Source organism: Dendrobates tinctorius, unplaced genomic scaffold, assembly GCF_039654945.1.
Source record: "Dendrobates tinctorius isolate UK_male_01 unplaced genomic scaffold, ASM3965494v1 ptg000120l, whole genome shotgun sequence".
Lineage (NCBI taxonomy): Eukaryota > Metazoa > Chordata > Amphibia > Anura > Dendrobatidae > Dendrobates > Dendrobates tinctorius.
This window is the reverse complement of record NW_027361788.1, coordinates 30,328,354-30,400,442: the sequence shown is the minus strand read 5'-3', so window position 1 is coordinate 30,400,442 and position 72,089 is coordinate 30,328,354. Positions and strand designations below refer to the sequence as shown.

At 44.7% G+C, this 72,089-nt stretch overlaps 2 protein-coding genes across 4 annotated transcripts; one reads left to right on the top strand and one right to left on the bottom strand.

The window, feature by feature from the left end:
- The first annotated feature begins 40,356 nt into the window (after window positions 1–40,356).
- On the top strand, window positions 40,357–46,127 carry ASB6 (ankyrin repeat and SOCS box containing 6). The gene is made up of 7 exons (XM_073541023.1): window positions 40,357–40,513; window positions 41,117–41,260; window positions 41,588–41,763; window positions 43,656–43,762; window positions 43,907–44,015; window positions 44,180–44,266; window positions 44,928–46,127. Exons 2-7 carry the CDS (start codon window positions 41,139–41,141, stop codon window positions 45,602–45,604), a joined length of 1,278 nt encoding a protein of 425 aa, XP_073397124.1. The 5' UTR covers window positions 40,357–40,513; window positions 41,117–41,138; the 3' UTR covers window positions 45,605–46,127.
- A 2,304-nt stretch (window positions 46,128–48,431) lies between these two features.
- NTMT1 (N-terminal Xaa-Pro-Lys N-methyltransferase 1) lies at window positions 48,432–54,961 on the bottom strand. 3 transcript variants are annotated; one of them, XM_073541024.1, is made up of 5 exons: window positions 54,819–54,961; window positions 51,239–51,369; window positions 50,987–51,159; window positions 49,427–49,679; window positions 48,432–49,031 (listed from the first exon to the last, which is right to left on the bottom strand). In XM_073541024.1, exons 3-5 carry the CDS (start codon window positions 51,146–51,148, stop codon window positions 48,775–48,777), a joined length of 672 nt encoding a protein of 223 aa, XP_073397125.1. In that variant the 5' UTR covers window positions 51,149–51,159; window positions 51,239–51,369; window positions 54,819–54,961; the 3' UTR covers window positions 48,432–48,774. The 3 variants fall into 3 exon arrangements, with proteins under 3 accessions (XP_073397125.1, XP_073397127.1, XP_073397126.1); XM_073541026.1 differs by lacking the exon at window positions 51,239–51,369 and having other exon boundaries at window positions 54,819–54,960; XM_073541025.1 differs by lacking the exon at window positions 51,239–51,369 and having other exon boundaries at window positions 54,808–54,954.
- Window positions 54,962–72,089: the final 17,128 nt, after the last annotated feature.

Genomic DNA, 72,089 nt, shown 5'->3' with positions numbered 1-72,089 from the left:
TCACCTGCTCGCTTAAAGGATGTACAGTATGTCAGAGAGATCCCATTTTCTACAGTCCATAATCGCTGCCTTGGCATATCCATATGTCAGATACATCACATTTCTGAACAGTCCATATTTACCCGGTCGCATGGACAATGAATATGGCAGAGAGATGACATTTCTGTACAGTCTATATTAGTCAGCTCTCTCGGAAGATGCATATGTTCTTGCAATCACCCACAATCACCGGATCAGATAAATAAATTATTTTATCTACATGGGATACAGAACATGAGCGATCCACGGTTCTGGACAGCTCAATCTGCAGAACGGACCCACAGGGCGGACAAAAGATGACTGTATTTTTGGGAGAACACACAAAAGATCGAAGCTCGCAAAAGATAGTTTATTTTCGGCTGACAGTCTCCCCATGATTTTCCTGTTTTTGTGACCCCCGTCTATTTTGTTTTCTTTTGAAATCCCAGCGCCCCCCTCCTTCCCCGCCTTCATTTTCTGGCTCAGCACCATTCAAGGGGTGGCGAGATCCATCACATGCAGCAGCGAGATCTGGATCTCCTGAGCTGCGTGCTCAGCATATGTTACAGGAAGAGAACTATTTTAGTCGTAGTTCTTGAAAGAGAAGTGGAGCCGCTCTCCCTAGGGGAGGTGGTAAGAATGCAGGAGGCCTAAGACACAAGCCTCCACTTCAAATGGTGGGGAACTGCGCCGCGAAAGCACGGCTCATGTGGGCCGCCTCATGGCAGACAGTGAATTATTGCTCATTAAAATGAAAGGGATGCAGATTTCTTGCCATTCTAGTGATCTATGCCACTGAGACATGGTGCTCAGCAGATGGCCGCACTAAACGCGACCCAAGGGTATACATATATACTGTGGGGCGTTCATGGTAGGAATGTTATCTTACAACATAGACATATTGGAGAGCATGCTGCTTAAACTACAATGGCTGTGTCTGGACTCCAGAACCGTGGCTTAAAATACAAGACACATGTATGCCTGCCACAATCCTCCTACCAACAGGACTGAAGTGCAGTATGTGGTAGCAGTTGGGTTGCAGAAGTTGAAGTACCACCAGTGCCCTCCAGGGGCTCCAAGTTTGGAAAGCAATGGGATAACTTGGGGCCTTTTTTTAGATTTAGCATCAAGCCTTGAAGCTGTAACTGTTGAAGAAAAGTTAAAAACTCTGTTGTGTGGATTATGGTAGACCACCCCTTAAAGGGGTTGTCTCATCTGGAATATTTCTGGTACATCAATCTTACTACAGAATAGCCAAATGTAGAGGTAGGTCCAACAACTTGGGAATAGGGTTTTGACTTGTATCATCATCATCATCAATGGAGAAGTTACTGCACATGTCAAGTTCTCTTTATTGCATACGGGAGTTTAGAAAACTGATGAAAAATGTTGGATATGCGTACATTTATAAAAATGAAATATATCTTTAAGCCAAAGCTTGTGTCTGAACTGTCATAAGGGCACCTGGGATCACATAACTGTTGTCACTGTCAATCCTTGGCATTTAAAGGTTGTCCTGTGTTATAAAAAAAAAACTGCACCAAACCGCAAGTCATTCCCTTTCCATAGGGACCCTAGTAATTCTCAAAACTCTGAGCCCATCTTGAATGGAGCAGCGGTGCGCATGCTTGGTTTCACAGTCAAATTCTTGGATCTGTGTCAGATTCGGGATTCCCTCATATAAACCCTTTTTTTCCTTTTCAGACCTTTGGGGACTTAATAATATGGGTTTTTGCCCCTGGTGGCCATAGGTGTAATTACATGTCTGTTTTGGTTTCCCTGCTGATGTGACCACTCCCTTGGCTATATAAGGTCACCTGGTGTATCAGCAGGTGTTGGTTATAGCAGTTCCCTTTTGGATTCCAACCACGGTGAAGTTGCAGCTGGCTCTGAGGTGTTTAGCCACTGCTGAAACTGGTGCTGAATGCCTGTCCGGTGTCTGCAGCAGAGACAGATGGTGAAGGTAGCAGCTGGCTCTGAGGTGTTTAGCCACTGCTGAAACTGGTGCTGAATGCCTGTCCGGTGTCTGCAGCAGAGACAGATGGTGAAGGTAGCAGCTGGCTCTGAGGTGTTTAGCCACTGCTGAAACTGGTGCTGAATGCCTGTCCGGTGTCTGCAGCAGAGACAGATGGTGAAGGTAGCAGCTGGCTCTGAGGTGTTGAGTCACTGCTGAAAGTTAATCCGGTGACGAACTCTGCTGCCTGGTGACTGCAGCAGAGAAAGATAAGTATTTTGGTGTTTTCCCCTTTTTCCTTCGTGTGTATTAGTGCATGTTATTTCAGTTACCGACCTGCGGGTCGTGTCACATAGGACAGTGACACTTGGCCTCCACTCCATTCATTGTCAATGGGACTGCAAGAGGAAGAACAGGTCTATGCAGCTGTGACGACTCCTGGAGTGGGACCTTCTGGGTCATGGCACCAACCCTCCCAAGGCGAGCTGACCTAGTGAGGACCACCCCCTATACAGGGACTGTCAGGGGTACCATGACTGCTGGCACCAGGTGACCGGCTCAAAGGAGACACGAGTGAGTGTGTCTGCAGGAACATGCAAAGCGTGGACACAGGGACACGCAGGGTATAAGACAATACAGGGCGAGTGTACGGAAGCACGAAGAGTACAGGACAATACAAAGCGAGTACACGGGAGTGTGCTAGATACAGGATAGAGCAAGGCGGGTACACGAGAGCGCGCAAGGCATGCACAGACAAGCAAAGCAGGGCGCGCGCAAAGGAGCACACCTCAGTACAGTGTTAGACAGAGCGTGCGCAGAGAGCACGCCTGAGTGCAAGTTTAGGCAGAGGGTGTGCAAAGGAATATGACAGAGCACAGAACAGAGGCAGAGCGTGTGCAATGAAGCACGATAGAACACAGGGCAGAGTGTATGCACGGAGCATGTGCTGGGAAACACGGTAAGGCAGAGTACAGGAACGGAGCACAAGGCAGAGTTCAGGAACGGAGCACAAGGCAGAGTTCAGGAACAGAGCACAAGGCAGAGTACAGGACCAAAGCACAGGGCAGAGAACCCGAATACAGTGCACAGCCAGGCAAGGACCAAGCAGACCAAGCCAGGAAGCACAAAAATAATCAGGCACCTCCTATAGGAAGAGGTAGCCTGATATAGGGCATGAGCACAGGGACTTCCAGGTCAGGTCCTCCAGGACCATAGAGGGGACATGGCTGGAGCTAGAGCCGAGAAGAGCACGCCTGCGCACAAGCAATGTAGTGCAGTCAGGGAACTAGGTGCAATAGGTGCGCATGCGCACCCGACAGGATCCCCGGAGCGGCCGCGGCACCGGACGTGGTGACATCGGGCCCGGGGTCCAGCTGCCCCAGGTGAGAGCGGCGTGACAGGCAGCTAGTGTGACACCAGTGGTGTTACTGACAATGAATCGACAGGCGGTTAGGCGTGCACTCCGTTCAGGTCAAAGCTTTGCAGAGCCCCATTTCCAAGTTCTGGAGCTCCGTTCTTGTCATCAGTATGGGTCAGTCGAGCCACCCTTCATCAGCAAGTTATAGGAGATAACTTGCAATTCAATCAATTATGAAACTTTTTAATATTAATATGTACCTCACTAGTATCAATATCTAATCTTGCTGTCAGGGAAGGAAAGTACTCTTCTTCGCTTTAAGAAGGACAAATACTAATCCTGGACATGTCCTGCTCACTCACCTGAGAGTGCTGGTCTGGGAGGACCCATCTGTCGTCCTGACTGCAGTCTCATTTACACTCATCCATTAACCATCACTCAGTGAGCATGATTAGATCTGGAAGGTTTGCAGCCTCTGAGTGTAGAATATTTCAGTGTACAATGTAATATCGGGGGTTTTACATGGAGGAATAAAATATACACATTTTGCAAATGCTGCTGTTATGTGATTTACAGATATGACATGCCAGATGGAGTCTATAGAGAGTGATCAAAATAAGCATGCATCCCCATGTCATCAGTAATATATCTGTAAGACATTAGTAATGCATCCTTATACATCAGTAATGCATCCCTATATCATCAGTATTACATCTCTATGTTATCAGTAATATCTCTGGAAGACATCAGTAATATATCACTGTCGTCAGTAATGCATCCTGATGTCATCAGTAATGCATCCCTGTGTCATCAGTATTGCAGCCATATGTTACCAGTAACACATCTGTAAGACATCAGTAATGTACCCCTGTCATCAGTGATGCAGCTCTATGTCATCAGTAGTGCATCCCTATGTTATTAGTAATACATCTGTAAGACATCAGTAATGTATTACTTCATCAGTAATGCATCTTTATGTCATCAGTAGTAATGCATCCCTCACTGTTATCAGTAATACATCTGTAAGACATCAGTCATGTATCCCTGTCATTAGTAATGCATCCTTATATCATCAGTAATACATCCCTGTCATCAGTAATGCATCCCTGTGTCTCCGCAATGCATCCCTGTGTCATCAGTATTGCAGCCATATGTTACCATTAACACATCTGTAAGACATCAGTAATGTACCCCTGTCATCAGTGATGCAGCTCTATGTCATCAGTAGTGCATCCCTATGTTATTAGTAATACATCTGTAAGACATCAGTATTGTATTACTTCATCAGTAATGCATCTTTATGTCATCAGTAGTAATGCATCCCTCACTGTTATCAGTAATACATCTGTAAGACATCAGTCATGTATCCCTGTCATTAGTAATGCATCCTTATATCATCAGTAATACATCCCTGTCATCAGTAATGCATCCCTGTGTCTCCGCAATGCATCACTGTGTCATCGGTAACACATCCCCATGTCATCAGTAATGCATTGCTATGTTATCAGTAATACATCTGTAAGTCATCAGTAATGCACCCCTGTGTCTCTGGAATGCATCAATGTGTCATCGGTAACACATCTTCATGTCATCAGTAATGCACCCCTATGTCACCCGTAATGCATCATTATGTCATCAGTAATGCATCCCTTTGTTATAAGTAATGTATTTGTAAGTTATCAGTAATGCATCCCCGTGTCTCAGTAATGCATCTGTAAGTCATCAGTAAAGCATTTCTACGTCATCAGTAATGCATTCCTAGGTAATCAGTAATGTATTTGTCAGTCATCAGTAACACATCCCTATGCTATCAGTAATGCATCCCTGTTATCGGTAATGTATCCCTATGTCATCAATATTGCATCCATATGTTATCAGTAGCACATCTGTAAGACATCAGTAATGTACCCCTGTCATCAGAAATGCAGCCCTATGTCATCAGTAGTGCATCCCTATGTTATTAGTAATACATCTGTAAGACATCAGTAATGTATTATTTAATCAGTAATGCATTCCTATGTCATCAGTAGTAATGCATCCCTCACCAGGTTATCAGTAATATATCTGTAAAACATCAGTAATGTATCCCTGTCATTAGTAATGCATCCTTATATCATCAGTAATGCATCCCTATGTAATCAGTAATGCATCCCTGTGTCTCCGCAATGCATCATGGTATCATCAGTAATACATCCTCATGTCATCAGTAGTGCATCCCTATGGCATCAGTAATACATCCTCATGTCATCAGTAGTGCATCCCTATGTCATCAGCAATACATCCTCATGTCATCAGTAATGCATTTCTGTGCTATAAGTAATGTATTTGTATGTAATCAGTAACGCATTAATATGTTATCTGTAATACATCTGTAAGTCAACAGTAATACATCCCTATGTCATCAGTAATGCATCCCTGTCTCCACAGTGCATCACTGTATCATCAGTAATACATCCTCATGTCATCAGTAGTGCATCCCTATGTCATCAGTAATACATCATCATGTCATCAGTAATGCATCCCTATGTCATCAGTAATGCATTTCTGTGCTATAAGTAATGTATTTGTATTTCATCAGTAACGCATTCCTATGTTATCAGTAATACTGTACATCTGTAAGTCAACAGTAATACATCCCTATGTCATCAGTAATGCATCCCTGTCTCCACAGTGCATCACAGTATCATCAGTAATACATCCTCATGTCATCAGTAGTGCATCCCTATGTCATCAGTAATACATCATCATGTCATCAGTAATGCATCCCTATGTCATCAGTAATGCATTTCTGTGCTATAAGTAATGTATTTGTATTTCATCAGTAACGCATTCCTATGTTATCAGTAATACTGTACATCTGTAAGTCAACAGTAATACATCCCTATGTCATCAGTAATGCATCCCTGTCTCCACAGTGCATCACTGTATCATCAGTAATACATCCTCATGTCATCAGTAGTGCATCCCTATGTCATCAGTAATACATCATCATGTCATCAGTAATGCATCCCTATGTCATCAGTAATGCATTTCTGTGCTATAAGTAATGTATTTGTATTTCATCAGTAACGCATTCCTATGTTATCAGTAATACTGTACATCTGTAAGTCAACAGTAATACATCCCTATGTCATCAGTAATGCATCCCTGTCTCCACAGTGCATCACTGTATCATCAGTAATACATCCTCATGTCATCAGTAGTGCATCCCTATGTCATCAGTAGTGCATCCCTATGTCATCAGTAATACATCATCATGTCATCAGTAATGCATCCCTATGTCATCAGTAATGCATTTCTGTGCTATAAGTAATGTATTTGTATTTCATCAGTAACGCATTCCTATGTTATCAGTAATACTGTACATCTGTAAGTCAACAGTAATACATCCCTATGTCATCAGTAATGCATCCCTGTCTCCACAGTGCATCACTGTATCATCAGTAATACATCCTCATGTCATCAGTAGTGCATCCCTATGTCATCAGTAATACATCATCATGTCATCAGTAATGCATCCCTATGTCATCAGTAATGCATCCCTATGTCATCAGTAATGCATTTCTGTGCTATAAGTAATGTATTTGTATTTCATCAGTAACGCATTCCTATGTTATCAGTAATACTGTACATCTGTAAGTCAACAGTAATACATCCCTATGTCATCAGTAATGCATCCCTGTCTCCACAGTGCATCACTGTATCATCAGTAATACATCCTCATGTCATCAGTAGTGCATCCCTATGTCATCAGTAATACATCATCATGTCATCAGTAATGCATCCCTATGTCATCAGTAATGCATTTCTGTGCTATAAGTAATGTATTTGTATTTCATCAGTAACGCATTCCTATGTTATCAGTAATACTGTACATCTGTAAGTCAACAGTAATACATCCCTATGTCATCAGTAATGCATCCCTGTCTCCACAGTGCATCACTGTATCATCAGTAATACATCCTCATGTCATCAGTAGTGCATCCCTATGTCATCAGTAATACATCATCATGTCATCAGTAATGCATCCCTATGTCATCAGTAATGCATCCCTATGTCATCAGTAATGCATTTCTGTGCTATAAGTAATGTATTTGTATTTCATCAGTAACGCATTCCTATGTTATCAGTAATACTGTACATCTGTAAGTCAACAGTAATACATCCCTATGTCATCAGTAATGCATCCCTGTCTCCACAGTGCATCACTGTATCATCAGTAATACATCCTCATGTCATCAGTAGTGCATCCCTATGTCATCAGTAATACATCATCATGTCATCAGTAATGCATCCCTATGTCATCAGTAATGCATTTCTGTGCTATAAGTAATGTATTTGTATTTCATCAGTAACGCATTCCTATTTTATCAGTAATACTGTACATCTGTAAGTCAACAGTAATACATCCCTATGTCATCAGTAATGCATCCCTGTCTCCACAGTGCATCACTGTATCATCAGTAATACATCCTCATGTCATCAGTAGTGCATCCCTATGTCATCAGTAATACATCATCATGTCATCAGTAATGCATCCCTATGTCATCAGTAATGCATTTCTGTGCTATAAGTAATGTATTTGTATTTCATCAGTAACGCATTCCTATGTTATCAGTAATACTGTACATCTGTAAGTCAACAGTAATACATCCCTATGTCATCAGTAATGCATCCCTGTCTCCACAGTGCATCACAGTATCATCAGTAATACATCCTCATGTCATCAGTAGTGCATCCCTATGTCATCAGTAATACATCATCATGTCATCAGTAATGCATCCCTATGTCATCAGTAATGCATTTCTGTGCTATAAGTAATGTATTTGTATTTCATCAGTAACGCATTCCTATGTTATCAGTAATACTGTACATCTGTAAGTCAACAGTAATACATCCCTATGTCATCAGTAATGCATCCCTGTCTCCACAGTGCATCACTGTATCATCAGTAATACATCCTCATGTCATCAGTAGTGCATCCCTATGTCATCAGTAATACATCATCATGTCATCAGTAATGCATCCCTATGTCATCAGTAATGCATTTCTGTGCTATAAGTAATGTATTTGTATTTCATCAGTAACGCATTCCTATGTTATCAGTAATACTGTACATCTGTAAGTCAACAGTAATACATCCCTATGTCATCAGTAATGCATCCCTGTCTCCACAGTGCATCACTGTATCATCAGTAATACATCCTCATGTCATCAGTAGTGCATCCCTATGTCATCAGTAATACATCATCATGTCATCAGTAATGCATCCCTATGTCATCAGTAATGCATCCCTATGTCATCAGTAATGCATTTCTGTGCTATAAGTAATGTATTTGTATTTCATCAGTAACGCATTCCTATGTTATCAGTAATACTGTACATCTGTAAGTCAACAGTAATACATCCCTATGTCATCAGTAATGCATCCCTGTCTCCACAGTGCATCACTGTATCATCAGTAATACATCCTCATGTCATCAGTAGTGCATCCCTATGTCATCAGTAATACATCATCATGTCATCAGTAATGCATCCCTATGTCATCAGTAATGCATTTCTGTGCTATAAGTAATGTATTTGTATTTCATCAGTAACGCATTCCTATGTTATCAGTAATACTGTACATCTGTAAGTCAACAGTAATACATCCCTATGTCATCAGTAATGCATCCCTGTCTCCACAGTGCATCACAGTATCATCAGTAATACATCCTCATGTCATCAGTAGTGCATCCCTATGTCATCAGTAATACATCATCATGTCATCAGTAATGCATCCCTATGTCATCAGTAATGCATTTCTGTGCTATAAGTAATGTATTTGTATTTCATCAGTAACGCATTCCTATGTTATCAGTAATACTGTACATCTGTAAGTCAACAGTAATACATCCCTATGTCATCAGTAATGCATCCCTGTCTCCACAGTGCATCACTGTATCATCAGTAATACATCCTCATGTCATCAGTAGTGCATCCCTATGTCATCAGTAGTGCATCCCTATGTCATCAGTAATACATCATCATGTCATCAGTAATGCATCCCTATGTCATCAGTAATGCATTTCTGTGCTATAAGTAATGTATTTGTATTTCATCAGTAACGCATTCCTATGTTATCAGTAATACTGTACATCTGTAAGTCAACAGTAATACATCCCTATGTCATCAGTAATGCATCCCTGTCTCCACAGTGCATCACTGTATCATCAGTAATACATCCTCATGTCATCAGTAGTGCATCCCTATGTCATCAGTAATACATCATCATGTCATCAGTAATGCATCCCTATGTCATCAGTAATGCATTTCTGTGCTATAAGTAATGTATTTGTATTTCATCAGTAACGCATTCCTATGTTATCAGTAATACTGTACATCTGTAAGTCAACAGTAATACATCCCTATGTCATCAGTAATGCATCCCTGTCTCCACAGTGCATCACAGTATCATCAGTAATACATCCTCATGTCATCAGTAGTGCATCCCTATGTCATCAGTAATACATCATCATGTCATCAGTAATGCATCCCTATGTCATCAGTAATGCATTTCTGTGCTATAAGTAATGTATTTGTATTTCATCAGTAACGCATTCCTATGTTATCAGTAATACTGTACATCTGTAAGTCAACAGTAATACATCCCTATGTCATCAGTAATGCATCCCTGTCTCCACAGTGCATCACTGTATCATCAGTAATACATCCTCATGTCATCAGTAGTGCATCCCTATGTCATCAGTAGTGCATCCCTATGTCATCAGTAATACATCATCATGTCATCAGTAATGCATCCCTATGTCATCAGTAATGCATTTCTGTGCTATAAGTAATGTATTTGTATTTCATCAGTAACGCATTCCTATGTTATCAGTAATACTGTACATCTGTAAGTCAACAGTAATACATCCCTATGTCATCAGTAATGCATCCCTGTCTCCACAGTGCATCACTGTATCATCAGTAATACATCCTCATGTCATCAGTAGTGCATCCCTATGTCATCAGTAATACATCATCATGTCATCAGTAATGCATCCCTATGTCATCAGTAATGCATTTCTGTGCTATAAGTAATGTATTTGTATTTCATCAGTAACGCATTCCTATGTTATCAGTAATACTGTACATCTGTAAGTCAACAGTAATACATCCCTATGTCATCAGTAATGCATCCCTGTCTCCACAGTGCATCACTGTATCATCAGTAATACATCCTCATGTCATCAGTAGTGCATCCCTATGTCATCAGTAATACATCATCATGTCATCAGTAATGCATCCCTATGTCATCAGTAATGCATCCCTATGTCATCAGTAATGCATTTCTGTGCTATAAGTAATGTATTTGTATTTCATCAGTAACGCATTCCTATGTTATCAGTAATACTGTACATCTGTAAGTCAACAGTAATACATCCCTATGTCATCAGTAATGCATCCCTGTCTCCACAGTGCATCACTGTATCATCAGTAATACATCCTCATGTCATCAGTAGTGCATCCCTATGTCATCAGTAATACATCATCATGTCATCAGTAATGCATCCCTATGTCATCAGTAATGCATTTCTGTGCTATAAGTAATGTATTTGTATTTCATCAGTAACGCATTCCTATGTTATCAGTAATACTGTACATCTGTAAGTCAACAGTAATACATCCCTATGTCATCAGTAATGCATCCCTGTCTCCACAGTGCATCACTGTATCATCAGTAATACATCCTCATGTCATCAGTAGTGCATCCCTATGTCATCAGTAATACATCATCATGTCATCAGTAATGCATCCCTATGTCATCAGTAATGCATTTCTGTGCTATAAGTAATGTATTTGTATTTCATCAGTAACGCATTCCTATGTTATCAGTAATACTGTACATCTGTAAGTCAACAGTAATACATCCCTATGTCATCAGTAATGCATCCGTCTCCGCAGTGCATCACTGTATCATAAGTAATACATCCTCATGTCATCAGTAGTGCATCCCTATGTCATCAGTAGTGCATCCCTATGTCATCAGTAATACATCATCATGTCATCAGTAGTGCATCACTATGTCATCAGTAATGCATTTCTGTGCTATAAGTAATGTATTTGTATGTATCTGCAAGGAGTTTGTATGTTCTCCCTGTGTTTGCGTGGGTTTCCTCTGGGTACTCTGGTTTCCTCCCACATTCTAAAGACATACTGATAGGGAATTTAGATTGTGAGCCCCATCGGGGACAGTGATGATAACTGTGTGCAAACTGTAAAGCGCTGCGGAATATGTTAGCGCTATATAAAAATAAAGATTATTATTATGTCATCAGTAACGCATTCCTATGTTATTAGTAATACATCTGTAAGTCAACAGTAATACATCCCTATGTCATCAGTAATGCATCCCTGTCTCCACAGTGCATCACTGTATCATCAGTAATACATCCTCATGTCATCAGTAGTGCATCCCTATGTCATCAGTAATACATCATCATGTCATCAGTAATGCATCCCTATGTCATCAGTAATGCATTTCTGTGCTATAAGTAATGTATTTGTATTTCATCAGTAACGCATTCCTATGTTATCAGTAATACTGTACATCTGTAAGTCAACAGTAATACATCCCTATGTCATCAGTAATGCATCCCTGTCTCCACAGTGCATCACAGTATCATCAGTAATACATCCTCATGTCATCAGTAGTGCATCCCTATGTCATCAGTAATACATCATCATGTCATCAGTAATGCATCCCTATGTCATCAGTAATGCATTTCTGTGCTATAAGTAATGTATTTGTATTTCATCAGTAACGCATTCCTATGTTATCAGTAATACTGTACATCTGTAAGTCAACAGTAATACATCCCTATGTCATCAGTAATGCATCCGTCTCCGCAGTGCATCACTGTATCATAAGTAATACATCCTCATGTCATCAGTAGTGCATCCCTATGTCATCAGTAGTGCATCCCTATGTCATCAGTAATACATCATCATGTCATCAGTAGTGCATCACTATGTCATCAGTAATGCATTTCTGTGCTATAAGTAATGTATTTGTATGTATCTGCAAGGAGTTTGTATGTTCTCCCTGTGTTTGCGTGGGTTTCCTCTGGGTACTCTGGTTTCCTCCCACATTCTAAAGACATACTGATAGGGAATTTAGATTGTGAGCCCCATCGGGGACAGTGATGATAACTGTGTGCAAACTGTAAAGCGCTGCGGAATATGTTAGCGCTATATAAAAATAAAGATTATTATTATGTCATCAGTAACGCATTCCTATGTTATTAGTAATACATCTGTAAGTCAACAGTAATACATCCCTATGTCATCAGTAATGCATCCCTGTCTCCACAGTGCATCACTGTATCATCAGTAATACATCCTCATGTCATCAGTAGTGCATCCCTATGTCATCAGTAATACATCATCATGTCATCAGTAATGCATCCCTATGTCATCAGTAATGCATTTCTGTGCTATAAGTAATGTATTTGTATTTCATCAGTAACGCATTCCTATGTTATCAGTAATACTGTACATCTGTAAGTCAACAGTAATACATCCCTATGTCATCAGTAATGCATCCGTCTCCGCAGTGCATCACTGTATCATAAGTAATACATCCTCATGTCATCAGTAGTGCATCCCTATGTCATCAGTAGTGCATCCCTATGTCATCAGTAATACATCATCATGTCATCAGTAGTGCATCACTATGTCATCAGTAATGCATTTCTGTGCTATAAGTAATGTATTTGTATGTATCTGCAAGGAGTTTGTATGTTCTCCCTGTGTTTGCGTGGGTTTCCTCTGGGTACTCTGGTTTCCTCCCACATTCTAAAGACATACTGATAGGGAATTTAGATTGTGAGCCCCATCGGGGACAGTGATGATAACTGTGTGCAAACTGTAAAGCGCTGCGGAATATGTTAGCGCTATATAAAAATAAAGATTATTATTATGTCATCAGTAACGCATTCCTATGTTATTAGTAATACATCTGTAAGTCAACAGTAATACATCCCTATGTCATCAGTAATGCATCCTTGTCTCCGCAGTGCATCACTGTGTCATCAGTAATACATCCTCATGTCATAAGTAGTGCATCCCTATGTCATCAGTAATGCATGCCTTGATGATCTGTAGTCACAGACTTATTGCAAATCCGTATTCTCAGTATGATGATCATCATTAGTGTGAATCTAGTCATATTGGATGCACTGAGCTAATAGATGGAGGGCTCCTTATTAAGTAGTGGGCAATACTCTTTTTATCAGGTTTGGTTTTCATACATGAGGAAATGTCTCCAGTGTCAACTATCGTAAAACGTTCTGACCTGTAACGATCTGTATAGTAAGAGAATACTTCTTCTAAACATTAATGGGGTTGAGATTAGAAAAACATGGATGCATTCCACTTGAATGTGCATGCAGACTGTGGATGCAGATAATAGGAGTGATGAGGTAGATGCTGGAGAGCTACTGCAGACTGTGTATAGGAGGAGTCATGGGGGAGGTGCCGTAGGTATCTACAGACTATGGAAGCAGATAGGAGGAATCATGGGGGAGGTGTCTGAGGGCTGTTGAAGACTATGGAAGCAGGTAGGAGTCTTGGGGGAAGTGCTGAAGGACTGTTGCAGACTATGGACCTAGATGGGAGGATTCTTGGGGCAGGTGCTGGAGAACTGCTGCAGACTGTGAATACAGATAGTAGTAATCATGGGGCAGTGCCGGTGGGCTGCTACTATTGACTGTGGATGCAGATAGGAGGAGTTTGTTAGAGTAGTGGTGGAGTCGTGAGGGGCATGTAAGAGGGCGACCAGGACGGTCATTTATTTCTCCCTTGATTAGAAAACGGTAATAACCTGTGTATACGAAAAAGTGTTCTATTTTACATAAAACCTTATCGGCACCAAGGTGCACGGTTAATATATTGCTATAATATGTGGATGACTCAATGTGTTCTGAATCTCTGATAAATGTATTAGATATAAGAAAGGACAAGATTAGTTCATAGGATTTAGCTATAAGATAGGATTGGGTATAGTGCAGTTGCGGTTACAATAAGTTCAGGAAGTTGACATGTTTAGGATACAAACAGATAATGTGTTCAGGAACAGCCGCAGTGTGGGAGGGGCAGAGCCAGGTAACAAGAGGAACCCTTCCTCGTTAGTGCAGTCAGAGTAAGAGATTAGATGGAGGTAGTGCAGTAGTTGGAGGTCTGAGGGCATGAGGAGCATGGGCTATTCAACAGCAGAGAATGTGAGTCATAAACTCTGAACAGACGTTCCTGGAACGTCTGGCACCTATGGGACCAACCTAGTCACCGAGAAGCATGCCTCAACATCTTCCTAGGAGAGGAAGTCGGATGGGGAATCACATACATGAGTTGGGACGGGACTTATGAAAGCTGCAGAGCTGGATGGAGTATTCCGCTCCAGAGCTGGACAGAGTGTTCTGATGCAGAGCTGGATGGAGTATCCCGCAGCAGAGCTGGACAGAGTATCCTGCTGCAGAGCTGGACGGAGTATTCCGCTGAAGACCTGGACGGAGTATCTCGCTACAGAGTTGGATGGAGTATCCTAAGAGTCAGAGGTGCCAGAGAGGAAAGGAATGGTTCAGATAGAGCGAACAGCAGACATCATAACGTGCTGTGCTATGGAATTTGTGCCCAATACTGTATGCTTCAATATGATGAAAATGGACAGTTAAGTAAAGTTCTAAATTATAAAACAAATTTGATGTCCCCTAATGTGTATGCGGTGGTTTCTGAAGTTGAAAGAAACAGAGACAGAGGTTTGCGTCCAAAACAAGAGTGTTACACACCACACAAATAGTACATGAGAATTGGGACACCGTTTATTTGTAGGGTGCCAGGATGTGGGAACACAGTAGTCCCTTGTCCATGACTACCGCCCTGTGCATCTTACAACATGGCGTATTCGTCATGATCTAGAATCCTTGTGTACAGAAAGCGGAGCAACCCCTGAAAAAGCTAAGATGGCGAGTGTCAAGGCACCTAAGATGGCAGACAAAAGCGCAGAAAGTGGAGGAGGCTCCACTCAGCATGGGCCTTTGTGAAGCAAAATGGCATAAAAGCCCATCCTTCCCAAGAGGTGGTCTGCTTGGAGAAAACGTCCCATTGTAAGCGGTGCCTGTCCCAAATGGACACTTTGGAAGAAGAAGAAACCCCGCCCAATGCTGCGAGTGACTGGAGAACGGTCAGGAACTTGCACAAAACGTTCAGGGGAGCATGAAGAAGTACTATACCAGAAGAGGAAGAGCCACGGAAGCGTACACTTCAAGCAGAGTGGGCCGGTGCCACTATTAGTGAAAAAGAGGATGAGTGAGCAAGTAAAGATGGAGCATCAAGGATTTCCTCTGGAGAGAGACAGCAGGCAGTATGGCCTAACACTCCATGGGGAACCAGAAAGGTTTGAGTGGAAGCAGTAGCTGGCTCAGCATTCAGAGGAGATATGGCTCAGAGGACTGAAGAAGCCAGATGTCCTACCAGAGGTCCCAAGTAAGGAGCAGGATATCAAGGCAGAAGCGGCTGTGTCATTATGGCTGAAGCCTTGAGGCAGGGTGGAACGCCTGAAATCACTGATGGCAACGTGGCCGGTGAGTACCTCTCAGCCCTCCAAAGGAGTATGTGGTGCCCCTGAGGCTCAGTCACCACGGAGGTACTGCACCTTCTCCTAAGGTGTAGTGCCCCACAAACTAGGTAAGTTGGGGACTCCTTTCCACACTCCAACACCTGCATCCCACACACAGGATAGTTCAGCACTGATAACATTGCGGCTCATGCTTAGAGGGTAGCAGAGCACCTCTGGTGATTCCTTGCTTCGTAACACGAGATATGCTGGGAAGTGGGTGGAGATCCATATAAAAGAGTGGGAAGGTTTAGAATTGCAGGTCAGTCTGACAGGAGGTCAGGCAAGAGGAGTTCAGTTCTGAAGTTAGTTTTGAGTTCAGTTTAGAAAGAGTGCTGCAGCTGCCTCAGTGATCTGAGCCTGCTGGCACGGGAAAGAGAAGAGAAGGAGAAAGACGTAGAACTGCAACCTAAGCTTCCATAAGAGAGAGAAGGAACAGCGCGGAACGAAGGAGTAGGAGAACAGAGAGGAGTTGTGGGTTGGAAGAGGAACCCTGCCTATAGGTCCTCAGCGCAAGGCCGGGGCCCGGTCCCCGAGGTTGTACGGACACTTATGGTTCTGCAGCAGACACCGGTGGAGTACTTGGCTGTAAATGCACTACTCCCATCTGAGACTTGGGACACAACAGCAACACGTATAGAGAGCCGGGATCCAGGAGGTCCCTGATCGGGCTACAGCTGTCTGTCATACAAGTAAGGTTCTAGGAACATCTGACAGTAGGAACGTCAGAGTAACCACGGTACTGGAGTTCTTCACACTAAAAGGCGCAATAGAGGAGTCGTTCAGGAAAGGCACATGTTGGCGGAGTTTTGGAGAGGAGAACCCTGACTTGCCCGGGAGGTTGATTGAGTCTCTGCCCCAGAGGACACGGCACGGAGGCAGGCACCAGTGGGTACCACGAACTGTGAGTAAAGCTTTGAAACTACAAGCCCTGGTGTCCTCCATTCATTCGTCACTAACACCTCCAGCACCGCTACATCTGGTAACAGCATCTATACCATTCTGCGCCTCTCCTCGTCCATTGCACCTACACTGCCCTGGGACTACAGCTCCACCTGTGGGGAGCCACACCATCTTTGCTGCAACATATCATCAGTCCCAGCGGATCTTCATGCAGCGTTGGCTTAACATCTCCCTTGCCAAACACCACAGGTGGCGTCACGAACTATCCAAATAAACTATTACACTATATACATCACCGCCATTGATATTGGGCGCCCAGGGCCACGGACCGGGTCACTGCTGCTGTGACACATCCCCCTGACACCGGCCCGGTACCGGGTACCCCGCTGCCCTGGGTGTGAGGGCGACCCAGGTACTGGTCCAGGAGGCCATGTGGCCGCAGCCAGCGGCTGTCCTTCAAGCAAAGTCCACCACCCCTAGGCCCCAAGATGCAGTTCCCTAGCAGGCAGCAGCAGAGGACACGCCTCAAGCAGAGGCCTAAGCGGGGCAATACCCAAGTGGCAGAGTCCAAATCTTCCCGGAGAGCGAGTCTGGAGGGGGAGTGGGGAGTCAACATCCAATGACTCCTCTATGGCCACATTTATCAGCTGTCAGGGCCCAGGAGCCTGTTGTGGTCAAGATTGTTTTGAGGAGGAATGGGTGGAGGTGTAGGCACCCGTGGAGGAGGTGCCTCAGATCCATATTGAGCATGCATATCTGGGTTGGGGGTAACTCTGATCATGTTGCGGGGTGACAGCTGCCACCTCTACAAGAACTGAAATACCTCATATGGGGTATTGAGGCGTGTGCATGCATCAATGAGGATCTGAATGGATCCTCACACACGTAGCCTCAGCTCACGGGGTAGGGGACGGAGGTACCGGGCCAGGCTGCGGGAATATGCCTCCTCACCCTCACCCAGGGCAGCCCTGGACAGGTAGTTGAGCACCCCCGTGCCCTCAAGACGGACAGTAGGGCTGCTGCTGTTGCCTGGTTCCTCAAGGCTGCCAGGTTCTGGTGCAGCTGCTGGGACAGGTCCTGGTACAGGTACTATTGCAGGTACTGCTGCTGGTGCAGGTGGAGCTTGGGGGATGCAACTGGAAGGCTCAGAAGATGGGCCAGCCACCTCTTCACCTCCCCCGACCGGGTTTATAATGGCCTCAGAATCCGACCCTGTCTCCCTCTCAGTGAGGTTGGATTGAGTTCTGTTATGAAATTTAAGTAAAAAAAATGGTTGCAGATCTGACCCTAAACACCATATGTGTAATGTGGTAGGATATATGCACTTACGGTCTGAGATCCAAAATAGGAGCCAGAAAAGCCAGGCGGGCGTAATAAATATACTTCCGCTTGGTCGGTGCTGCAGCCCCACTCCTGGCCCGCTGCTGACGTTCCCGCCGGTATTGGTCACGGATGCTGTGCCAGCGTCTCATCACATCTTTCACTGCAATGTGACACAAGAATTTATTATTACATTGCACAAAGTTGATCAAAAAGTGTATATAGATTTAAACATAGTCATGTGACCTAGTAAGGTGGCAGTTCTAAACATTATTGCGATTACACAGAATGAGCCACAAATACACAGAATGGGATTTTAGGGGCTACTGGGAAAACATGGTATTTAGTGCGCTTAATAGGATTTGTAAAAAAAAAAGAACTTACTAATTTGTTGTTGTTCCTCACGTGGACGGTCCACAAAATCTGGAAACATCTGCCCACAGATGCGCCTCCATGCCGCCTCTTTTCTGGCCCGGTCAGAGTAATGTGCATCCCTTTGGTCCCAAAGTTCAGGCCTTTCCTGGACCAAAACGATTAGCATCTCGAATATTGATGTTGGTAGACATGTTGCAGGACTCCGTGAAGGCGTTCTTTTGGGATGTCTGGAGCGCTTTTTGAGCTAATTAGCATGTCTAAGCTTCCTAATAATGGCTGAGCCCATTTCCTGTCACCTGGAGAAGTCTTGCGTATTTCTCGCAATCACACGGTGGTCCGTATTTTTCTCGCCCCCATAGACTTGCATTGGTGTATTTTGGCCGTAATACGCTGACAATTGCAGCATGCTGCGATTGTCTCGGCCCGTAAAATACTGCTGAGAAATATACGGCTGTTGGGAGCTGCCCCATAGAGAATCATTGGTCCGTGTGCAATGCGTGGTTTTAACGCCTCTCACTCGTCCATATTTCTCTCTAGTGTGACCCCGGCCTGATTGTTTCTCTCGTGGTTTTGGCTTACAAATACTGATGTAATATACTCACTAAATACTGAAGGTATGAACGTGGCCTAATTAGCGTTCCTGCAAGAGAGGGTGAATTTACACTTTTAAATATATATTTTTTTTTACATTTTTCATTTATTGTTATATTTTTATTATTCCCTCCAGGGGACTTGTGATCGCCTATACAATACACTGCAATGCCGTAACATTGCAAAATTACCATTCTCCTATGAAGTGCCCAGTCACAGGCTGAGCTTTGTAGGTGTACAAAAATGCACAAATGGGGACCTTCATTAGGTCTCTAATTGCTATTGATACCCCATTACAACCTCTTAAGTGCTTCTGTTACAGTTGACAGTGGCATCTAAGGAGTTGGACTGCTGATCTCTGATCACCGCAGTTATACTTGGGTGTCAGCTGTACAACAAAGCTCCTGAGAAGGTCCATACATGCCGTGTGCATAATGACCACAGGGCCTCTGTCGCGATGGGCACCAGGCACTTTGCCACTCACTAGCGTAGGCCCCTCGCTAGGTAAAGACTTGTGACAGCAGTCCCTATGTGTCCATATGTGGAGCCACAGGCCCTGTGTGTGCTGCCGTATGGTGCCTTTGTGACCACCTCCATAATGGAGGTTATGAAACACTGCCAATCGGTGGAGGACCACCATTCCTGCCCGCTGCCGTCTGCTTTAGCAGCGGTGTAAATGAGCAAGCAGAATTATCACCATGAAAGCGAGTTATTAGCGTAGTAGATGCAACCACTAACACAGGATGAATTATACAAAAAGACAAACAAACTGCTTCCAAAATAACTTTCACTTGACTCCCAGGAGCCCCTCTTGGCATGTCCCTCAGCAGTGCTGCATTTAATTACCATAAATTGTAATCATGCGACTTTTTCCTTAAAATATCGGTAATGTAGTGTAACAGCCACAGGAAAAAAGAGACTATTAGTAACATTATCACGCAGCGTCCCCAACAGCTGAGCACTGGCGCCCCCTACAGATAATGGGAGGACATTAGTCTATCCAGGGTGATAGTACTTAGTGCATCCAGTATGGCTTAAATGAAGCCTTTTATTAAAACAGTCTGGATCTAAACAGAAGGGCATGCTCATAAACTAAGCAAGCAACGGCCTGGGATTTGGAGACCACCATAGTCTTATCTGTCATCTATTTCTAGCCAAATAGGCAATCGGGCAATGGACCACTGTGTCCGAATACAAGATCGCCCATAGAAGAGACATCACATGGAGCGACGAGCTTAATGGCAATCTACAAGAAACATGTTACAGCCTGGAAAAGCTTTTCTAATGGATATATAGGACATGGCAGAAATAGATACAGAAGGAGAATGCCAGAATTTTTTTAATTAGTTCTTTTGAGAATAACAATAAATTTATATTTATTTTAATAACTAATATAAAAAAAACGGGACCAGCACCTCCTAACAGAATAAAGTGTGAACAGGTGCAAGCTGCTATGACTGCATTATATACAAACCAAGGTATACATCAGCCACTGTTTGGCCAGTTTTTTCCATCAGTGCTTGCATGACAAAACCAGAAGTGCAACTTCCGGAGAAAACATATAATTGACAGATTGACACCTCGTCAGTGGTTTGGAGACACTCTTGATTTGGCATACAAACACTGATCAAAAATACTGATGTGTGAATAAAGGCGTAGGCTACTTTCACACTTGCGTTTTTTTGCTGTGCATTTTTTGCGCACACAAACGCATGAAAAAAACGCATCATGCATTTGTGTGTGTTTTTTGCGGGTTTTGGTGCGTTTTTTTAAAAAAACGCAGCTTTTTTGCGCATACGTGCACATTACAATGCGCACGTATGCGCACCCATAGACTTTAATGGGTGCTTTGCTGTAAAAAAACGCATTGCGTGCGCATGCGTTTTTTGGGGGCAAGTCGGACGCACAAAAAATGCAACAGGATGCATTTTGTGCGCCTGAGCGCACACTGCAAAAAAACACATGCGCATACAGAAGCGTACAAGCGCATGTGTATGCGCACCTATGCGCACCCATGTAAAAGATATGGGAAAAAAACACATGCTTTTTTTGCGCTAAAAAAAGCGCAAAAAAAGCAAGTGTGAAACCAGCCTTAGCGCTGTGGTGTCCGCACACATGAAATATATGATATTTAGACTGCATTACTGTGATATAGAATATAATTTAAAAATTAAGGTATTTATTGCTCACATTGGGCAATTTATGTGAGCCCACCAGCCATGACAAGCGTTAAAGAAATATCTCCTTGTTGTGGCTGGTGGGGTCACATGAATTGGCCAATTTGTATTTTCATTTTATAAATATATTCTATATAGTAGTATTGCAGTCTGAATTTCAAATATCTATTTATCTATAAATAAATAGATCTATAAATCTAAAAATACATCTTATATCTTTGTTTTTAGTTTGATTGCATGTATCGAAATTGTATCTATCTGCATATGTACCCCTAAAACTTCATGAGACCTTTGCGTACATACACTGCACCGCTGAGACAAGTTTCCACTTTTTCCAACAATTTCAGATGCCGTCAATACGAAGCAAAATTTTTTTCTCCCTAACACTGACTAGACCCATGATGTACATTATATGTCAAAAAAACCCAACAAAACTTTTTTTTCATCAATGTCGGGCAGACTCAGCAGCGTGATCAACGCACGACATTTACAATATTCCACACTTCTTTCTCGCCCGTACACGTTACCTAACTGTGAAACTCTGCGGACTTTTCCCCATTCCAGTCCAATATGCATTTGTGGCATAAACATATCTAATTACATAAACACATTTTTTTTCCACTGGAGGCGAGTGTTGTACATATTTAGAATTTTAATTTTTTTTCAACACTGTGGGGTTTTTTACATATTTTTGGCGACTGTTTTTCATTTTGTTTGCGAGCTATTAATACACGCCTTAACCTATAAACATTTTTTTAATCAATTTCCCATGTTTATTTACCCCCCCCCCATCGCCCCTCGCCTATAATTCAGCACAGGCTTATTCCAAAAATGGTCAACGCCACCTTTACACCTTTACAGCATAAGAAATAAAACATCTGAGGGCTTGATCTTCACCCCTTTTGGCCAGCGCTAATCTCATGTTGCCTCGCCGCGCACATCCTGCCGCGCGCTACCAAAGGGGCTATTATTTAATCATTTTAGTTAAACTTGTCATCTTGTCCTTTAAAAGGTTAGTCAAAACACAAGGTGCCGTAGGGTCAGGCTTAGTTATGTGACCTATTTTGCTACTAATATGTCTTGCCCCTCTGGGCATAGTGTACGCTGCCCACTCTGAGAAATGGGTCTGTTGTCTGCAATCCATTACCCAATGCGCAGCGGGCCGACTCGCAAGGAATATTCTGGGCTGTAGACGTGCAAATTATTGGGGACACATAGGGGGAAACGTTCTCACATTCCAAAAATGTAAAATCCATGAACTTTTACTGAGTTTGGTATAATTGCATAAATACACATATATACCTTCAGAAATAGAACACCGAGTCATTCAGCAGATAAGTATATATAAACGAGGGGAGACATATGGTAACCTAAAAACGTTTTTTTTTTTTTCAAAAATATAAATGATTTTGTTGATATTTTGAATTTATATATTTTTAAAAAAACAACAATTTTTTTATTCTTATTTTTTCTTTTTGCTTTATTTTAGTTATTAGCATTTATTTTTCATTCTAGACCTACACGAGGGACCCAAATTCTGTACAAAGAAAAACTCCAGCAAATAAAAAAATACACATTAGATATAATAAATGAAATGCATGAAGAGTTATTAATCTAGTCATTAGCGTGAGATGAGGACAAGGAGGAAAAACGAAAATAGGGATATGTAATAGTCAAAACACAAAAAATAGGTTTGTGCAAAAAAAAAAATCCCAACATGTCAAAGCTATGCCTCTTTATAAGTGTGGAACTTTTTCAAGCTTTTGGACTTGTGGAGTGCTGCCTTCATCTTTTTTGGATAGCTAGCTAGATAGATAATAGATAATATGTAGACAATAGATAGATAGATAGAGATATATAGATAGATAGATAGATAGATAGATAGATAGATAGATAGATAGATATGGGATAGATAGATGATAGATAGATAGAAAGATATGGGATAGATAAATGATAGATAGATAGATATGGAATAGATAGAGAGATAGGTAGGTAGATAAATAGATAATAGATAGATATGGGATAGATAGATAGATAGATAGATAGATAGATAGATAGATAGATATGGGATAGATAGAAGGATAGATAGATATGGGATAGATAGATAGTTAAATAAAAGATGGATAGATAATATAGATTGATAGATAATAGACAGATAGATGATAGATTGATAATAGATAGATAGATAGATATGGGATAGATAGATATGGGATAGATAGATAGATAGATAGATATGGAATAGATAGAGAGATAGATAGATAGATAGATAGATAGATAGATAATAGATAGATTTGGAATAGATAGAGAGATAGGTAGGTAGATAATAGATATGGGATAGATAGATAGATAGATAGATAGATAGATAGATAGATAGATAGATAGAAGGATAGATAGTTAAATAAAAGATAGATAGATAATATAGATTGATAGATAATAGACAGATGATGGATTGATAATAGATAGATAGATAGATAGATAGATAGATAGATAGATAGATAGATAGATAATAGATATGAGAGATAGAAAGATTTTTTTTTTGCATTTTCAATTGGAGATGTGCATGCTTTTTTTTCTTTTCGAGATAAAGTACCAATAGCTATATTTCTGCCAAATGCATTTTATATGTAAAAATGAATGAATTTATTAATTTTTCACAATTTTAGGTCTTAAGGAAAGCATAAAATAACAGTTACATTTTCTATTAAAACCTGTTTCATGTAAGCATCTTGTCTCTCAGTGATAATTTGCCCCTTAGTATTGGCATTTATCGTGCAGCAGTGTAGTCGTGGCTGCTTCCGTGCTTGTATTAGTTCAAAATCATTTCTTTGCTTTATCCTTTATTTCTTTTTATTGTATATTAAGAACTTTTCTGGTTTACTGTGCTTCAGTATTGCACTGAGTCTCTTATTTCGCATCGCTCCCCTTATCAGAGATGTGTGATCTCCACCTTGTGACAGATACTATTGCACCTTGCGAAAAACATTTTTTTTATCCATGTAGAAGGGAAAACAGCAAAAGAGGCAAAAATCACAATCGTGGATGGAACAGAAACGAACTGACGGCGGCTGAATGCTTTCGTCTTTAGAAAACTTCTGTTGCTGGAAGCATCTCTTGCTCTATCACTAAAAACATTTATGATTCTTTAGAAAAAAATGTTTTAAACAATTTCCAATCGTATACCTGACATTACAAGGTCACAAGTGTTATTATGGCTGGGGTGCGTCATCTTTAATTTTCTCAAAGTTGAGTGTGCTAGGTTTCAGATAAGTTACAAATATTACGTGGTGGTAACAACATGTCAGCGGCCGCTCATTTATTCCTGATTACCGGGACTTTGTTTTGCGTCATTTAGAATTTCGTGAAAGTTCCAGAATTCCAAACAATCACAGCCAATATAAGGAAAATACCTGTAATTGTAGCATCATGATTACTGGAGGAAACACTGGCTTCAGTTTTTGGAGAATGAAAAGTGTGAAAAATTGGGTAAGGCTATGTTACATAGCAGTTAAATCGGTTGAAAAATGAGTTAGGTCCATCAAGTTTAACCTTTCTCCATTAATTGTACATTTGTTCACACGTTGCTTGGGAGTAAAATAGCTGCAACAAAAAGCTGCTTTTGTTGGCTTTTTTGCTGCTTTTCTTGCTGCATTTTTCAGGATCCCAAAGTTCAGCTTTGCTTCCACCAAACAAGCATGAATAATGCAAAGTGTTAGAGCCAGCAATGCAAGACATACAGTAGGTAAAAAAGTATTTAGACAGCCACCAATTGTGCAAATTCTCTCACTTAAAAAGATGAGAGAGGCCTGTAATTGACATCAAAGGTAGACCACAACTTTGACAGCCAAAATGAGAAAACAAATCCAGAAAATCACCTTGTCTGATTTGGCAAGATTTATTTTGCAAATTATGGTGGAAAAATAAGTATTTGGTCACCTAAAAACATGCAAGATTTCTGGCTCTCACAGACCTGTAACTTCTTCTTTAAGAGGCTCCTCTGTCCTCCACTCATTACCTGTAGTAATGGCACCTGTTTGAACTTGTTATCAGTATAAAAGACACCTGTCAACAACCTCAAACAGTCACAATCCAAACTCCACTATGGTGAAGACCAAAGAGCTGTCAAAGGACACCAGAAACAAAATTGTAGCCCTTCACCAGGCTGGGAAGACTGAATCTGCAATAGGCAAGCGGCTTGGTGTGATTAAATCAACTGTGGGAGCAATAATTAGAAAATGGAAGCCATACAAGACCACTGATAATCTCCCTCGATCTGGGGCTCCACACAAGATCTCACCACGTGGGGTCAAAATGATCACAAGAACAGTGAGTAAAAATCCCAGAACCACAAGGAGAGACCTAGTGAATGACCTGCATAGAGCTGGGACCACCGTAACAAAGGCTACCATAAGTAACACACTATGCCACCAGAGACTCAGATCCTGCAGTGCCAGACCTATGCCCCTGTTTAAGCCAGTACATGTCCGGGCCCTTCTGAAGTTTGTTAGAGAGCATTTGGATTATCCAGAAGAGTATTGGGAGAATGTCATGTGGTCTGATGAACCAAAGTAGAACTGTTTGGTAGAAACAAAACTTGTCATGTTTGGAGGAAACAGGATGCTGAGTTGTATCCAAAGAACACCGTACCTACTGTGAAGCATGTGGGTGGCAACGTCATGCTTTGGGGCTGTTTCTCTGCAAAGGGACCAGGATGACTGATCCATGAACATGAAAGAAAGAATGAGGCCATGTATCATGAGATTTTGAGTGCAAAACTCCTTCCATCAGCAAGGGCATTGAAGATGAAATGTGGATGGGTCTTTCAGCATGATAATGATCCCAAGGACACCCCCAGGGCAATGAAGGAGTGGTTTTGTAAGAAGCATATCAAGGTCCTTGAGTAGCCTAGCCAGTCTCCAGATCTCAACTCCATAGAAAACCTTTGGAGGGATTTGAAAGTCCGTGTTGCCCAGCGACAGACCCAAAAGATCACTGCTCTAGAGGAGATCTGCATGGAGGAATGGGCCAACATGCCACCAATAGTGTGTTCCAACCTTGTGAAGACTTACAGAAAACGTTTGACCTCTGTCATTGCCAACAAAGGATATATAACAAAATATTGAGATGAACTTTTGTTAATGATCAAATATTTATTTTCCACCATAATTTGCAAACTAAATCTTGCCAAATCAGACAAAGTGATTTTCTGTATTTCTATTCTCATTTTGACAGTCATAGTAGTGGTCTACCTATGATGTCAATTGCAGGCCTCTCTTATCTTTTTAAGTTGGAGAACCTGCACAATTGGTGGCTGACTAAATACTTTTCTTCCCCACTGTATGTGACATCATAAAATAGCAAACTTGATCAAATTTTTTAGTGTAAAAAGATTTTTATGTTTGAAAAAATAGTGACTATTCTGAGGAAAAAAGTTAATGAGTTCATTAAAAAATACATAATTATAAACAGGGAGAGTTGAATTGGTCTGGAATAGTTTACCTAACACATTGGCAACGCATTTTGTAGTGAGAACAATGTTTAAATAATTGTTCTCTGAAACAATTGTACCTTCTAATTCCAGGTCTTTCTTTATCCCTCCACAGGTGGTCCTCGGCTCTTGGACAACTTTTCTGATAATTCTTTTCTCTCTTCTGTCAGAGATTTTGCCGGGAGCACCTGGTCGTGATGACTTACGATGAAATTATGTTCTTTCCACTTCTTGATTATATCCCCCATAGTGCTCACTGGAACCTTGAGTAGTTTAGAAATTCTTCTGCAACCTATGTCATCAGTATTTTTTGTAACAATAAGGTTGCAAAGGTCTTGAGATAGTACACTGGTTTTACCCAACATGAGATGTTTCTTGTGTGGCAGCTTGGTTTTGAGACACCTTTTTATATTCCATCAGTTGAACCAGCTGATATTATTTTTCAGTGTCAGAATTGCTTTCTAATTACTGATGGATTTCAGCTTGATAGATTTCAGACTTTCCATGTTTTTTTTCTACACCTCTCTTCATTTGTTCAATACTTTTTCCCTGTGTCATTTCTCATTATTACACATAACTTAATTTGTGGGCATCTATGGTTTGATTTATTTGCCTGTGTGGATTAGATGTGATGTTACCAAAATCTGGTGATACTTTCATGTCAATAGCACTTTTAGAAATATATGTGCTTAGAAAATTTGTGACGTATTCAAAATATCCTGCTTGGAGAAGAAAAGAACATGAAGGAGAGAGCAACGCATTATGTGAGCACAACCATAGGCTGCGAGAAGTAGAATTCTGATATGCCATGGACTTCCATAGCCCTCACCCTGGATGTGCCCCTATCCATCATCCCCACAGTCCCCATCCCTTTTCCCTACTGTACACTTGCTTTGGCAAAACTAATGTGTATTTGGTCCTGCCAATAAAACATTTATATTTATAGATAGATAGATAGATAGATAGATAGAAATAGAAAAATAAAAACAGCATCTTCCATACAAAAATATCTTACAAAGCCCCTCAGGTTATTACTGAAAACCGCTGCACATATAAACACAGTACCCGCAAACTGAGATTCTGGCTTTGGCTTTTATCCTGTCATGTGACAAGGCTCATTAAACGGTCGACATTGACTTCTAGGATTGCTATTTCCTATAGGTGGCACTAGAGGTCTAGTCCTCTTCCTCTCTGAAGAGACTTCCTTAAGTACCGAAAGAGATAGCAGAGGAAATTGCAGAACCACTAGCCAAAATCTTGGAAAGATCCTGAAAAACAGGAGAAGTCTCAGAAGACTGGAGAAGGGCAAATGTTGTCTCTATCTTCAAAAAAGGAAAGAAGATGGATCCAATAAATTACAGGCCAGTAAGCCTTACTTCTATACCAGGAAAGATCTATGAACAAATTATTAAACAGCATGTATGTAATAATACAGTAATTAACCAGAGCCTGCATGGGTTTGTAGCAAACAAGTCATGCCAGGCTACTCTAATTTCCTTCTATGATGGAATCACTGACTTGGTGGATCAGGGAAATGCGGTAGATATAGTGTATCTCAACTTCAGTAAAGCATTTGATAACGTATCTCATACTATCCTTATTGAACAAATGACCAAGTATGGGATTGACAAGGCTGCGGTTAGGTGGCTCATAACTGGCTCAGTGATCATACCCAAGAGTTTTAAAAAATGGTTAAACATCCAATTGTAAGACTGTTTCAAGTGGGGTACCACAAGGCTCTGTCCTGGCACCTGTGTTGTTCAACATTTTTATAAATTATCTAGATATGGGAACTGAAGGTAAACTAAACAAATTTGCAGACAAAGCAAATCTAGGAGGGATAGCTAACACTAAATAAGACATAGAAAGAATTCAGAAGGATCAAGATAAGCTTGAACAACGGGGAGTGACTAATAGAATGGTATTTAACAGGGAGAATTGCAAGATTCTACATCTGGGCAAGAAAAACGAAAATTACATCTACAGAATGGGAGGAATAGAACTAAGCAACAGTAAGTGTGAAAATGACTTAGGTATACTAATAGATCACAGACTGAACATGAGTCAACAGTGTTATGTAGCACCCTGCAGGGAAATGTGGTAGATATAGTATATCTCGACATCAGCAAAGCAATTAAGAGTAGCATAGAGTCTAGATCATGTGAAGTAATTATCTCCCTCCACTCCTCCTTGGTCAGGCCTCATCTGGAATACTGTGTCCAGTTCAGGGCACCACATTTTAAAAAAGACATTGAAAAACTGTAGCAAGTTCAGAGAAGAGCTACCAGGATGATGAGCGGACTGCAAGGAGGAGACTTAATAGCTGTCTACAAATACACGAATGGTCAAAATTGTTGGTACCCCTTGTTTGATGATAGAAAAACCCACAATGGTGACAGAAATAACTTGAATATGACAAAAGTAACAGTAAATCAAAGTTCTATGAAAATGAACATTGCTTTTCAACCATGCTTCCACAGAATTTAAAAAAAATAAAACTCATGAAATAGGCCTGGACAGAAATGATGGTACCCCTGAAAATAATGTGGCAATAAAGGGACATGTTAACGCTGGTTTCACATTTGCGTATCTGAGCGCAGCATTTGATCCGCATAGATCCGCATGCGTCATGTGTACATATCTTTAACATGGTGTACGTAGGAACATGCGTTTGTATGCGTTTGCTTGCGGATGCGTATGCATGCATCACTTCTCTGTGTGCGGCGAACGCAACGTGTTGCAATTTTTGAGGCGTCAAATATGCACAGCCATATGCATGCGGATGATTGCAGATGAAGTGCATCAAAGCAACGCATTACTGTCTATAGGAATGCATTGGTATGCAAGGACATGCGTACGCATGCGTTCGATACGCATGCGTTCTTAAGAATGAGCAGGTTCAGGAAGTGTTAAATAAAACATTGTTTTTATTTTTGTTGATAAAAATTCTTTTTTTCACAATCCCTGTCTACCTGCGTTTTATTTATTTAGACGTGTGTATTGTTAAGTTAAGTATTAACGGGTGTTACAGTCAAGGTGTTAAAGTTACAGTGAAGGTGTTATTATTAAAGTCAGCAAACATTACAGGTATATTTTACTTATTAGCGGCTTAAACCATTTCGTCTTGCCATGCCACACGTCCAATATCAGAAACAAAGTAGGCAGCAAATGTATCCCTCATTTGGGCAACTTCCACTGTAGTCTTCAGAGGGTGATCTTGGTAATCTTGCAATGTGGTAGCAACAGGTTCATCAAGTTCTAAGCTGGGTCGCTCTTTTGCCAGGATGTAATTGTACAGAACAACACACGCTTCACAACCTCATCAATTGTCTCAGTTTTTAGATTGATGGGTGTTCCCAAAATGCACCATTTAGATACCAGCAAACCAAAGGCACACTCCACAGTTCTTCGTGCCCTTGTCAGTCGGTAGTTGTAAATCCTTTTGGTGTGATTCAAGTCCCAACTTGAGTACGGTTTTATGAGGTTGGCACACATTTCAAACGCCTCATCCCCAACCACAACAAACAGCATTGGCTGTCCTTCAGTGTTCGGAAGAGGTTGTGGCTGTGTAAAATTGAAATTATTCCCATACAAACGTTGGCCCATGTCAGAGTTTTTGAAAGTCTGTGATTCATTTCCTTCTCCAAATGAGCCAACGTCCACAGCAACAAATCGACAGCATCTGCAATCGCCATGAGAACAGTACAAAAATATTTTTTGTAATTGAAATACTCGGATCCACTTCCAGCAGGTTTCCTAATCCGAATGCGTTTGCCGTCCACAGCCCCCAAACAGTTAGGAAAATTACAAATGTCCTGGAATTTTGCAGCATTTTCCAGCCAGAGTTCAGTTGTGGGTTGGGGGAGGAATTCTTCATGCAGTTGCACAGCGGCCCAAGAGGTAGGGGGGCCCCTTTCTATCTCCAAAACAGGTGCCATTTTACATTTTTAGGAGCTTTTGGGCTGTAAAGGGCCCATATATTGTTTTTGCACAGGGGCCCTTTTCTGTCTGTGTCCGCCAGTGGTCGCAGGTCATGGGTCTCGCAACTGGATAATGACCCAAAACACACAGGTAAAAACACCCAAGAATGACTAATAGGAAAGCACTGGACTATTCTGAAGTAGCCTTCTATGAGCCCTGACCTAAATCCTATTGAACATCTTTGGAAAGAGCTGAAACATGCCGTCTGGAAAAGGCAACCTTCAAATATGAGACAACTGGAGCAGTTTGCTCTTGAGGAGTGGGCCAAAATACCCGTCGAGAGGTGCAGAAGTCTCATTGACAGTTACAGGAATCGTTTCATTACAGTGCCTCAAAGGGTTGTGTAACAAAATATTTAAAATATTAAGTTTCTGTCAAGGGCCGATTTCATGAGTTTTATTTATTTTTTTTAATTCTGTGGAAGCATGGTTGAAAAGCAATGTCTGGCTTTCATTTGTTCATTTTCATAGATTTTTGATTTATTGTTACTTTTGTCAGATTCAAATTATTTCTGTCACCATTTTGGGTTTTTCTGTCATTAAACGAGGGGTACCAGCAATTTTGACCACGTGTGTATCTTTATGTCGCAGTGTAGAGGGATCATTATTATTCTCATTTGCACATGGAAACACGAAAAGCAATAATAATAATAATTTTTATTTATATAGCGCCAACATATTCCTCAGCACTTTACAATTAAGCGGGGACATGTACAGACAATAAATTCAATACAAGTTAAGACAATTTAAACAGTGACATTAGGAGTGAGGTCCCTGCTCGCAAGGTTACAATCTACAAGGAAATGGGGGGGGGGGACACAGTAGGTGAAAAGTGCTTGTTATTTCAGGTCTGGCAATTATAATAAATAGGGATTTTCATATAAAGCTGCATGATCCGATCATCAGCCCGTGTGTTTAAGTGCAATAGTCAAGTATCAAGTGCAGTTCTCGTGTGCATGGAGGGTGTGGAGACAGAGGAATAGTAGGGTGCAGATTCAGAATAATATTTGGAAGGAGGGAATAGGGCAAAGTTAGTTTACTGAGTAGTTGATGTCTTAGGCTTGTTTGAAGAGATGGGTTTTCAAAGCGCGCTTGAATAGGTCGGGGCTAGGTATCAGTTTGATCGTCTGGGGAAGTGCATTCCAGAGAGCTGGCGCAGCACGAGAGAAATCTTGGAGACGGAGGTGCGAGGTTCGGATTACGGGGGATGTTAGTCTTAGGTCATTTGTAGAACGGAGGGCATGTGTAGAGCGATAGACAGAGATGAGAGAGGAGATATAAGGCGGTGCAGAACTGTGGAGAGCTTTGTGGGTGAGAGAGATGAGTTTATACTGGACCCTGTAGCGAATAGGTAGCCAGTGTAATGACTGGCACAAGATGGAGGCGTCAGTGAAGCGGCTGGACAGAAATATGACCCTGGCTGCCGCATTCAAGATGGACTGGAGAGGAGAAAGTTTGGTAAGAGGGAGACCGATCAGAAGAGAGTTTCAGTAGTCCAGACGAGAATGAATAAGAGCCTTAGCAGTTTCAAAGGTGAGAAAAGGTCGGATTCTGGAGATGTTTTTAAGAAGCAGGTGACTAGAGCGAGTAAGTGATCGGATATAGGGAGTAAAGGAAAGTTTGGTGTCGAATATGACCCCAAGACAGCGGACGTGCTGCTGGAATGAAACTGAAAGTGAGAAGATACAGATTAGATATGAGTAAAAACTTTTTTCCAGTTAGGGTGATCAATGACTGGAACAGGCTGCCACGAGAGGTGGTGAGTTCTCCTTCAATGTAAGTCTTCAGAGGCTGGACAGACATCTGACTGAGATGGTTAAGTGAATCCAGCATTGAGCAGGGGGTTGGACACGATGTCCCTGGAGGTCCCTTCCAACTCTTCCAACCGGGAAGTATGTGACTAATGGGACATGGAAATCTGCAGATATGATGGGAATATTCACTCATTTGGTCATCTTACCATTTTGTGCATTTTGTTTATTTCAGCTGGAATATGAGGCATCCACAGATTGCTCAAGACTCCTGTTATGTCATCAGCAGAAGATCTGACTGTGAAGAGTCATAGCAGTCACATCTGAGCAGTTTGTGATCACTCTAACAAAGTAATTAAGTAGTCAAAATGACAGGATGGCTAAGTATCACCCACCTTCAGAAGTACTTTACTTATTTCTCTTCTTCTAAGAACCACTTTTTGGGAGACCCAGGATGGGGTGTGCTTTGTATGACAAGTTAGATTGTCTAGTTGCCTGCTGCCACCAGTAGGGGGAGCTCACTACATATAGGTGAATACAGCACAAATTAAAGTCCAAGGGAGCAGTATAAACTCATGTAAGCTAGCTCCCCCTGGTGGTGGACCGAAGCAACCTTTGCAGGAGACACGACTGCTCTGCCTGGAGGATCTCAGCCTATTTCAAGAGACTCTCATACAATCCCAGAGTATAGGCATGCTAGATTTTTATTACCTGGCGCCAAGGATATAACTTTAGTGGGTGCAATGGTTGCAGTCGCAACTGGGTCATAAAAGGTCCCTTTCATCCATATGAGAAGGGCAATACTATTAAAGACTCCTGATAGTTGGGGGCTCTGTTAGAGATTTTGCATTGGTGCCTATGATTTTGCCTCAAGATTATGGACTGTTTATGTATCTAGAATTTCCGAAATTAGGTGTAAAAGCAGCAGATAAATGGGTGGCTCACATTGGTAATTATGCCATATGATCAGGCGCGTTCTCCATTTTGAAATCTATGGAGGTGAAGCTGAGCATCTGGACCCACTTCTCCAATTCTGGCACCGTTCTCCTGATGGGACATTTATGGAATATCTAGATGTCCCAGATAGGAATATCCCTTTAAAGCTAAAAATGGATTACACATTTATGGCATACCACATAATATTCCATAAACGTCAAATAGATGAGGGTCCTTTCTCTATGAAGGGGGGTACCCCGATCTCTAAGATGGGAATATCCCTTTAAGCTTTTATATTGGAGGAATGGCATAACTAACTATTCCCTAATGTAATCTTACTATCTGAAAGATCCTGCAGAAAACAGGGTGACTGTGGGGATCTTATCGCAGAGACTTTGGGGTGACAGCAGGATAATCACCCCTAGGAGAGCTATTCCAGGAAGAACAACTGACGGGCCAGGGATATTCTGCAGGATGAGGGTCTTGTGATGGTGGGCTGCAGATAGCGATCACGGTACGGTATCTTTAGTGGGTAATTTGTAGCACAGATAACAGGCTGGCGTCCATGTTGCCTTCATTAGCACCATCCTCCCAGCATCTGCTGCTCCACGGCCGGTCCTGCCAGATGGGAGTTATTACACTAAATGGTGTATTAAGCGCAGCCCTGTTGGTGGTGCGGTTTATTGGAGGCGCTGGCGCAGGGTTGGATTTTGGCCAATACACAATTTTATTTTATTTTCGATTCCATAAAGTTTCATAGAAGCAGAATAGTTTTATATGGAATAAGTAACGCTATTAATATTCTCCTGCTCCCCCCCGACCCTTTTACACTATAAGCAGGGTCCTTGTTTTGTCTCTGCCCGATACACAGTGCCCCTCACCCTCACGCCGGAGGTGGTCGTTTTATGAAGGTGACATTTATGAAAATGTTATTTAAAGTAAAGCATCACCTCCAGAAAATACATAAACTATATACAGGTCCACATTAAACATGTATTCCTGTAACCCTTGCCTCCCCAATCCAGATCCCACTTGATTTAAGTCCTTATGTGCTCGTTCTTCCCCTATTACATCTGATGGTCTGGCACACCAGTAGTCCTCCACAATATTGTCCCCTGTGCAGGAAGTGTCCCACATGTGTAGGGGGTGGGGCTTTGTTTGTCTACAGGAAGTGGAGGCGGGGCTCTTTTTCTCTACAGGAAGTGGAGGCGGGGCTCTGTTTCTCTACAGGAAGTGGAGGCGGGGCTCTGTTTCTCTACAGGAAGTGGAGGTGGGGATCTGTTTCTCGCTAGGAAGAGGGGGTGAGGCTTTGTCTCTCTACAGGAAGTTGGGTGGGACTTTGATTCTATAAAGGAAGTGGGGGTGGAGCGTTAATATTTTATATGAGGTGGGGTGGAGCTTTGTTTCTCTAAAGAAGTGAGGGACGGTGTTTGTCTCTGCTCCACTCTCAAGTCTGTCAAGCAAGCATAGCAAACAGGTGGACTTTTCTTACAAGCTTTTGATAATGGCAAGAGCAAAGAGAATGTTGGTAAGAGAATGTTTCCACACTGATGGTGCTGGCAAAATGCTGTTCAAAATAGAACCACACATTCAAAACGAGTGGATGGCAAATTGCCGAGCTTGAGAATCAAGATAGTTCCTGGACATATTAGACTGGTATGTTCACCAAAAGCAAACTGTATCTTGTTGTGGGGGATGAGACCCCTCCCCATGTCTGACTACTTAGTTGCAATAGTGACTATTGACTGAAGCTTCTACATGGTAAAATTAGTGGAATGTGTGTTATCTCTGAACCCAGCCATTGCAGCAGAGTTTATGAGTGTCAGCTATGGATGCCAACTTTGCATGTTTGCATAAAAAAACCTAAAACCAACCAGTTCTTCCCCCTGACCTTCCTTGCAAAATTTGCACCTGTGCCCCCTACATGTTCTTCAGATGTATTGGCCCTTGTAGCATTCCAGATCTTGTGAAGACATACATGTTTGCCCTTTCATATAACAATGTCCCCCATCCTGTAATAATGCCCACCATCATGGGCCCCTTCGGGGTATAATGTCCTCTATCCTGGGCCTTTTCCTGGTATAATTCCCCCATTCTGAGCCCCTTCCAGGTATAATATCCCCCCATCCTGGTAAAATGTCTCCATCCTAGGCCCCATTCTGATATAATGTCACCCATCTGTGGTCCATTTCATTAATACATGTACCACATCTTGGTATAATGTCCCCATCCTGGGCTCCTTCCAGAAATATTGCCCCCCTCCTGGTATAGTATGCCCCATCCTGAGAGTCCACCAATAATAATCCTCTAAGGCTCTTCTCCATCAATTATAAAAAATAAAAGAAACGATTCTACTCACTTTCCTCTCGCCCTCATGACGTGCGACATCCTCTTCCATAGCCAACACCGAAGCAGGCAGCTCACTTCAGCATGCAAGCGAAAGTCACCATGTGACATCACTGCCATGCGCCGCCAGTGACTTGCACGCCAACATTAGTGAGAAGCCTCTGATTGATAGGCAGAGTACGGTGACCCTGCGGGGATCTTTGCCGCAATGCATCTCAGCTGAATGTTCCTCCTCGGTAGAACATACAAGTGATCACAGTACAGTTCTAGATGATTGTTTCTGATGGAGTCGTTCACTTTTCCCATCTTTTCCATCTGGCCCAGACCGACATGACAACTTCTTCTAGCCAGGATGCGTCTGCAGAGAATACAACAAAGACATATCTGACTTCTCACATTTCCTGCACCATCTCCATCTATCCCCAACCTGCACAAACTCCTCATCCTGCTGATGCCTAAATACTGAGCCGCTGCTGCCGTATGTGTCCCTGTTACTGCATCTGCTGTGTGGTACTGTGTGCCCTCCCACTGTGCTACATAATAGTGCCCACCACTGTGACCTCACATAATAATGCCCATTATGCCCCTTGCAAAGTAAAATGCCTCCTTTGTGAACTCCTAGATGGTAAAATTGTCCCGTAGAAAATATTAATTTGTATGTGTCCCTATTACTGCATCTACTGTGTGGTACTGTGTGCGTCTAGATGGTAAAACAACCCCCTAGAATATTGTAATGTCGTGTGCAAGTGCCATAGAAAACAGTGCCACCTTTGACAGTCACAATAACCTGTGTGCAGTGCACCTATAACAATAATACTTCTTAAGTGCCCACTTTACATTTAGTAGTGTCCCCGATGTACAACTCTCATATACACAGAATTGTGGGTTCACAACTCTCCTATACACAGTATGGTGGGCCCACAACTCCCTTATACACAGTATGGTGGGTCCACAGCTCCCCTATACACCGTAAAATTGTCCCACAGCTCCCCTATACACCGTATGATTGTCCCACAGCCCCCCTATACACAGTATGATTGGCCCACAGCTCCACTGTACACAGTATGGTGGGTCCACAGCTCCTCTATGCACAGTATGATTGGCCCACAGCTCCCCTATACACCGTATGATTGGCCCACAGCTCCCCTATACACAGTATGATTGGCCCACAGCTCCACTGTACACAGTAAGGTGGGTCCACAGCTCCTCTATGCACAGTATGATTGGCCCACAGCTCCCCTACACACCGTATGATTGGCCCACAGCTCCCCTATACACAGTATGATTGGCCCACAGCTCCACTGTACACAGTAAGGTGGGTCCACAGCTCCTCTATGCACAGTATGATTGGCCCACAGCTCCCCTATACACCGTATGATTGGCCCACAGCTCCCCTATACACAGTATGATTGGCCCACAGCTCCACTGTACACAGTAAGGTGGGTCCACAGCTCCTCTATGCACAGTATGATTGGCCCACAGCTCCCCTACACACCGTATGATTGGCCCACAGCTCCCCTATACACAGTATGATTGGCCCACAGCTCCACTGTACACAGTAAGGTGGGTCCACAGCTCCTCTATGCACAGTATGATTGGCCCACAGCTCCCCTATACACCATATGATTGGCCCACAGCTCCCCTATACACAGTATGATTGGCCTACAGCTCCACTGTACACAGTAAGGTGGGTCCACAGCTCCTCGATACACAGTATGGTGGGCCCATAGCTCCCCTATACACCTATGATTGTCCCACAGCTCCCCTATACACCGTATGATTGGCTCACAGCTCCACTGTACAAAGTAATGTGGGTCCACAGCTCTACTATACACAGTAAGGTGGGCCCACACTTTATGAGGCTCCCCTCACTATAGTCCCCAGACATGTCTCCCAAGTTGTATAATTAATGGTTCCCAAGCTGTATAATGGCCCTACATTAGCTCTCATGCTGTATAAAGTCCCCAACAATAGCCCCCACACTATATGAGGGACCCCCATACTGACGAGTCCTCTGGCAAAGTGTGGGTGGACCAGTGGGCTGATTGCACTGATGTCACACGCACTGGATGTGAGTCCCGGGGCGGCACGATGACGAACACTGTGCAGTTACTCTGACACCCTGTGCTTACGCCCGTGCCTTGTAGACTGCAGCCTTACAGTGACCTGCAGTCTACAGAGCAGTAGCGCTGGTAGATCGTGTCTCCTTACTATACCTCAGGGGTTACTATGCTGGTGTGCTGCGCTCACTGATATAGTTAAGGGAAGTGATAGCTCCATGTGAGCGTGGGTCTGGGGCGACCGCTCCCTCTGTCCCCCACTCCACAGTAGCTATGCTTTTGGGCAGAGCTGAGTGTGCCGATGTAGCAGAGTTGTGTGTATGTGTTTGTGTACACTGTGAGGGACAGCATACTGTATGTGGCGGGACTGTGTAAGAACACTATAATAATAAATGCGCTAAGCAGCTTCCGTCCGGTTGTAACGCAGCTTCTGTCCGGTTGTAACTTGGTGACTTCACATCCAGACAGAAGCTGCCTTTGGCGGTAGCACTGTGCCTCTTCTGTCCCCCGCACACTCCCCGACACCTTATACCTTCCTAACACACACCTTCCTCACCATGCCAGCCGTCACCACACACCTCTTGCCATGTTAACCCTCAACACACACTCCTCCTCAACACACACTCCTCCTCAACACACACTCCTCCTCAACACACACACCTCCTCAACACACACACCTCCTCAACACACACTCCTCCTCAACACACACACCTCCTCAACACACACACCTCCTCAACACACACTCCTCCTCAACACACACTCCTCCTCAACACACACTCCTCCTCAACACACACACCTCCTCAACACACACACCTCCTCAACACACACTCCTCCTCAACACACACACCTCCTCAACACACACTCCTCCTCAACACACACACCTCCTCAACACACACACCTCCTCAACACACACTCCTCCTCAACACACACACCTCCTCAACACACACTCCTCCTCAACACACACTCCTCCTCAACACACACTCCTCCTCAACACACACTCCTCAACACACACACCTCCTCAACACACACTCCTCCTCAACACACACACCTCCTCAACACACACTCCTCTCACCTTTCACCATCTCCACTCACGTCCCCCCCTCTTTCACTTCACATACGACCCTTTCACTCCGTCTCTCATACTCACGCCGTCATCGCCGCTGCTCCACGATCGCCGCCAGCATCGGCACGATCCCCGATATCTTCTTCCACCAGCGCCATCCTGGATCCAGACGTTGTCCACGCCGGCGACATGTTCTTGCGGCAACGCCATCTTGGATCGGCGAAATCCCGTGATTCTCAAGATGGCGTTGAAGATCACGGGATTTCGCCAATCCAAGATGGTGTCGCCGCAGAACATGTCACCGGCGTGGACGACGTTGGGATCCAAGATGGCATCAGCGAAATATCGCGAGTGAACAGGCAGAGAAGCAAGGCAACATGTCTGCACAGCAAGTCAGCGTGAGGTAAATGACGAAATTCCACGGGATCCAAGATGGCGTCGGTGAAATCTCACGAGATTTCGCTGACGCCATCTTGGATCCCGCGGAATTTCGTTATTTACCTCACGCCGACTTGCTGTGCGGACGTGTTGCCTTGCTCCTCTGCCTGTTCACTGCCGGTGTCTAATTACAGGGCCAATTTGCCTCTACCACTTCATAACTACTGCTGGGCAATTACACGGCCAATTTGCCTCGACTAGGAGGACACCAGTTTCTTCAAACGTTAAGCATAACTACAGGAGGACCCTGGAACAGCTAAAGAGATAGGCGGGATGGCTGTTCACCACATCTCCTTCTCAAGGTGTGCTGCTCACAGTGCCGTCCAACACATGGTCAGCGCTACATCACTATCCTCCCGATGCGATAGCATCGGGCCTTAATCTAGCACTGTATAGCGAGCACTGTGGGGACATGAAAAGTGCCATACTGTGTGTGAACACTAATGGCCCTTGCTAGTAGTATAGTTCTGTGTGGGCACATATAAAGGACTGGGCGAGTGTAGGGTACAGGCTCAGTGTGAAATAAACATTTCCAGTATCCTTTTCATATTTTTCAAATTTGGGAGTTTTATATGTAATTGTTATTGCTGTAAGGTTAAAAGTTCCACAACTCATTTTTAAATTCCATCCATATAAACCTCATTAGTCTCAGAGCTGCCCCCTGCTGGAGGAGAAAACATTTTTACTGCGCCTCTGAAAATGTGCTTATAGCTCTACACGCGCTCCCCTATCTCCTGTTCGCTGTGTCTCAAAGATCTCTCCACTGCCATCTACTGGAAAATATCGTGTATTGCACAGCTTGTTTTCTTTTTAAACTCATTACTGCAATCTACTGGAAAATATTGTGTTTTGCACGGCTTGATTTTTTTTTAACCTCTTTACAGCCATCTAGTGGACAAAATGACACGGCTTGTTTCTCCTTTGTAGCTCTTGACTGCCATCTGGTGGACAACATCTATTACTACACGCGTCGTCTTCTTTTAGATCGCTCCACTGCCATCAGGTGGACAGAAGTGATTACTGCAGTCATTTTCAGCCCGGTTACAGCCTCCATTCGTCGCACATCCGCTTCCGTTTCGGATTGGCACAGACTGAGCGCTGCAGGTGAGGGATGAAATGCTCTAATGTTTGGTTCTTGCAGAATGTTTTATGACTTGCTACCTGGAAATGTCATAATCGTTTGATTTCTAAACGGAGTAATGAGCAAAACTTAGCAAGATAAACGCTGCGACTTTGCCACACTGCTGTGTAGGTGGTGTTCGCTCGAGTTTGACGTCATGTTTTGTGTGATGACATCATGGTGGCTGGGAACTTTGTTGCATGTGGCTGCTCTGCTGTCACCAGCACTGTGCACCCTGAAACTGTAGGATGGTGGAGATGTAGCAGAGCTGGGTGTGTACTGTGCCCTGTCATGGGTGTCCACACATGGCGGACTTCAGTAGGCCCCTGTAATTGTGTTGCCTTAGGTGTCAGAAGGGGCCTCTCCCCAACATTTCCAGTCCCTTTAATACAGGGACAGTCGTAGTGCCTCCTTTTCTGTTACATATCTGACCGCTGCAGAGATGACCAGTATGTCACTGTTAGTCAGCGATTGGCTGCAGTGGTCAAGTGCGTCCACGCTGCAGGTGAGACCTATATCCTGTCAGTGGGATGACAGTACTATGGGGGATATATAGAACTAATTCCCGGTCCGTTGCCTCCCGTCAGATTGCGGCCGTTATCTCCCAGCATGCCTTTCCTCCACGGCTTTCGGAGGATAATATTTGAATACCAACCTCTGGTGGACGAGATCCTGGGTGCGGTGGGCATCCATGACCCTGAGCAAACGGAGGTACCACCGAGCGCTAGCAGGTAAGAGGTAGTCCCTTTATGGCAATGTAGCTTCATCTTTCCAAGATCCTGCTTGCTGTCAGTGACCGGAATCATTCACCTGTGACTGACGCCGATGTGTCAGATAAGTCCGGAATCCATTGGATCAGGACTGGGAGTTTTGTCTAGGACTTCCAAGGACAAGTAGGATGGTCCCGTTCACTGACTGCAAGCAGAGATATTGACAGTGTTGAGAATTTAAAATAAAACTAGACCCTATAAGATAAATGACCAGGAGCATTCCGGTGATAGGTAATGGGGGGACACATTTCCGGTGCACATCACACTTCCTGTCCTGCTTGTCCGCAGCTTCCTGACGACTCAGAACGACAAGTTTCTTGCTCTGACCGAGCTGCTGGCGAGACATTCCCAGTCTGCGTTCTACCGCGAGGGGATCAGTTACTCCCTCCTGAAGGTGGCGGAGCTGGGGCTGCTCCCTGCCGCCGAGATCCTCCTCCAGTGCGGCGCAGACCTCTGCTTCGAGGGTAAATATCTACATTTCAACACTTTCTATTAATGTGTTAATTATTCGTAGATATTCCAACTTTTCCTTACATCAGTCCCTGGTTGGCACCTGGTATGGCGGCCACCGGGCAGGTCAACCACCTGGAGTCCTGCATGTGAGAAATCTCACAATTCTCACATCGGCCACTGGGGCCTTTTATCCCCTTAGGCTGTGTGCACACGCTGCGGATTAGGTGCGGATTCATCCGCGCGGATTTTGTAAAATCCGCAGGTGAAACCGCAGGTCAAAATACCTGCGGTTTTACCTGCGGATTGCTCTGCGGTTTTGCCCTGCGGTTTTTCATCTCCTCAATGGAGGCGATGGCAAACCGCAGGAGAATCCGCAGAAAGAATTGACATGTCAATTCTTTCTGCGGATTGAAAACCGCGGAAAATTCCGCACCATCTGCATTGCGGTTTTTGATTCCCATAGGGAATCATGGTACTGTACACCGCAGCAAAAACTGCTGCGGGTCCGCAGCGGCCAAAACCGCTGTGGAACCGCAGCAAAATCCGCAGCGTGTGCACACAGCCTTAACCTCCGGAGCCTTGTTTTTCGTTTTTCGCTCCCCTCCTTCCCAGAGCCATAACTTTATTTTTCCGTCAATATATCCATGTGATGGCCTATTTTATGCTGGACGAGATGTACTTTTGAACGACACCATTGGTTTTACCATGTCATGTACTAGAAAACGGGAAAAAAAATTCCAAGTGCGGTGAAATTGCAAAAAAAAAAAAAAAAGTCCAATCCCACACTTGTTTTTTGTTTGGCTTTTTTGCTAGGTTCACTAAATGCTGAAACTGACATGCCACTATGATTCTCCAGGTGATAACGAGTTCATAGACACAAAACATGTCTAGGTTCTTTTTCTATCTAAGTAATGAAAAAAAATTCCAAAGTTTGCTAAAAAAAACGAGGGTTATTTTCCGAGACTCGTAGCGTCTCCATTTTTCATGATCTCGGGTTTATTTTTTGTGCGTCGAGCTGACGTTTTTAATGATACCATTTTGGTATAGATATAATGCAATGTCGCGGTGACCCAAAACCGTAATTTTGGTGTTTTGATATTTTTTCTCACTACGTCGTTTATCGATCAGGTTAATCCTTTTTTTTTTATTGAATGTGGCGATACCTAATATGTGTTTTTTTTTTTTTTTTTCTTTTGAATGGGGCGAAAGAGGGGTGATTTTTGAACTTTTTATATATATTTTTTTTTTTATATTTTTAAACTTTTGTTTTTTTATATACTTTTGGCATGTTTCAATAGTCTCCATGCGAGACTAGAAGCTGCCATAGCCTGATCGGCTCTGCCATATACAGGCAATGATCAGATCGCCTCTATGTAGAATTGCTGACTTACTATGAGCGCCGACCACTGGGTGGCGCTCACAGCAAGCCAGCACTGACAACAATAGAGGTCTCCAGGAGACCTCCGGTTGTCATGCCAACATCGGTGACCCAGTGTATGTATTTCCGGCATGATTGCTGGAAGCGCTTGTTAAATGCTGCTGTCAGAGTTAATAGCCACGGGTGGATTGCGATTCCACCCGCTGCTATTGTGGGCACATGTCAGCTGTTCAAAACAACTGACATGTCCCGGGAAAGATGTGGGCTCACCGCCGGAGTGGCATTTTTTTCCAGGTGGGGAAATTCTGTAATCTATGTAGAAACTTTACAGCGCCCCTGCAGGGGAGATGAGGCATTATTTAGATCACAAACTGAGTTCTATGGTAACTCTGTAATGCGCAGGTATCTGGGGTCCTCCAGAGTGAGGGATTCTTCTTGTAGCTGCCTGTCGTTCTGGATAATAGATGGGGGTCCCGATCTTAAGATTTAAAGGGACCTTTCTGATTCGAGTTCTGATTTTGGCAGATCCAGTGACATATTACACCCCTCTACACATCGCTGTCCTCCGGAACCGGCCCGACATGGTGGAGCTCCTGGTGCAGAGTGGTGCGGATATTAACAAGAGGGACAGGGTGAGATGCGTCCCCACTAGGAAGCCATTGCTATAATTGTCTGATATTAATGGGGTATTCCCATCTGTAGCGTCCTCTTCCCCCTCCAGCATTACTAGTTGAGCAGATCTCATATCTCTGCTTGCTTTATGTCCTTTGGTCCAGATTCATGAAAGTAGCCCCCTGGACCTGGCCAGCGAGGAGCTGGAGCGGCTGCCGTGTCTGCAGCGACTTCTTGACCTCGGAGCGGATGTGAATGCGGCAGACAAGAACGGTCAGTGATTGGCGCGGGTGCAGGTAATATGGTGCTCAGATTGGCAGACGAGTAGCATCCCCTCACCATTTCCTATTGCAGCTGCTTGGAAATGGACAATCCCTTTAAATTCGGCCCTATGTCTCTGTTGTCTTATTTCTTCCTTTTTTTCTGGATTGTGGCAGGTAAGACGGCGCTGCTCCATGCACTCGCCAGCAGCGACGGCGTCCAGATCCACAACACTGAAAATGTCCGGTTGCTGCTCGAAGGAGGTGAGAGACCCTCAAAGTCTGTGAGGGGCAAGAAATGAAACCTGGGGGCTGCTAGTAATTCCCAGATGTGAGAATGCGGCTCCCGGGTAGTAGTGACCTTTGGGATTGGTTGATATCATCCTGGCCGACACTTATCGGCTTCATCAGGAAATGTTATGTAACTCTGCTGGCTGTCAGTGAATGGAAACGTTCTTGATTTCATCCAGAGGCTTCAAATCCGGACTGTGCGGTCCATGGAGATTCGGGAGAGAATGCACAGATACATGGGGGGCCATGACCAGGACAAGTGTGGGTGCAAGCAAAAAATGTTTCCATTCACTGACGGCAAACAAATATTTTAAGAAACTACAATGACACTTTATGACCTTCTTGCATAATGAGGCTCCTCGGTGCCCCCTTTTCTCATCCATGAGATCTGAGTTGGGGGGGGGGGGGGGGGTCTCATCTTCAGGACCCTCCTCTTTTGTTCTAGAGGACCAAGCTTGTCTCTGGCTGGTATTGATTTTAGTGGTATTGGTGTAATGCTTCATGTCGCCTGTGGGGGCGCTGCAGGGAAATCGAACACTGCTAATTTTGTTACCACCGTTCATCGGAGGTGTTTAGCAGCTACATTTAGTGCTGGATTGTGGCTGCCGCGTCATCTCCACCTTTTACCTTCCAGGTGCCGACGTGAAGGCCATGACCAAGGATTGTGACACCGTCTTTTCCAGCATCATCTTCCTCCTGGGGGAGACTGTTGGGTCCGATAAGGACGAGGCAAAGCTCATTAACCGCTTTGTCTTCAGGGTTAGCCAGCTACTGCTGGCCCACGGCGCGGACCCCAGCGAGTGCCCGTCCCACGAGTCCCTCACTCACACCTGCCTGAAGGGCTTCAAGCTGCACTTTCCTCTCCTGCGTTTCCTTCTAGAATCCGGGGCGGCATACAACTGCTCCCAGCACGGTGCCACCTGCTGGTCCGGTTTTCATATTGTCTTTGACAGGCTTTGCACTTACCTGGGCGGCTGTGGGGACTGTGACTCTGCGGACCTGCTCGGAAAGGCCGAGGGTGTCCTGGAACTGATGGTGGCCCAGGCGCCCCAAATATCCCTGCCCAGGAACTTTGATATAAACACATCGGGCTGCGGCGGCCATGCTGACAGAGTAGCCGCCCTGCACCAGTCCCTGAAACTGTTGGAGCAGTCTCCCCCCACACTGAAGCATCTGTGCCGGGTCTACATTCGCCAGAGGCTCAGGCCATGGCCCCTGGATGTCAAAATCAAGTCCTTGCCCCTTCCAGACCGGCTCAAACTCTACCTCCTCGTCCACCACGTGGCCTCCTGTGAGGATGAGGTCGAGTGACGAACCACCGGGGCGTAGAGAAGACTCTACTCCATGTGTAGACCAAACCCACAGCAGCCGGAGCCGCTGCAGCCCGGAGGTCCCGTCCTCTCCCATGGAAGGTGACCCCCCCATATTAATGTCTGCATGCTTCCTTGTCCTCATCCAGACACAATGGGGGAATGTGGTATTGAGTTTAATAAAGGGCCGTGCAGGACAAAGTAGTGTGTCCACTTAAAGGGGAGGGAGAGACTATTTAATAGGCAAACATATTTAAAGGGGCTCTATGGCGCTGTTCGGGAGGTGACTGACATGTGTCTCCCAATGTGTCGGTAGCAGCAGAAGTAATGCAGCCGCGCTCACTGACGTCTGACACTTATTGTCCCGGCCAGTGATGGCGCTGCTCACCTTCGAGTGTAGTAGAGTCGGAGGACCTCTTTACAATAGAAGTCTACACTGTGTTTCTCCAACCGCTTGGATACTTCCACTTCCAGTATGTCTGCTGGTAAATAAACATGGATGCCTTCAACGGCACTTTTCTTGACTTAAATGCATATTTTTTTGGTCTAAAAATAGTTTCTGCAATTCAGTACCATAAGGAATTCTGCAGCGTTTGCCTGGTACAGCCTGTGTTGCACATTTATTGGCTGTAGAAGGAGTTAACAAAGAATCCATTAGTGAGCTAGTTTTGATTGGAGCGTATATACCTCGCCCTCAATCCTTATCCTTCTGATTTAGGACCAAGATAGCTCAGCTCAAGTTTGATGTGGTCATAAATTAGGGGTCTGACGCTTAGAACCCCGCTATCAGCTGCCCATTTCTTAGGGATCATGTGATATTACTACCCTCATTGCACTATTCTCACCGGCCGCAGTCTTATGCCGTTTTCAGCGGAGCTCGGGTCCTTTCCGGCATCACGTCTGTAACCGGTCGGCTCACTGTGTGGAGTGGAGGTGACTCTCTGTGGAAGCCTATGATGCTCAGAATCGGAATTTCTTGCCTTTCCTTAAAAAAACAAAACAAACAAACCTCTGCTCCACACAGCGACCACTGTGCGATTCGTCAGATCACGGGACGCCGGAGCACCACTGCAAACGGTAAAAGACTGCGACCGGTGACTGCGTTACACACATGATCCCCATCAAGGGGAAAAATAAAAATCACCAGTGTGTGGCTTTGAAGAGCAATGGTCCTAATGCCTACCTTAAAGGGATTGTCCATGACCTGTCCTCAAAATCAGATCCATGGGGGGCTCAGATCCATGGAACCCCATTGCTCAGTTGTTTGCAGCTGGCAGATGTGCAGTTTACAGAGACAGAGCACCCACAGCGCCATATGCCACGTAGTGGGCGGTCTCTGGTACTGCAGCTCAGCTCCCATTAATTTCAATAGGAGTGGAGGTTCTGTACTGGAGAACACTGTTCACATCCGGCCAGAGCTGTTCTGATATCCTAAGGATTGGTGAACAACCCCTTTAATATATTCGATTAGCAGATCGAGGGGGCAGGGGGTCTCTGAAATCCCCTCAAAGGGGATATCCAACAATGAAGGTTTATTTTTTTATCAATGCATGCTTAAAAAATATATATACCTACATTTTCTTATCACTCAAACCCCTTTAGGTCAGAGTGAAGATCTGATGTTTGGGGTACAGTCGGGTGTGAAGTTTAGGGGAAAAAAATTTTTTTACAAAAAAAAAAATAATTTATTTTCAAAATGTGTCACTCACTTCACGCTGGGACCGAATCCTCATACGACAGTATCTGACATGCAATGCGCCACACATACCAGCCAGCACAAGCAGCTCACCCCCAGAGGAGCCGCAGGACGGCCGGTGGGCCATACATTAATGAGCCGATGATATAAAATGACAACCCGCTCCTATGGTAAAAGGGGCAGCTTGAGGAAAACCATGGCTGCCTTAGGCCAAAAACCACCACAGGTTGGTATAGCAATACCATTCCTGGCCTTTGGACAATGGTGGTGCTGTGGGTGGAAGAAAAACATGTTTTTGTAATCCTGTACTGCCCCTAAACAAAAAAAAATTTAAAAAATGGTGACCTCCAGCTTGTAGTTGCCGGGTTCACCAACTTTCTTAATCACACAATTGTTTTTTTTGGCAATAACCTGCCCCAACAACGGACGTTCACAAAAAGGCCGGTATCACAAATGCGAGAAACTCTGACAAGTCTCGCATGTTAATATCCGGCACTCAGGAGCGGAGCGTGCAGCCGCATAGAAATACATGGAGCCACACGCTCCACTCCGGAGTGCCGGGTATTAACATGCGAGACTTGTCAGAGGTTCTCGCATGTGTGATCCCAGCCAAAGAGAGATCTGTTCAAGGGTTTTTCTCAAGCTGCTGTGCGAATTCATTATGCTGCGGTCCTGAGGGATAAAGATCATCTGCCCCAATAGGGCCATAATGGTGGTCACTCAAGTTTCCAGGACGCCTCAGTGGCCAATCTGCCTTACTGAGAATCAGAGTCAGAGGTGGGGGATTTACCTTGATAACACTCAACATCTTTCTACATTGCGCTAGTACCATCTCGTGCCCGCTTTGTGCCCACCTGGTGCATAGATTGGCGCATGCGCAGGGCATTTCCTCCAGTGTGGGCAGATCAATCATTTTGGTATGTGTCTACACATTCCTCACTCACTCTCCGCCCATCCCTCGCTCCCGACCATCAGGGCTGGCCCTACACGTTCCTCTCTCCCACCTGCCCATCAGGACTGATGCATGTGTAGAGTCAAATTTTCAGTCTAAACACGCTGCGCATGCGCCATCTTTTAGCTCCACCATGCAAGCGCCAAGTGACAGACCACTGACAGCGAGACACACCCAGCGGACACTTGACCCTTCTTTTACGGGTGGAAGGGTTTGTGGTGCTACAATTTATTGGATACAACTTTAGTAGGGTCATATATGGTGGGGGGAGAGGTTCCCTTTAAGACACAGCTGGCTTTGGTACAAATCTTGGGCAGTTTCTTGCCCTCCTCGATTACAGGTTCACATTTTATGGACTTAATGTTTTGTTTTTGGCGATGCCCACCAGCTGCCTCCGCTCAGACCTAATCCGTTACCTCTCAGCAGGGCCCTGGCATCCTGACGCAAGCTAGCTAGAGCTGACTTTTTGGCACAGCAGAACAGTGGAGAGGCCTCATTTCTAGAACAGTGGCCGTGGCGTTAGTTATCTCATGGCGATGGAATAGACATGATAGATCTCCTCGGGGAAGTTCTCCTGCCTCTCCTGAGCCAGGACAGAGAGGCCCGCTTGTTTGATGAGGCGACGGACAAGGTCCAAGTCCCTGCAGACGCTACTGTCCACTTCGTCCATGATGACGCCTTCCTGGGTCATGTTGTCCTTGATGACGATTATACCGTTCAGTCTCAGACCAGCTTTACATCGTGTTAAGAAATCCACTAAGTGACTGTCGGTCAAGTGTCCTGCGGTAGAAAAGAGAGACGCTGAAAGGAACGATCCGAGACAGTCTGGTTACTAGGGATATGCAGCTCAACAACCCCATGGAAAGCAATGGTTTCTAGGCAGTGCATCCCTAGCAACCAGACTGTCAACACTGACAAGCTGCTCCAGCCCAGATCATCTAGCATTTAATGACAGAGATCAGGGAAAGGCTGCGTATATGAGTCTCCCACAGTCCGTGCACGGACCATGATGTCACCATCAGTTGTGGGTCTCCGATCCCAAAGTCAACAGCTTAATATGTGCCCATCTGGCTGCCTGGTTCAGCTCAGGAGCCCCACGCCTGGCCCGTGCGTCATGGTCCGTTCTGACTGTAAAATTGCGGTAGTGTGAAACCGGTCGTGCCCTGCGGCCTCACCTATCACCCACTGGATCCAAATGACGTCGTAGTGATTGGCCTCGGGGACAAAGTCTTGTAAGCCGCAGCAATAGTACTCGCCAATCCTTTTCCCATCTTCCCCCAGGAAACTCTTTGCTTTGCTCAGGAACTCATCAGTGACGTCCACCATGTCTACACTTTTGAAGAGCGGCAGCAGGAGGCGTTTGGTGATCCGGCCGATCCCAGCACCGCAGTCTAAAGCGCAGGAGGTGCCGGTTTTGTGGGGACCGTCCTGTGTGACAGAAGACAGTCCTGAGATTAGGCATTCCCTCCAGAAGGGAGACGTTATTCATAGCGGGTCAGGAAGGAATGGTGGGGATCATTACCAATATGTGTACTCAGAGATTTCGGCATACAGTGTGTTAGGGGTTGCCCTACTGCCCCAGCCCTCAGATGGTCAATGCCTCCTTTTACTGGTGTCTTCTTTTAGAGATGGCCCAAAAAGAAAGATTTATCAAAGGAAGGAAACCGTCCCCAATAGTCACTAGACTCCAACTCTGATTTATCGAAGGCAACCATGTAAAGTTCCTAAGGGCAACAGATCCAAACATTATGAACACACTGGCGCGTGATCAAAAATGTTTGGAACCTGAACTGGCGGCCATATCAGTGGACATTTCCCACCAGAGTCCTGCAAACCTCCTACTCGTCACCCCGACACCTCTTGATTAGCAGGCTTGGCGCAACATCACGCCTACGATGACATGACACCAGGCCTGTTGGCAAGTAGGAAGGGATTCCCAGGGCTCTTGTGTGATGGGCAAGGACTACGACTGGAGCAGGGTCTTGTGAATCATGAACTCTAGTGAGTACACCCAGAGGAAATCTTGTAATGCAAAATCGCCCCCTTCTAGAAGGAACATCCTTCTCACTAACAGATTTTTGGCACCATCTGTTAAAGTGGTTGCCCACAACTGGACCACCCCAGCTTAATTAATGTTACGTCTTCCTCCAGGAACAGATGTGCTGAAGCGGGAGGTGACTAGCCATTGTGTTAGTTTTAACTGGGGTCCTAAATTGATTAATCAGGGGTTTTTCAGCAGTGGACAATCCCTTTAACCATTCCCATCCTGCATCATACACCTACAGCAATGGTGGCTGGGCAGAGATGGTACACCTTAGCCACCAGCAGCAAGGCCTAATAGACATTGGGGCCTTCATGAAGAAACTTACTGGCACCCAGTACTCATTAGTGGGGGCAATGGAGTTAAGAGGAAGCCCCCCATCTCTCGGCCTAACTGGGTAGATGATGTAGTCGCTGCTGACTTTGGCATCTAATGGGTCATAATGGCATAGTTTGGATCTAGATCCAGGACCCCAACGAAGGACATCAGGTCCGCCAGTGTGTATATTATACATATTACTCTTTTCTTCTGTTTCTTGGAAAATCTATTACAATCTGAGCTGAAGATTTAACCTTCACGCCCTCGTGTTGCTCCTCTGTGCCAGCTCCTGTCGCTGCTGATCCGGATTTCCAGATGGCTCTAATTATAGTGCCGGGATGTAGAGATTTTCAGCAGGAACTCTCGGGATACTCACTCGCAGGAATCTCTGCAGGAACTTTTTGGAGCCATTGATATCGATACTGGATATATGGCCGTATCCTCCCAACATGCCGTCCACCGTGGGGGGGACATTTTTCCAGTATTTTTCCGCTTTACAGTAAAACTGCGATTCATCTTCTACCAGGTCGGTGGCCATGATAGAAATAACTACAAAGATGGAAATTGAAATGTTAATTAATGCAAAAGAAAAAAAAAAAGCCGCCGCCCGCTTTGTGAGTGCAAATACCATATGACTGAGGTGACCGCTGGGAACGGCCGGGGTAGATGGATTCGGTGCCTTTCCCCGGCCTCCCTCCGTCCGTGCAGCTTTTCGCACCAAACTTTGTCACGGATTGGATTTCACTACAGACTCATGCGCTGCAGAGAACGGACGGTGACAGCCTGTTATGGAGGACGCCGGCGGTGCCAGGGAACAGTGCCTCTATTTTTAAGATTTGCCAGATTAACCCATTTGCTACCGGCCATGTGGCTCATGAGTGATATACAAAGTGACGTCATGAGGACCGGGGAGTGAATCTGCCATGACCTTATCAGGAGCGGCCTCGGGGCCACATCTGTTCAAGCACCCAATAGTCTTGAAAGCTCACTAAAAATAGTGATCCCCTCGCAGCTCCGCATTCACACATACCGACCATGTTACACGTCCAAGAATAACAACGGGTGCAGGCCAGAAAAAGAAAAAACACATGGAGAAGACAATCTCTGGGCCGAAAATAGAATATACCTACTAGAAAAAAAAAAGGCAATCACTTAGATAACAATTCCTTAGTTTTATATAGTCTTAGTTTAGAATCAGGAATAAATCACCCAAATTACGGCTGGGGACAAGGTTTATATCCAGCTTCTATTTGGGGTTTTTGATCTAAGAGCCCCCCATAAAAGACTTAGGACGTGCCCTGTACCCTCTGAACTAGAAGACCCCACACAAGGGTCAGGCACCAAGGGTTTGCACAAAGGAGGTGTTGGCCTAATGGGCACAAACCTCGGAGACTGAAAGAACGGTCTCATAGGTGACATAGGGGCTGTATAGAGGGGTGTACAAAATGTTAAATGCTCATCAAGTGGGTTCACCTTCACCCAGTGATTTTAAGGCAGCCCCCCCCACCCCTCCCCCGGTCCCTACTATCTATGGGGGTCATTCAATCTAGCAGACGCTCTGGAATTAATCAGGGGGTCCTTAGTCATTGGGGAAGGCATATTCGGGGGGATATCACTATATGGGGGCAAATATAGCTGTACAGGAGGAGGTATAATCAGGGGGGCAAATATCACAGGATAGAGGCAGGCATAAACGGGGAGGTGAGATATCACTGTATGAGGGCGGGTATAATCAGGGGGGTGCAGATGTCACTGTACGGGGCAGGTATAATTGGGGGTGCAGATGTCACTGTATGGGGCAGATATAATCAGGGGGTGCATATGCCACTGTATGGGGGCAGGTATAATCAGGGGGCAGATGTCACTGTATGGGGGCAGGTATAATCAGGGAGCAGATGTCACTGTATGGGGGCGGGTATAATCAGGGGGCAGGTATAATCTGGGGGTGCATATGCCACTGTATGGGGGCGGGTATAATCGGGCCAGATGTCACTGTATGGGGGCGGGTATAATCAGAATCAGGGGCCAGATGTCACTGTATGGGGGCGGGTATAATCAGGGGCCAGATGTCACTGTATGGGGGCAGGTATAATCAGGGGCCAGATGTCACTGTATGGGGGCAGGTATAATCAGGGGGCAGATGTCACTGTATGGGGGCGGGTATAATCAGGGGGTGCATATGCCACTGTATGGGGGAGGGTATAATCAGGGGGTGCATATGCCACTGTATGGGGGCGGGTATAATCAGGGGGTAGATGTCACTGTATGGGGGCGGGTATAATCAGAGGGCAGGTATAATCCGGGGGTGCATATGCCACTGTATGGGGGCGGGTATAATCAGGGGGCAGATGTCACTGTATGGGGGCGGGTATAATCAGGAGGCAGATGTCACTGTATGGGGGCGGGTATAATCAGGGGGCAGATGTCACTGTATGGGGGCGGGTATAATCAGGGGGTGCATATGCCACTGTATGGGGGCGGGTATAATCAGGGGGTGCATATGCCACTGTATGGGGGCGGGTATAATCAGGGGGTGCATATGCCACTGTATGGGGGCGGGTATAATCAGGGGGTGCATATGCCACTGTATGGGGGCGGGTATAATCAGGGGGTGCATATGCCACTGTATGGGGGCAGGTATAATCAGGGGGCAGATGTCACCGTATGGGGGCAGGTATAATCAGGAGGCAGATGTCACCGTATGGGGGCAGGTATAATCAGGAGGCAGATGTCACCGTATGGGGGCAGGTATAATCAGGAGACAGATGTCACCGTATGGGGGCAGGTATAATCAGGGGGCAGATGTCACCGTATGGGGCGGGTATAATCAGGAGACAGATGTCACTGTATGGGGGCAGGTATAATCGGGGCAGATGTCACCGTATGGGGGCGGGTATAATCAGGGGGCAGATGTCACCGTATGGGGGCGGGTATAATCAGGAGACAGATGTCACCGTATGGGGGCAGGTATAATCAGGGGGCAGATGTCACCGTATGGGGGCAGGTATAATCAGGGGGCAGATGTCACCGTATGGGGGCAGGTATAATCAGGAGGCAGATGTCACCGTATGGGGGCAGGTATAATCAGGAGGCAGATGTCACCGTATGGGGGCAGGTATAATCAGGAGGCAGATGTCACCGTATGGGGGCAGGTATAATCGGGGGGCAGGTGTCACCGTATGGGGGCAGGTATAATCAGGAGGCAGATGTCACCGTATGGGGGCAGGTATAATCAGGAGGCAGATGTCACCGTATGGGGGCAGGTATAATCGGGGGGCAGGTGTCACTGTATGGGGGCAGGTATAATCAGGAGACAGATGTCACCGTATGGGGGCAGGTATAATCGGGGGGCAGGTGTCACTGTATGGGGGGCAGGTATAATCGGGGGGCAGGTGTCACTGTATGGGGGGCAGGTATAATCGGGGGGCAGGTGTCACTGTATGGGGGGCAGGTATAATCGGGGGGCAGGTGTCACCGTATGGGGGGCAGGTATAATCGGGGGGCAGGTGTCACCGTATGGGGGGCAGGTATAATCGGGGGGCAGGTGTCACCGTATGGGGGCAGGTATAATCGGGGGGCAGGTGTCACTGTATGGGGGCAGGTATAATCAGGAGACAGATGTCACTGTATGGGGGCAGGTATAATCGGGGGGCAGGTGTCACTGTATGGGGGGCAGGTATAATCGGGGGGCAGGTGTCACTGTATGGGGGGCAGGTATAATCGGGGGGCAGGTGTCACTGTATGGGGGGCAGGTATAATCGGGGGGCAGGTGTCACCGTATGGGGGGCAGGTATAATCGGGGGGCAGGTGTCACCGTATGGGGGGCAGGTATAATCGGGGGGCAGGTGTCACCGTATGGGGGCAGGTATAATCAGGAGGCAGATGTCACCGTATGGGGGCAGGTATAATCGGGGGGCAGGTGTCACCGTATGGGGGGCAGGTGTCACTGTATGGGGGCAGGTATAATCAGGGGGCAGATGTCACCGTATGGGGGGCAGGTATAATCGGGGGGCAGGTGTCACTGTATGGGGGCAGGTATAATCGGGGATCAGACATGTCATTATCAGGGCAGATTCTGGCTCTGCTCCCCGTCACTCTGGTTATGTGACTGTTCGCAGCTGGCTATGACGCTGTGCTCGGTGTTCACCACTGTCTCCTTCCCCCGGACATTACACGCCCCACACGCCCGATACTCACTGACTACCCACCAGGACACGGCGCCGCCAGCTACAGCCACTGCTCGGTGCTAGAGGGCGCATGTGGAAGCCAAGTCCAGCACTCTTCCGGCCTGACAGCACGCTAGCCAATCAGTAGAGAGCAAAGCGAGCTCAACCAGTCACCATGAAAATGTTCTCACACCGACTAACCAATCAACTCAGTGATTCTGCTGGATAGACAGCTCCTATATCCAATCAGATCGCAGCCGGCAACTGAAGTCCTTATAAATGCAGTACAATGGCCTGGCTGGCAGTCAGTGCCGTGGGGAATGGGGATGAGCCTCGGTTACGCTTGTGTGCGCATGTAGTTACACTATATTATACTGTACTTATGCGACAGTCAGGAGTCAATAAGAGTCAATGAGACGTCATCCCTTGGCTCTGACCTGTCATTGTCACTACTGGTCATAATGTTGTGATATCGCCTTGAAATGCGCTGATATTCAGTTACATAACGGACAAGATTTCAGGCTTTTTTTTACATAATCATCACTTTTGTAGGTTTTGCTCCATTTTTTTTTTCGCCAGATGTCGGGGCTCAGTCTGGTGAAGAATTCTGGCACTACACTACCTACTGGAAACCTTCAGGGAGCGTCCCACAACCAGGGCCTGAATTGGGGCTCCCCATGGATGCCATTAACCTATGAAGGTCTTGCTTTTGCATCATGGGGGTGACATAGGGTCTCCCCTCCCCCATTTAACCATTTAGATGCTACGTTTTCTGTTCACCACAGCATATAAGGGGTTAAACAGCTGTGATTGGAGCTCGCTGACTTTGCAGAAGTTACTGGCTTGTGTTTGCTGTGTAAAACAGCCAGCACCCGCTTATATATGGGTATATTCAGCAGTCTATATACATTATATAGGGGATACTGTGATTATATGCAGCAGTAGCAGCCAGTATCACCTATATATTGTACTAGCTGAAGAGTCCGGCGCTGCCTGGGCATAGTAACTAACTGTGGTTAGTTATAGCAAATTATGATTATACTCCATCCCATAGGCCCGTGCCCATATACCCATCATACATATCCACGATCCCATAGGCCCGTGCCCATATACCCATCATACATATTCGCCATCCCATAGTCCCATGCCCATATACCCATCATACATATCCACGATCCCTATAGGCCCATGCCCATATACCCATCACACATCCTCCATCCCATAGTTCCATGCCCATATACCATCACACATCCTCCATCCCATAGTCCCATGCCCATAACCCATCATATATATTCGCCATCCCATAGTCGAGTGCCCATATACCCATCACACATCCTTCATCTCATAGTCCCATGCCCATATACCCATCATACATATCCTCCATCCCACAGTCCCGTGCCCATATACCCATCATACATATCTGCCATCCCATAGTCCTGTGCCCATATACCCGTCATACATATCCTCCATCCCATAGTCCAGTGCCCATATACCCATAATACATCCTCTGTCCCATAGTCCCGTGCCCATATACCCATCATACATATCCACCATCCCATAGGCCCGTGCCCATATACCCATCACACATCCTCCATCCCATAGTCCCATGTCCATATACCCATCACACATCCTCCATCCCATAGTCCCATGCCCATATCCCCATCATACACATCCTCCATCCCATAGTCCCATGCCCATATACCCATCACACATCCTCCATCCCATAGTCCCATGCCCATATACCCATCATACATATCCGCCATCCCATAGTCCCGTGCCCATATACCCATCACACATCCTCCATCCCATAGTCCCATGCCCATAACCCATCATATATATTCGCCATCCCATAGTCGAGTGCCCATATACCCATCACACATCCTTCATCTCATAGTCCCATGCCCATATATCCATCATACATATCCTCCATCCCACAGTCCCGTGCCCATATACCCATCATACATATCTGCCATCCCATAGTCCCGTGCCCATATACCCGTCATACATATCCTCCATCCCATAGTCCAGTGCCCATATACCCATCACACATCCTCCATCCCATTATGACATCATAATGAGCGGTGGGGCTTGAAACCTATGATTACATCAGCGTCGCCATGGCAACCATTATGATATCATAATGAGGGGCGGGGCTTGATACACACACACTTTTTCCCCCATTATGTAGATAGGGGCAAAATTGGTGAATTGGAACATGCAGGGTTAAAATTTCGCCTCACAACATAGCCTAGGACGCTCTTGGGGTCTAGACATGTGACTGTGCCAAATTTTGTGGCTGTAGCTGCGACGGTGCGGATGCCTATCCGTTGGCGCCTGAATGAAAAGGGACTGTATGGTAGGAGACCCAGGAAGACCTCACTTCTTACCCAGAGACATAAAAAAAGCCAGGCTGGAGTTTGCCAAAACTTACCTGAAAAAGCCTAAAACATTTTGGAAGAATGTTCTCTGGTCAGATGAGACAAAAGTAGAGCTTTTTGGGCAAAGGCATCAACATAGAGTTTACAGGAGAAAAAAAGAGGCATTCAAAGAAAAGAACACGGTCCCTACAGTCAAACATGGCGGAGGTTCCCTGATGATTTGGGGTTGCTTTGCTGCCCCTGGCACTGGACTGCTTGACCGTGTGCATGGCATTATGAAGTCTGAAGACTACCAACAAATTTTGCAGCATAATGTAGGGCCCAGTGTGAGAAAGCTGGGTCTCCCTCAGAGGTCATGGGTCTTCCAGCAGGACAATGACCCAAAACACACTTCAAAAAGCACTAGAAAATGGTTTGAGAGAAAGCACTGGAGACTTCTAAGGTGGCCAGCAATGAGTCCAGACCTGAATCCCATAGAACACCTGTGGAGAGATCTAAAAATGGCAGTTTGGAGAAGGCACCCTTCAAATATCAGGGACCTGGAGCAGTTTGCCAAAGAAGAATGGTCTAAAATTCCAGCAGAGCATTGTAAGAAACTCATTGATGGTTACCGGAAGCGGTTGGTCGCAGTTATTTTGGCTAAAGGTTGTGCAACCAATTATTAGGCTGAGGGTGCCAATACTTTTGTCTGGCCAATTTTTGGAGTTTTGTGTGAAATGATCAATGTTTTGCTTCATTGCTTCATTCTCTTTTGTGTTTTTTCATTTAAGACAAATTAAATGAAGATAATAATACCAAAGAATTTGTGTTTGCAATCATTTTCAGGAAGAAACTGAGTATTATCTGACAGAATTGCAGGGGTGTCAATACTTTTGGCCACAACTGTATAATATTAGGGAATTGTTTTGCAAGCAATTCTCTATTGTAACAATAGATCTAGAAAAATTCTCTGATCCTAACCTGCAAGCACTGGCAGCAAAATCTGCGGATGAATTGATTTTATTCTGTGACCTCCCGTCCTCCCTGGGACCGACGCTTTACATTATATTAGGAAATTGCTCAACATGCAATTCCATCCATGTAATACCACAGCGTCAATCTGTAATATTCGTTATGGCTGGTGATGAATAGGACTTGTGTATACAGCCGCTTAGTGCCAGAAATTCCAGAAATGGTGTAACCTGAAGCCAGTAATGCAGCGCTGGCAGTACTCGCATTTAACCCCTTACATGCCAATATACACTAACTTTTACCACTTTAAATGGCTCTTTACTTATGGGGAAGTGACTTGGCCCTTGCTTAGGCCCTAGAGTTAGAGGGTCTGGCTCTAGCAGCGATTGCGGTCATACCTGGTCTGCCCGGGTGTCAGAGTGGGGAACAAAGGTGCCGTTGTTGCACCTGAAGACATCGACACTATGAATGGCATGTGATGGGTGGCGGTACAGATTTTGCATCCGGACCCAGGAGTTTCTGCATCTCCACAGGAATTGCTATTCAGGCATTTCCCCAGTACCTTAGTATATATGCACGGAGCACAATCCTACAATTTCCTTGGGCCATATTTGCCTTGAGCAAATTTCCAAAGTAAAGTGAGTCTTCCTTGTACCTGGTCATTGTCCAAGAGCTGCAACCATGACAGCAGCATGAAACAATCACACCCCATAACCGACTGACTCACACCCACGGCAGAGAACGCACCTGAGCCAAAAGTGAAGCTGGACGGTACAAGAGGAGAGAGCACACAGACCGCTGGGTACAGAAAATGTGGGTCACCATGATGCTCCATATGTCGCTGTCATTAAAAGGGGATTCGTTATCCGGGTATGTATGCAAACATATAATAGGATATTACAACTGACCATGCTTGCATGTAGAGCCATTGGCGAGGGTCCATATACCTAAACTAACCCAACACACATATTCACCAAATCTCAGGCTGCATGAATATACTCTCACCATAGGGGGCGCTAGTGTAGAGGTCTCAACCAGGCCCTTTGCTCCTGAGGGACCTTTCCAAATGTGAACCGCAGCATTACATACGTATATATAACGTATAGAGCTCCGACACATCATTACTTGCTAGGAGTAGGGCCAAGACTTTTGCATTAAATGGCAGCTAAACTTTTTCATTTTTTGATATACTATATCTCTTTTTCACTACTATTGATTGGTGGAAGTATGATCACTGAAACCAATGGCAGAAGCAATCAAGCACTAGTATGGCGATATACCGGCACAATAGAAAGTCTGTGGGTCTTATTAAAATTGCATTGCAAAACTGTTAGGTCTAAACTGTCCAAAAAAGGACACCTTTAAAGGGATTTCATAGGTTTATAGAGATGAGGTGGGGGAGAGACACAGCAAGTATTAACAGGACCCCCATTCTAGTGAAGATTGGTCATCAACTACCTGGTAGAGGAGGTCTTTGTGCTAAACCTATGATCCATGGGTTAGCTTGCTTGTCCTTGTGTACTAATGCCTATGGAGTCAGGATACCTAATTGCCCAACAAGTTTGAGGATTCACCCAACTTGGGTTGGGTTCCTCTCGCCAAGTAAGCTGTCCTGCCTCTTTTGGTCTGTGGAGTGACAGATGCTTCAGGGGTCAGCAACCTGCAGCACTCAAGTTGTTGGGAAACTGTGACTCGAAGATGGCTCCAACAGTGCTGTCTTGGGTTTTCTTCCCCTGTTGTAGAATCAGCACTGCCATGAGGTCTGTCATCCATGCACATTCTTGTAGATGTCCCTTATAATGTGACAGGTGCAAAATAATGGCTAGGAGTGTTCTTCATGGTTCTAAATTAGTGTATCATATTCAAAGCTTGGTACTATGAACTTTGTGCATAGTAAAACTGGCCGGAGGTGATGCACTGGCCCGTAAATGTTTCCTGTTGGTCGAAAGACAAATATAACCCTGTAAATAAGACTTTTTCTTTCCCTTGAAGATAAAGTGTTGTGGTTGTGGTACCATGCGGCCAGAATGCTGTGAACGAGGGTAGGAAGACCCATCAAAAAAGAGATGTTGATGGATGTTCCCAGCAACAGCAGCAAAACATTAGATGGATTTTACAATGACCTTCGTCGGAAATATCCAGATGCTTTCACTCTTGCTGCTGACCTTGGCAGAAGAAATGGATCCTTACAGAAATTACCACGCCTGGAGAAGACGCCATCTCCAATCCTTGGATTTCCACCAAATTCTTCGAATGTGGCCTCTCCACAAAAATGGTCACCTGATAGTTTTCTTTCCAAGGTGAAATATCAGAAAACACATAACGAACAAAGGAAAGAAGTAGAAAAGCATCAGCAAAGTGGACATGCAGTCATTATCAAGGATCAAGCCATTCCTATGCCAACCTGGACCCGGAAAGATCACCTGGAAGCTCAAAATGGGGCATTGTTTCATCTTCCAACTCTACGCACCCAGATTGAACAAAACAAAGTTGAGTTGAAAAACAGGCTTAATCCACCCAAAAAGAAAGAGACCACCCAAAGTTCTGCAGTACAGATGAGCAATAGTGTTCAAGCAAAGACTTCCAGTGATTACATATGCTCAAAGTCCATCACTGATTACACCGCCACTCAGACCACTAGTGATCATAGTACCAGGAAGATCTCCAGAAATTGTTCTACAATAAAGTCTAACGATGATTACACCACCACTCAGACCACTAGTGATCACATCACCAGGAAGACCTCCAGAGATTGTTCTACAATAAAGTCTAACGATGATTACACCACCTCACAGACCACTAGTGATCACATCACAGGGAAGACCTCTAGAGATTGTACTACAACAAAACCCACCAATGATCACAATGCCACAAAACCCACCAAGGATTATATCATTAACACAGAAGCCATCAGAGATTATACCAACACACAGACCATTACTGATTACACAAAAATCATAAATGATTATACCACCACAAAACCCACCAATGATTACACCACCGCACAGACCATCAGAAATTACACAACCATAAAGCTCACCAAAGATTACACCAGCACAAAACCCATGAAAGATTATACCCCTAAGACCATCAATGATAACCCCACCGCACAGACTGTCAGAGATTACACAACAGCAAAGCTGGCCAGAGAACACCCCAACACAAATTCCACCAATGAATATACCACCACCACAAAAATCAGCAAGGATTACACCACCATGGAGACCATTTATGATTACACTACCACAAAGTCTACCACGGAGTTCCCCACCACTGGAGAAAGTACCTCATCACGAAAAAACGTTTCTGGAATGAAGTCAGATCCATTAGGCACCATCATGAAAGAACTATTACCCAACAAGCCTATTCGATTGATGAAGGACCTGCCTAATACCACAAATAGGTTGCCCAATACTGGTAACAGTTTCTATTACAAATACTTTATTTGTGTACTTTGTTATAGTTTGCTTATACTAAGTGATGTTACCTTTGTGCCTTTCTGAATATTTTTACCTCTTCAATCACTCACAATATAAGTAAAGACTCACTCAGACACTGAGATACAGGGTAGCCGATAAGACAACTTTTTGAGTCTTTTTATAAAAACTTTGAATCACTTGAAATGTTCAGAAATGTAAGTTAAGGATCAGGCATTGTCCGATAGCTGATTCCACCTATAAAAAAATATTTTCTTCCTTTTGTTGGTGGTGGTGGGGGGGTGATATTGCTTAGTATTCTCAGGGGACCCGCTCTCTCCACAGAGAGAGTTAGCACCTTTCATGGCACAACATTAGTGAAGGCACTCTCATGGGTGACTATACGGAATAACCGTTTGCTGGATTAAATCCACTGGAAAACTGTGGGAAGAAGCTAGGTTTCCTTATGTTACTACATATACTCAAGTACACCACAACCTTTTTTTGTTTTGGTGTAGTAGGCCCTGGCTGACAGAGAATGTCTATCAAGGAGGTCTATGACTTGGGTGACCCCACAGATTCCACAAACGATAGGCTAGTGTTGTTTAGTTATGAACCGGTTTGACATTGTATCTCCACAAACATTAAGTGTGAAGACTAAGGTGATTTTTTGGGGGCAACATGGCCCACACAAGTATCATAGATCATCTGTTCTCTTCTTTTAGGTGGCTGCATTTCAGACAGTGACTCTGGAGTCTCCGTTTGCTCACCCATGAAAATATTTAGGTAAATTATAATGTATGATATTACAAAATCTGTAGACTTCTACAAAAATCAGAGCTCAGCAACATGGCATTCACACACAAAGACGACATTCACCAATCATCGTACCATTCTGAATGAATAGTGAGGTGTCACATTACAGAAGATGACATTGTGAGGCCTATGAAATGGGCCAGTCCACTTTGCGTCTTCCTTATTTTATACATTAGTGTTATATTTTCCACTTTGTATGACCAACGAGAACAATGGGATCCAATGTAGAGATCTGAATTAACTTAATTGGGGAAGTGCTTCTTCTAGTCAGGCCAGAAAGCACAAACGGTATGTGTTCAATCATTGATGCTCTATCCACAAGTGAGTGGACGTCTCAAACAGGATTCTCCCTTTATGGCAAGTCAGTGCTTCAGTTTCCCAAATCCTTAGGTACCAGAAAAGGGATGTAATTACTTTTCACGTTAGACAGCAAAAGGGCTAGGAGCATGCTTTGGGTAAGGGATCATAACTGCACGAGTACTTGATTGCCAAAGGAAGAAGACGATCATAGGCAATCATCAGGTCGTGTAGGTGGTGGCCTTCAGCATGACAGTCAGACTAAAAGGTGTGAACTGGCCAAGTACGACCTGTGACCCATAGCAAAGACTTCGGTGATATAAGAGGCCAGAAAATGCTCTTCCATACCATTGCCAGTTTTAGATGGAGATGGGTCGCCCTCCCAGGGCTGTGGGGTACTCGGTAGCGGGCCGGTGTCAGCAGGATGTGTCACAGCGGCGGTGACCCGGTCTGTGGCCCTGGGCGCCCAAGTAATGGGGAAATTGAAATGGTGGAATGTGGTTAAATGAATAGTTCGTGATGCCACCTGTGGTGTTCGGCAAGTGAGATGTTAAGCCGACGCTGCATGCAGATCCTCTGGGACTGGTGGTGTGTTGCAGCCAAGATGGTGAAGCTCCCCACAGGTGGAGATGTAGTCCCAGGGCAGTGTAGATGTAGGGTTAGAGGACAGGCACATGCGGTATAGAAGCTGGTACCCAGATGTAGTGGTACAGGGTGTGTTGGCGCAGGAATAAATGGAGGACGCCAGGGCTTGTAGTTCCAAAGCTTTACTCACAGTCTGTGGTACACACCGGTGCCTGCCTCCGTGCTGTGTCCTCCGGGTCAGGGACTTAGTCAACCTCCAGGTCAAATGGAATGCTCCCTTCCAACACTCCACCAACGTGTGCCTTTCTGAACGTCTCCTCTTATAGCGCCTTTGGTGTGAAGTACTCCTAGTACTGAGTTACACTGGAGTTCCTCCTGACAGATATTTCCAAGAACTATACTTGAACTGCAGACAGCTGTAGCCTGCTTCGGGGACCCCTTGCTCCTGAGTCCCGGCTCACTATCAAGGTTGCTGTTGTGTCCCAAGTCTGAGATGGGAGTAGTGCCTTTACAGCCCACTACTCCTCCGGTGTCTGCTGCACGATCATTAGTATCCATACAACCTCGGTTACCGGGCCCCGGCCTTGCGCTTAGAACTTCTAGGCAGGGTTCTCTCCTAATCCACGTCCTCTGTTCTCTTTGACTCCTACGCTCCATACTAGTCTTTCCTTCTTATGGAAGATCAGGTTTCTGTTCAGTGTCTTTCTCCTTCTTTCCTTTCCCGTGCCAGCAGACCCAGGTCACTGAGACCTGCTGCAGCACCTCCTTCCTCCATCCCTTTCCAAGGGATCTTCTCTCCTCTCTCACTGACTGACCGACTGACCTGAAATTCTAAACCTTCCCGCTCTTTTATGTATTCTAACTCCACCTGCCTCCCAGCAGGTTTCGTGTTCCAAGCAGGGAGCCACCAAAGGTGCTCTGCTACACTCCAAGCAGGGAGCCGCAATGTGGCTATGCTGAACTACTCTGTTGGAGCGTGGTCAGGAGCCTCCAACTCACCTGGATGGTGGGGCACCATACCTCAGGAGGAGGTGCAGTACCTCTGTGGCAACTGAATCCTCAGGGGCGGCACAGAGAAGTCTTCTATACCTAAGAAGTTACACTTAACCAACAGACAAGTTAATAAAATCTAGATGGGATCAAGTTCCTTCATTGTTCTATAAAGTGTGTCCCTTGTTATCCGATTTTTGCTAAGCAATGTAGTTTCTCCTAAGAGAGCATTTCCCACGTATGGAGGACATGCTTTTCTGTAGAAACCTACAGGAGAGAAATGGGATGTTGGAGAAATACAGTCAGTAAATACCGTATGGGATCAGATTTTTTGATTTTCCTGACTCAAATACTAATTTACGCAGGGATTATGGTCAAAACCACTCATCCTTGGCTCAACATCCTTGGTTCAGTCTCTGCTACTGATATTGAACCAAGTCCAGAATGTCTCAGGACTGCATGCTTGCCCCTCCTGGGCACAGCACTGGCTTTAGCCTTGGATGAAGTTGGCTGGTCTCATAAATTAGGGTCATTTGACTGCATTGAAGGAGGGTTATATTATGTATATGCTGGGTGGTAAAAGTAGACAGGTAGATGTTCCACTAATGCTTCTGTTTATCATCCATGCTCAGCGCCTTCCATTCTGGGCTGGCAGTCCAATAGGAAGAAGTCCAGTCAACATTTTGACCCATTGAGCAAAATTGGGGGCAGATTTCTCTCCACAGTTGTTGGACTCCTCTAATTACACATTGGTATAATATCCTATTATATATACTGTATATATATAAATGAGTATGTGTATGTATCAGCCACGCCCACTCCACATAGCAACCAATCACTAAGCATCTTTCATTTCACCAGAGCTGTTTAAAAGAAGCTGAGCTGTGATTGGTAGCTATGAGCAACAGTTTTCCTTGTAGACAGTTGTGGAAACTGAGGCCTATTATTCTTATCATTTCTATGGTGTTATCGTGCCGACACAGATCACCCTCTGACACAGACTGCAGGGGGAAGCCCAGTATCACATAGAATAGGATTAGACACATGGCTTAGCAGACAGTATCACACAGGATAGGATTAGAAACATGATTCAGTATACAGCATCACACAGTAGAGAATTAGATACACAGCTCAGCAGGCAGTATCACACAGGATAAGATTAGACACACGGCTCAGTATGCAGTATCACACAGGATATGATTAGATACACAGCTCAGCAGACAGTATCACACAGGTTAGGATTAGATACACTGCTCAGCACACAGTATCACACAAGATAGTATTAGATACACAGCCCAGTATTACACAGGATAGGATTAGATACACGGCTCAGTATACAGTATCACACAGGAGAGGATACACTTAGTATGCAGTATCACAAAGGATAAGATTAGACACATGGCTCAGTACGCAGTATCACACAGGATAAGATTAGATACACAGCTCAGCAGACAGTATCACACAGGACAGGATTTGATACACAGCTCAGCAGAAAGTATCACACAGGAGAGGATTAGGTACACGGCTCAGCAGTCAGTATCACACAGAATAGGATTAGATACACGGCTGAGCAGTCAGTAACACGATAGGATTAGATACACAGCTCAGCAGAAAGTATCACACAGGAGAGGATTAGGTACACAGCTCAGCAGACATTATCACACAGGATAGGGTTAGATACACAGCTCAGAAACAGGATGTGCCAAAGGAGAGGACATTTTCATTCCAAAAATTCCACTTATTCCATCTGATTTGCATTTTGATTTTAAACGCCTCCAGTTTCCACTTTGAATGGCATTTGCAATGTCCATTAACAATGCTCAGGGACAGTTCTTGAAATTAGTAGGGATCGATTTCCAATCTCCATGCTTTTCCCATGGTCACCTTTACGTGATCTGTTCAAGAGTTGGAACTGCCAAAAATCTGTTCATCTTTGCACTGAAAGGAAAAACCAAAAATGTTGTTTATCAAAAGGCTCTTGAATGAGTTGAAAATAATAATAATAATCGTTTAGTTAATTTGTGTTGCAAATCTGTAGTGTTGAATATATGATGTGAAATGTTTTTATGCGCAATATAATCATTATAATTTGTTATAACTAACCACAGTTGGTTACTATGCCCGGGCAACGCCGGGCTCTTCAGCTAGTATATAATAACACCTCCTTTAACAAAGTATCCCATTTTTAGATTCTACCTGTGGACTTTGGGTCTTTTCTTCCTGGACAATAGTTGAATGTGACCTCCAGAGCTTTCTCAGAAGTTCAAAGTCTTTACCCGTGTCTACATTTCAGGCACATCCTGGACATTTGCATAATATTGCACAGAACCAAGGCAAGGCCAATAATAAGAAATGGAATGAGGACTTGCTCTAATGCATGGATGTCGCCGGGAAATGCTTGATGTGCATTAAAAATGTGCTGACTCTCGAGATGTCTGTAAAGTTCATAAATGACACCAAGTCCCATTCTGTGCAATAATATTTGCACCACGCTATTAAAAAAATGGAATTTATATGTGACCAACAAAATTATCCTGTGATGAATGTATATACTGCAGAGGAAATTGTAGGAGGGCATTTCATATGTGAAAGTGGCGATTATTTATCGCCGGAAAATACAGGCATACTAAAGGCTAAGATTGTGGGCTATCAGGGTCGCCGCCTATCACATATCATTTTTGGGCTTCATTAGAGGATGCAGTACCAAGCTAGTACAGTGGGGGAAATAAGCATTTGATACACTGCCAATTTCACAAGTTTTCCCACCTACAAAGAATGGAGAGGTCAGTAATATTTATTGTAGGTACACTTCAACTATGAGAGACAGAAATCTAAAAATAAAATCCAGAAAATCACACTGTATGATTTTTACATAATTTGCATTTTATTGAAATAAGTATTTGATACAATAGAAAAATAGAACTTAATATTTGGTCCAGAAACCTTTGTTTGTAATTACAGAGGTCATATGTTTACTGTAGTTCTTGACCAAGTGTGCACACACTGCAGTGGGGATTTTGGTCCCCTCCTCCATACAGATCTTCTGCAGATCTTTCAGGTTTCGGGTCTGTTGCTGGGAAACATTGAGTTTCAGCTCCTCCAAAGATTATCTATTGGGATCAGGTCTGGAGACTGGCTAGGCCACTCCAGGACCTTGAAATGCTTCTTACAGAGTCACTCCTTAGTTGCCCTGGCTGTGTGTTTCGGGTCATTGTCATGCTGGAAGACCCAGCCATGACCCATCTTCAATGCTCTTACTGAGGTAAGGACATTGTTTGCCAAATCTCACGATACTTGACCCCATCCATCCTCCCTACAATATAGTACAGTCATCCTGCCCTCTTTGGAGAACAGCACCCCCACAGTCTGATATTTTTCCCACCATGCCTCATGGTTGGTAGGGTGTTCTTGGGGTTGTACTCATCCTTCTTCCTTCTCCTAACACAGCGAGTGGAATTGTTACCAAAACTGGCCTGGACATGTGAAGGCATTATCAGTGGGACCTTGTGTGCCATGCAGGATTTTAATCCATGCCGGCATAGTGTGTTGCTAACAGTAACTAACTCACTTCAGGTCATTGCCAGGTCCTCCAGTGTAGTTCTGGGCTAATTCCTTACCTTTCTCAGAGTCATCCTTACCCCATGAGGCCAGATCTTGCATGGAGCCCCAGACTGAGGAAGACAGACTTTGATCTTGTGTTTCTTCCATTTTCTAATTTTGCCAACAGTTGCCTTCTCACCAAGCTCCTTGCCTATTGACCTGCAGCCCATCCCAGCCTTGTGCAGGTCTACAATTTTATCCCTGGTGTCCTCAGACAGATCTTTGGTCTTGGCCATGGTGGCGAGGTTGGAGTGTGGTTGATTGATTGTGTGTACAGGTTTCTTTTATTCAGGTAACAAGTTCAAACAGGTGCAATAGATACAGGCAATTAGTTTCAGAGTAGGAAGCTTCTTAAAGAAAAACTAACAGGTCTGTGAGAGCCAGAATTCTTGCTGGTTGGTAGGTGATCAAATACTTATTTCATGCAACAAAATGCAAACTAATTATGTAAAAATAATACAATGTGATTTTCTGTTTTTTTTTTATTTTTAGATTTTGTCCTCTCACAGTTGAAGTGTACCTACGATACAAATTACGGACCTCTCCATTCTTTTTAGGTGGGAAAACTTGTGAAATCAGCAGTGTATCAAATACTTATTTCCCCCCACTGTTTATAAGAGGTGGCTGGTTAACTGCCTTTTGGGAGCAACTAGATAGGCAAGCTCCAATTAAAGAGTCTTAGACCTACCACATTTTCCAGCTACACAGCCCCCTCCTTAGTCCAGGTGATAGACCCTGGTATTGACAAAATACTAGGACCAAAGCACAATGTAACCAGTAGGGTAAACTAATCACAAGCTGCTGGTGTGTTCATGGAACAGAATTACACCTACATTTTTTCCAGCCATAAAACAGCCGAGTACACATATGATTCAACACATTGTCACCTTAGAGGTCCCATATGGCCAGCCTGGAAATAGGCATATTTAAAGATTTAGCGGAGGTATCATGCTGCTGCCGCATACAGTGAAGCCTGGTGGTAGACCCGTCACTCAGTGACATCACTGCTTCAGGTGCAGTGACATGATCAGTTCTGGTTTATGCCAGGCTCGGTCTAGAAGAGCCACCATATTACTTTTACCATAGCATATTGTTCCCCTTGTCACGTGAAGCCCTGAAGTATAGTATATGTTCTGTGCAAGCAAAGCATTAAAGTTGTACAATATTGATAGACTATACATGAATAAAGCCAAAATAATTGGAAGTATGCCATGTCTTGGTGACATGATTAACATTGCAATATTTTCCTATCTTTGAAAGGCCAAAACTAAGAAGCCCGCAAGCTCCTCCAGCGTCACGTGACATTATCAAAAAATTCTCCACCAAATCCAAAAGAAGTTCTGATCCCGTGAAGGCCGACCACTCCTTAGTGCGCGGGAATGTGTAAGTTCTTATTTAGGACGTTATATATTTTAGGCTGTGTTCACTCAGGATTGACGTCAGTTGCCTAAGCTGGTCTATGCCATTGAGGTATGGACTCCATGAGACTTCTGAAGGCGTAGTGTGGCACGCTTTACTCCTGTAAGTGGCTCAGTGCGGGTTCCATGAATCTGATTTGTTTTTCCGGCAGATCCCACAGATGCTCAAACAGATTGAGATGTTATGATTGAGTCACCATAGGAGGCAAAAACAGAAATGCTAGCTAAGTCCAGAAAACCAGAGAAGTTGGCAGCTATCGGATTGCAGACCCCTGAACCTATCAACACAACTAGCAGTAGCCGTGGGGGGTTCCTACGATGCCCTAGACCCCTCGATCACAGCCGGAGAATAAAATAGGCCTAAAGAAAGAAAGGGGAAATCTAAACTGCCCCAGAGCAGACCCCAAAGCAATAGGCAGCCCCCAACATATAAAGACGGTGAAGCAAGATGAAAACACTAACACAGACAGAAAGATAGACTGAGCAAAGACGGGGCCCCAGCTAACTAGATAGAAAAGGACAGGAAGGTTGCTGTCTGCAATCCGTGAAAAACCCTATGAAAATAAGAGCCAACAGACTGACAGTGAAAAAGGCCCTGAAGACGCTAGGCTTCAAAAAGCTATGTCAGTACTCAGGAATATTCTGAAGACAGAGCAACAGGCAAAAGGAGATTCAGCTCACCCCAGCAGGGAATGGCAGAATCCAGAAAAGCAAGGAAAACAAAAACAAAACACAAATGCAACAGGCAAAGCAAAAATCTTAGCTTTAGAGGAGCAGGAATCAGACTGGTGTCCTAGAAGTTCACAGAGAACCCACCCGCAGGGCAGAATGGCGTCGGCAGCCTTATATCCAGTCCGTGACTCCACTCAGCCAGTCATCCTCATTAGACTGAGGTGCCTGATAATCAGGCTCATTACCTTCCTTTACCAGAATAGGGAGTTCACCAGACCTCAGTGACGAAGGGGAAAATGAACTCACAACAGTACCTCCCCCTTGAGGAGGGGTCACCGAACCCTCAACCACGCCACCAGGGCGATCAGGGTGAGCCCGATGAAAGGCACGCACCAATCTTTTGGCATGAATATCAGAGGCAGAGACCCAGGAATTATCCTCCTGACCATAACCCTTCCACTTAACCAAATACTGGAGTCTCCGTCTAGCCAAACGGGAATCCAGTATTTTCTCTACCTCATATTCCATGTTACCTTCAACCAATACAGGGTCTGGAGGTGCCACCCCAGGAACAACTGGTTCAACAAACCTCTTCAACAAGGACTTATGGAACACATTATGGATTTTAAATGTGACAGGAAGAGCCAAACGAAAAGAGACCGGATTAATAATCTCCAAAATCTTGTAAGGTCCAATAAATCTAGGCTTAAACTTAGGAGAAGCCACCTTCATAGCAATATTTTTTGATGATAACCACACCATATCACCAATCTTAAACTGGGGACCAATGGTCCTATGTCGATTGGAAAACCGCTGGGCCTTTTCCTGGGAGAGAGATAACTTATCCACCACTTGGTCCCAGATCTGGTGCATTCTCTCCACCACAGTATCAACACCTGGGCAGGCAGAAGGCTCCACCTGCCCTGAAGAAAATCGAGGATGAAACCCAAAGTTACAAAAAAAAGGTGACATCAAAGTGGCAGAACTAGCTCTATTATTTAAAGCAAATTTGGCCAAGGGCAAAAATGAAACCCAATCATCCTGATCAGCGGAAATGAAACATCTCAAATACGACTCCAAGGTCTGGTTTGTTCTCTCTGTCTGCCCATTGGTCTGGGGGTGAAAAGCAGAGGAGAAGGACAACTGAATTCCCAGCTTGGAACAGAAAGTCCTCCAAAATCTAGACACAAACTGAACTCCTCTGTCAGATACAATGTTCTCAGGAATCCCGTGTAAGCGAACCACCTGTTGCAAAAACAGGGGCACCAACTCAGAGGAAGATGGCAACTTAGGGAGTGGTACAAGATGAACCATCTTAGAGAACCTATCACAAATCACCCAAATAACAGTCATTCTTTGAGAGACCGGCATATCAGAGATGAAATCCATTGAAATATGGGTCCATGGCCTCCTGGGGACCGGCAAAGGCAACAACAACCCACTAGAGCGAGAACAAGATTTAGACCGGGAGCAAGTCCCACAGGACTGCACAAAATTCCTGACATCATGAGACAAGGTGGGCCACCAAAAAGAGCGACTCACCAGATCTCTAGTACCAAAAATACCTGGATGACCAGCCAATGCAGAGCAATGAACTTCAGACATCACTCTCTTCTTCCACTGGTCAGGAACATACAACTTTCCACTGGGACAATGCTCAGGTTTGTCCTCCTGGAACTCTTGCAGCGCAAGTCTCAAATCGGGCGAGATGGCAGAAAGAACTACCCCTTCACCTAAGATGGTAGCAGGCTTGGTCACCACAGGAGAATCAGCAAAGAAACTCCTAGAGAGGGCGTCTGCCTTGACATTCTTAGTTCCAGGAAGAAAAGAGACCACAAAATCAAAACGTGTAAAAAACAAGGCCCACCTAGCCTGTCTAGGGTTCAAGCGTTTAGCCGACTCTAGGTAAATCAAATTCTTGTGGTCAGTGAGGACCACAACTTGATGTTTAGCTCCCTCCAACCAATGTCTCCACTCCTCAAATGCCCACTTCATGGCCAACAGCTCCCGATTCCCCACATCATAGTTACGTTCAGATGGAGAGAACTTTCGGGAAAAGAAAGCACAGGGATTCATTTTAGATGTTACAGGATCCTTTTGGGACAAAACAGCTCCTGCACCAATCTCAGAAGCATCCACCTCTACCTGGAACGGGAGTGAGACATCAGGTTGCCGCAAAACCGGGGCGGA

Excerpts from the sequence above, each read along its gene's own strand:
- ASB6 (XM_073541023.1), top strand. The coding sequence starts at position 41,139 with ATGCCTTTCCTCCACGGCTTTCGGAGGATAATATTTGAATACCAACCT. Across the intron at positions 44,016-44,179 it reads GAATGCGGCAGACAAGAACG|GTAAGACGGCGCTGCTCCAT; the intron begins GTCAGTGATTGG and ends GGATTGTGGCAG. Across the intron at positions 44,267-44,927 it reads CCGGTTGCTGCTCGAAGGAG|GTGCCGACGTGAAGGCCATG; the intron begins GTGAGAGACCCT and ends TTTACCTTCCAG.
- NTMT1 (XM_073541024.1), bottom strand. The coding sequence starts at position 51,148 with ATGGCCACCGACCTGGTAGAAGATGAATCGCAGTTTTACTGTAAAGCG. Across the intron at positions 49,680-50,986 it reads TCCTGCAGAGATTCCTGCGA|GACGGTCCCCACAAAACCGG; the intron begins GTGAGTATCCCG and ends TCTGTCACACAG. Across the intron at positions 49,032-49,426 it reads TTGGATCCAGTGGGTGATAG|GACACTTGACCGACAGTCAC; the intron begins GTGAGGCCGCAG and ends TTTCTACCGCAG.